Source organism: Urocitellus parryii, unplaced genomic scaffold (genome assembly GCF_045843805.1).
Source record: "Urocitellus parryii isolate mUroPar1 unplaced genomic scaffold, mUroPar1.hap1 Scaffold_87, whole genome shotgun sequence".
Taxonomy (NCBI): Eukaryota; Metazoa; Chordata; class Mammalia; order Rodentia; family Sciuridae; genus Urocitellus; species Urocitellus parryii.
The window spans coordinates 692,252-764,340 of NW_027554208.1; the positions used below are offsets into that span (position 1 = coordinate 692,252).

General features: G+C 38.5%; 2 pseudogenes; both read left to right on the forward strand.

Annotated features, from left to right (window-relative positions):
• Window positions 1-10,621: 10,621 nt before the first annotated feature.
• On the forward strand, window positions 10,622-51,001 carry LOC144253031 (E3 SUMO-protein ligase ZBED1-like; annotated as a pseudogene).
• Window positions 51,002-59,795: 8,794 nt separating this feature from the next.
• On the forward strand, window positions 59,796-60,551 carry LOC144253032 (2-aminoethanethiol dioxygenase-like; annotated as a pseudogene).
• The last annotated feature ends 11,538 nt before the right edge of the window (window positions 60,552-72,089 follow it).

Consider the following 72,089-nt stretch of genomic DNA (forward strand, 5'->3'; position numbering starts at 1 on the left):
TTTAAAAAACAAATAAAAATAAATATTTTACACCGAGAAAATAAATTATTACCCATAGAAGTTATAAGAAATATTTAGTAGAATATCTAAAAATATTAAAATATGACTTTAGTAAGGTCTCTGAATTAAAGGTGAATAGAGGCATCCCACACAGAGGATATCCAAATAATTAATGAAAAAGTGCTCAAAATCATTATTAGCACTTAAAGGACTTTGAGATATACACATCCCCAAAACGTTTAAATGATTCTGTATTAATGTCAAAATAAAACTACAGAAATTCAAGAAAATAGCAACTGGAGCATCCATACACTAAGAGGGAGTGTGATTGTAGCAGCTTTAGAACACTGTCTGGTGGTATCAGCTAAAGTGGCACATGGTACACCTGTGACCCAAATGTTTCATATAGACACACAGTCTGAAGAGCAATGTATTTATGTGTTCTCCAAAACAGATGTGCAAGAACATTTATAACAGTACTGTTTGTGACAGCATCAAACAAGAAGCTCTCCATATGGCCATTAAGTTAAAAATGAACACATTTTTGCTATATTCACACACTGCAATAGTATGTAGCAATGACAATGGAAAACTACAAGTATGTTCATGTGAACATTTACATGAAATTCACAAACATACTAATGTTCAAAGGAATACTAAATAATCACAAATAGCTCACGCCATATGATTCCATTTTACTAACATCAAAAACTAGCAGAACTGATCCATTCTGTTAGAAGAGAAAGTAATTTGTTTTAGTCAGCTCTTTTACTGCTGCAACTAAAAAATCTGACCAGAACAATTTTAGGGGAAGAAAAGTTTATTTGGGGGTTCCCAGTTTGGGAAGTCTCAGCCCATAGACACCAGGCTCCATTCCTTAGGGCTCAGAATGAGGCAGGACATCATGCTAGCAGAGGGAATAAGCTCATGTGCTGATCAGAAATCAGAGAGAGGTCTCCACTTTCCAGATACAAATATATATCCCAAATGCCCACCTCCTACAGCCACACTCTACCTGCCTTCAGTCACCACTCAGTTAATCCATATCAGAAAATTAATTCACTGATTGGGTTAAGACTTTCATAACCCAATCATTTCTCCTCTGAACCTTCTTGCATTGTCTCACACATGCGCTTTTGGGGAATAACTCATATCCAAACCATAACAGTATTTTATTTGGAGGAAGTAATGAGAAGGCATCTGAGGGTGCTGGAATGTTCAATTTCCTATCTTTGCATGTTGCTTACACAGGTATATGCATGTTTTGAATATTCATTGAACAATTCTGATGTAAGCATTCTCTATTTTTGTTACATTTCAATTAAAAAACTATAATAAAAACAAACAATAAGAAAAGCCCTCCCAAGCCTTGTGTGTATTGTCCATTCAGCAATAAATGCCCCTTTTTCCTGCATCTTGCACCTATATTGGAATCTTTATTCTGAAGCCAATGCAATAAACTGAGTCATCATACAGAAAGAACCATTCTTTGCATAGTTGGTTCTTGAAACACAGCTGGCCATGGGAATCAGCTTTGGGTGTACAAACAGGAACAAACAGAGCCTGAGGAAGAGCCATGGTCCAGGATAGATTATTATTCCAAGGAATATTTGCTGAATACTATTACCTCGTAAATATCTCATACCTGCTCAGAGAGTTCACATTGGAGGGAGAATGGAGATGATCATGCCTGACATAGCAAGATGAATTTCATCAAACCAATAAAGCAAACTAATTCTAGTGGAAAAGACACCTTCATGAGAATGGATCTTTTTTAAGAAGTATTTTGGTCTCGGATTTTCATTTATATTTAAACATGAGCATATTTAAACATCTTGCTCAAAGGGGAGAATATACAAGTAGGCCAGTTTTTCGTGTGTTTAACAGGAATGGTGATGATGATAACTAATTCCTACTATGCATCAGAAACAGTACTAAGTGCTTTATATGCATCAATTATTTAAAATTTCAATAATATTATGAATACTATCTTTTTCCTGAAAAGAAAACTGAAGTTTGAAGAGAATGTTTCCCCAGGTGTTCTGTAAATGTCTATGTGTACTTGAGAAAATTGTATGTTACCCTCTTAGTATACACACTTTAGATGAATCTGCAACATGTACTAGAACAATCTATAATTAGATACATACAGGTTTATGATTTACAGTTTCCTGGAAACTTGTTCTTTTATAACTGTTGAGCTTCTCACTTTACCTTAAAAGTTTTTGCCTGAAGTGTTTTTTTCTCCATATTAAAATGGCTACAGTGGTGTATTTTTTAACTTGATACTTTTATACTTTGTATTTTTTACTGTTTTTCTCTTATTTTCAGCCTCCCTCTGTGGTTTTATTTCAGGTTCATCGATCCTGTATGTAATAGGACTGTATTTTATTCCATATAAGTAGCTTTTTATTATGATTACCTTAGTTTATCAGATTTTGTGTTTTGATTATGTAATTTCTTATATGCACATATATTGAAATACTAATGAATTTAGAAATATTTCTATCAGGTTGTTTGTCTTTATTATCCTTTTATGTATGATGTTTTTCCTGCCTACCATTGGATTCATAAAATGTCTGTGTTCTCTTTTATTGCAATTATTTGCAATAAAGACAAAAGACATACATATTTATCAGGAATGTATTCATCATGGAATGACTAAATCAAAATAATCATGTATATAATTCACATTCTTATTTTTTGTGTTGAGATCATTTTAAAAGTACTGTTGCCAATTGTCAAAAATGCAATATGTTGTTATTAACTATAGTCACCATGTTGTACAATAGAGTTCTTGAACCTATTCCTTCTCCCTATCTCTTATGAAGATTCTCTACACAATGACTAATATCCCCCAACACTTACTTTCCAGTTCCTGGTAACAATCATTCTCTTTTCTGCTTCTGATTACAGACTTCTTAAATCCCATGTATAAGAGACATCAGGAAATAACTTTTTTTGTGTCTAGCTTATTACACTTAGTGTAGTGTCTTCCAGCCTCATCTATGTTCTCATAAAGGATAAATTTACTTCTTTTTAAAAAAAAAATAGTGCAGATGGACACAATACATTTATTTTATTTACTTATTTTTATATGGTGCTGAGGATTGAATCCAGTGCCTCACATGTTAGGCAAGCATTCTATTACTGAGCCACAACCAGACCCCTGATTGCCTTCTTTTAAAAAGCTTAATAGTTTTCTATAGCCTACATATACCACATCTTCTTTATTCATTTATCCTTTGATAAAGAATAAATTGATCACATATCTTGGCTTTGTGAACATAAGAGTGCAGATGCTTAGACATCCTGATTTGATTTCCTCTGGATATATAACCAAGAAACAGATTGTTGGATCATTTGTTAGTCTTATTTTGTAATTGGTTGAAAATTTTTCATTCTATATTTTTCAGTTTTGTTGATTTTATTTTTTTAAATAAATGACAGTGGAATGCATTACAATTCTTATTACACATATAGAATGCAATTTTTCATATCTTTGTATATAGAATATGTTCACACCAATTCATGCCTTTATGCATGTACTTCCTTGTATTTTTTGGCATTACAATTCTTATTACACATATATACCACAATTTTTCATATCTATTTATATATAAAGTATGTTGACACCTAATTTGAGTCTTCATACATATACTTTGGATAATGATGTCCATCACATTTCACTACCCTTGCTAATCTTCTGCCCCCTCCCTTTCCCTCCCACCCTCTTCCCTACCTAGAATTTATCTAATCCTCCCATGCTCCCCATTCCTACCCTGCTCTGAGTTAGCCTCCTTATATTAGATAAAACACTCAGCATTTGTTTTGGGGGGATTGGCTAACTTCCCTTAGAATTATCTTCTCCAACTGCATCCATTTACATGCTAATGACATGATTTTATTCTCTTTTAATGCTGAGTAAAATTCCATTGTGTATATATGCCACATTTTTGTTATCCATTCATCCACTAAAGAGCATCTAGATTTGCTCCACAGTTTAGCTATTGTGAACTGTGCTGCTATGAACATTGATGTGGCTGTGACCCTATAGTATGCTGTTTTAAAGTCCTTTGAGTATAGGCCAAAGAAAGGGATACCTGGGTCAAATGGTGGCTCCATTCCCAGATTTCCAAGAAATCTCCATACTGTTTTTCATATTGGATGTACCAATTTGCAGTTCCACCAGGAATGTATGAATGTACATTTTCACCCACATCCTCACCAACACTTATTGTTATTTGTCTTGATTGTCTTCATAATAGATGCCATTCTGACTGGAGTGAGATGATATCTTAGAATAGTTTGGATTTGCATTTCTCTGATTGCTAGAGATGATAAGCATTTTTTCATATATTTGTTGGTTGATTGTATATCCTCTTCTGAGAAGTGTCTGTTCTGGTCCTTGGCCCATTTGTTGATTGGGTTATTTGTTTTTTCAGTGCTTAGCTTTTTGAGTTCTTTATATACCTTAGAGATGAGTGCTTTATCCAATGTGTGAGGATTAAAAATTTGCTTCCAGAATGTGGGCTCTGTTAAATTCACAGATTTTTTCTTTTGCTGAGAAAAAACTTCTTAGTTTGATTCCATCGCATTTTTGATTCTTGGTTTTAATTCTTGTGCTATAGAAGTCTCATTAAGGAAGTTGGGGCCTAATCCCACATGATGAAGATAAGGGCCTACTTTTTCTTTTGTTAGAAACAGAATCTCTGGTTTAATTCCTATGTCTTTGATCCATTTTGAGTTAAGTTTTGTGCATGGTGAGAGATAGGGATTTAATTTTTTTTTTGTTGCATATGGATTTCCAGTTTTCCAAGCACCATTTATTGAAGATGCTATCTTTTCTCCAGTGAATGTTTTTGGCACCTGTATCTAATATAAAAATAATTGTAATTTTGTGAGTTAGTCTCTGTGCCCTCTATTGTGTACCATTATTCTACTAGTCTATTATGGTACCAATACCATACTGTTTTTGTTACTATTACTCTGTAATATAGTTTAATGTCTGGTATAGTGATGCCACCTGCTTCAGTCTTCATGCTAAGGATTGCTTTAGCTATTTTGGGTCTCTTATCCTTCCAGATAAATTTCATGATTGCTTTATCTAGTTCTATGAGGAATGCCATTGGGATTTTGATCAGATTGAATAATGGCTATATTAATTTACATTATACACCAAAAGTGTGCAAAAGATTTTTTTCCCCACATCTTCTATAACATTCATTATCTGCTCCATAACAGGTATACTATCAAGAATAAAAGTGATATCTCATTGTGGTTTAAAAATGCATTTTTCTCTAATGACTCATGTTGAGCATTTTTATATGCCTATTGTCCATTTATGTCCCTTCTTTTGAGAAATATCTATTCAGATCCTTGCTACTAAGTTATGTGGATATATTTTTATATTAACAGATGTGAGAATGACAAACTTCTTTCATTCCATAGGTTGTCTGTTCATTTTGTTGATTGTTTCTTTGTCTGTAGAGAGTTTTAGTTTGTTGTAATTCCATTTTTCCATTTTTTAAATTTTATTACCTTTGGAGATTTTCCACTGTGTTTTCTGCTATCGGTTTTATAGTTTTAGGTATTATGTTTAAGGTCTTAACCTATTTTGAGTGGATCTTTTTGTGAGATAAGAATGCAAGTACAATTGCATTCTTCTTCACGTGATATCTGGTGTACGAACATCTCTTAGTGCAGAAATTGTCCTTGTTCCATTAAGTGTTCTTACCACCTTTGTCAAAAAATGTTGGCTCTAAGTCCCTGGGTTTATTTATGAGCTATCTATTCCATTCTATTGGTCCATTCATCATCTATTTTGTGCCAGTACCATGCTATTTGTGTGCCTAAAGCTTTATACTATGTTTTGATGTCAGGTAGTTTAATGCCTCCAGCTTTGTTCATTTTTTTCAAGATTATTTTCACTATTCTTGGTCTTTTATGAATCTGCACGAATTTTAGAATTTTTAAAAATATTTCTGTGAAAATGTCATCAGGATTTTGATAGGGTTTTCTTTAAATCTGTAAATTACTTTGGTCAGTATAAAAATTTTAACACTAGTAAATTTTCTAATCCATGAATACAGAATATGTTTCAATTTATTTGTCTTCTTCAGCTTCTTTCACCAATGTTTTATGAATTTCAGTGTGATGACTTTTGCCTTCTTAAATTTACTTCTACGTATTTTCTTTTGTGTCCATTATAAATGTGATTGCTTTGTTGTTAACTCTTTCAGTTTCCTATTAGGGTATAGAAATTCTCTAGACTTCTGTGTGTTGACTTTATGTTCTGAAACTTTATTGATTGATTTTTAATATTTTTTGTGGATTTTTTAGAATTTTATAAAAATAAAATTGTGTTCTCTGTAAATAGAGAATGTTCATCTCCTTCTTTTTAAGTCTAGGTGCCTATTGTCTCCTTTTCTTGCCCAATGGTTCTGGCTAGAACTTTCCATCACTATGCTGAATCAATCTCTCTCTCTCTCTCTCTCATTCTCTCTCTCTCTCTCTCTCTCTCTCTCTCTCTCTCTCTCTCTTGCTCTAGGCTTCAGAGCCATAGGTTGCATTTTTTGTTATTTTTATAGTTTAAAATTTAAATATATATATATATATATATATATATATATATATATATATATATGTCAGATACCAGATAGCACACTCAAATTAGACATCAGAATTTGAAGATATTTTAGTAATAAAAATATGTACAGGGGCTGGAGCTATGGCTCAGCAGTACAGGGCTTGCCTCACACAAAACAACAACAACAACAAAAACTAGACATCTAGTTTTACTTACTTTTTACTTTTTACTTTTACTTTTTACTTTTTACTTACTTTTTACTTTTTACTTTTTTTCATTTATCTGCAGATGATGGGTTGTTCCTCCTTTTTGGCTAATGTAAATGTCGTTGCGAACATTTGTGTACAAAAATCTGTTCAAGCCTCTGCTTTCCATTCTTTTAGGCAGCAGAGATAGATTTTTAAAAACATTCTGTAGGGAAAATTTGGAACTGTTATGGAAACAAAATAATTTACCTCATTTAATGATTCATAGAGGGAGCCATTGTTGGGTTTTTCTGAGTTGACATTATAAAAATTTACCTCATCACAAACTTTGGAAGAAAAAAATAATAAAAGACTTTCTGGACTCTGATTTATTATGAGACTATGCAAGTGGCAGTGATCTAAATGATTATCAGATTTTAAGCTTTTCATTAATGTGTTTAATAAAAAATATAGCTTTAGTTCTCAAAGTTGACTAAAATAAAATGAATATGTGCTCATTGGATTTCTTAGACATGTTATGCTATGGTAACTCCATACATATATAATAAGCCTTTTTAAAAATATTGCCCACAGCAACATGTAGCTCTAAGGAATACCATGATTCAGGAGATAAGTTGGTTCCTGTGTTTTATCAAACACCTATAAATAAATCACAGTTTAACGGAGCCAGGGCCAGTATGCTCAATGGCTAAGGACCACCTGAAGAACAGCTTTTGGAAAAAATATTCCTTGTTATTCAAATAGTCACCTGCTAATCATTTAATTCACCAATTCAGAGATCCATTCTTTGAAATGTGTTTGGAAGCAGGGACAACTCTTCAAGTCTGAGAACTGAAGCCCCACGTTGATTTACCAATGTAACCTATCATGTCATTCCTGAGGCTCATAGGTCTAGACTGCATCTTTAGCTCTTTTGAGCATAATGAAAAGTAGAAAATAACATCATTCAAAATTGGGAAACACTATGAAAGGGCAATATTTTCAAAGCCTCGTGCCCTAATGGCCACCTGGTCATCTCCACATCTCCTACCACAGGTCATCTTTGTTTTTCATTTTTTTGAAGGCAAACTCCTGTCTCATTTCAGGGTCTTTCTTGCCTCACCCCCACCCCCCTGTCTACTTTCTCTGAAATGCCCTCATTGATTTTAAAGACACTAACAATTTTCATTTGGTCTATTTCCTCCAGTCTCTCTTATCCTACACTCTCATGCTTATCCTTGCCTCTTGATATCAAGTCCATACTCCTCAGCTGGATATATAAGACCTCCCATACTGTGACTCCAATCTTTCTTCCCAGTTTACTGGTACTCATTGCCTTAGGTTTTGAAGAAATCTACCCAATGGGTTCAGTCTACACTGTTTTCCCTGTTGGGAATCCCCATCCCTTCCAATTTTACCCATTCCCAGCCTTCCTCATTTATCAAGTCTTTTCTGGTTCTTCTCCTTGGAAAAAGCATGCTTTTGTTTGGACTCCCATTGAGAGTTACCCACTTACCTCTGAAAACGCTTGCCACTTTCTACCCCATGTATCAGTTACTTGCGTTTCTATCTCAGTTCCCATAGATTCCCAGAAGCTTTCATAGCAACTCAATGAAAATATAAGAATGATTATAGGATACCAAGTAATATCAGTAATTTTGGTTCATAATTGCATTACCTTTATAAGAAGTCAGAGTTTTGAGTTATGGTCAACAATAACAATATATTACATACACATTGAGCCTTCTAGGTCTATAATCTATTATCTGAAGACCCCTAGGAAAAGTGGAATCCCCATTCTCATTTGACAAGTGAGAACAATGAAGCAAAGAGCTGGCAGGAAGCAAAGTCAGTGTTGCTGCATCAGGTGAGCATAAATTTCTGAAAATGCTCGAAGAACATAAATCCATCACAAAAATGCAGCTCAGCCCAACTGTACACCTTGGCTGTGGTCCCCAGACGACACTATCTATGGGGCCAAGAATGCCTCAATTAGTGTGGATCATCACGAACACACTTGATACACAGATTTCAGATAAGAGCAAACAGGGAGTGAGTTCCCTTAAACAGAAATCACCATGGATCCGTACTGTTGCTGCTATGTAAGAGAGTTTCCCTATCTTGATACAGAGGAGTCATTCATCAGGCATCCTCTGGATCTGCCAGCTCCCAAGTGCATCTCCCTTCTAGCAGGGATTCTGTCACGGGGGTAGCTGTGCATGGACTCAGGCTAGTGGCAAAGTTTTCCAAAGAGTGTTTACCTGTGGGAACTCATACTGTGACACTGTGCACTTCAAGGCAATTCATAGGTTAATAAGTTCATTCAGTATCCGACTTTGGTTATGTCTTTTGGGACTGCTAAATACATATAGAACAATTTATCTCTTTTGTCCCTTGGTTTTTCAATCAAGTGTGTGTAAAGCATTAGAAAGCAGCCCTTATTTATTTTTAAAGTATGGGGTCAGGGAACAGCCTTGTGGCATGCAAATACCCACAGGTGGAAGTTAGAAAAGTCTGCTAGGGAAATGCTCTCTCATGGGCACCTTTCCTTCCCTCTGCACTGTGCACATCTCTCTGTTGGATTGCTCCATAGCACTCAAAAAATGCAGTCATTTTTTCCCAGCATCATCTGGAATCCTTACAAAGAGAGCATTTTAGTATACAATTAATCGAATGCATTTGAGATAAGCTAGACTTTTTAAAAAGATGATTACCCATGAGCACATCTTCCCTTTCTGGAGAAAGCCTGGTTATGGGCTTCCCAGCTGCAGCACGTATTTCTTCAATATGGATATTTCTAGCCCGAGGTGCTTATGCACAGCTCAGCTGCCAAGATCATGCCAGCCCTCCTTCTTCTGGGACCCAAGGCCCAGCATCTCAGACATCAGTGTGGCTTCCCACAAGATCTTTTTGGCTGGAGGCCCTTTGCCATTTTGCCTAATCCCCTCTGCTGGCAATGGCAGTAATGCCGCTGAGGGCCGTCTGCATTAGTCAATAACTTGCTTATTGGGTGCTTACTTAGAAATGCCTCTGAAAGCATTTTCTTAATCTAGCTAACAAATACTATGGTTGAGTTGATATTAGTTTCAACAGCCAAATATCACCCCAGTTGTCTGTGTTGCTAGGTGAGAATAGTGGTAGGAAAAGCCTCAATAACCATGAATGGATTGACTCACAGTTTTTGGTTTCTTGTTTGTTTTGGTGCATACTTGAAGCACAGGCTCAGCCATGGAGCTGCACTCCCAGCCCTGGCTTGTAGTTTTAGCTCTTTCTTGACTCCTGGGACTTACTCTTCTACAGCTTCTGCTTAAGAACTGGCAATGGTATAGTTGCCTGGTTATACTGAGTACCAAGACTAGAATTTCAGAAAGGCAGAAGTTGATATCCAGTTCTGCACTATAGAATGGTGTGTGTTGTCTAACCTGTTTCCTTCTTTGCCAAAGAACAACAGGATGACCCCATCAGCCCTGGGTAATATCCTGGCCACTGCTGCATCAGATGAGCAGACACATGCCAGGGCCCCTGGGTGAGCAGGAAGCACTAGAAAAAGGAGCTCACTGTTGCTGCCTGGGTGAAGGAGGAGGCGTGATGGGGCACAGGGCTTTGCTGCAAAATATCTAAACCAAGTGCAGCAGCTACAAATAGTCACAAAGCAGAATGGGAAGGATATTACCCAGCAAGAGGGGCATATGTAAGAATGATCTTTTACCTAATTTTTTAAAAAATGCTTTATGTCCACTTGTGTACAATTCTAACTACCTTAGGTACCTTCAGTGTCCAAGGTATTTTCTTGGTGCTGAAAACACCAGAACAGTAAGATACAATCCTTGTTCTCAATGAGCTAGTGATGGGTATGCACACACTATGTGTAGGTGTGCAGGGACGCAGCCACATGAAGGTGCCCTGTGGCTTGCTGTTCTCTGGAGCACAGGGCATCGGGGAGTCCAGGCCAACTGGCAAAGCACTGAAAAGGCAGCAGAGGTGAGTTTGCTTTGAAGGGACTTCAACAGGCAGGTTTATGATAGAAGGTGTTTTTGAAGGAAAAATACTTGAGAGAAGGCAAGGAGGGGGTGTGAGGCACATGCCCCCATGTGCTGATATGTGTGGAATAGGAAGTGGGGAGCTGTGAGGTCCCTGTGTGGCTGGGAGGCATGAAGGAAGGGCAGGAGGGAATTGGTACATTTACAGTAGCCACTCAGGTCTGCTCTTATGATGTTTGGGAACCAAAAATGCCACATTGAGACAAGATCTTAGCTGCTTCTTTTTTGTGGGGAGGAGGTACCAGGGATTGAACTCAGGGGCACTCGACCAGTGAGCCACATCCCCAGCCCTATTTTGTATTTTATTTAGAGACAGGGTCTCACTAAGTTGCTTAGCACCTCACTTTTGCTGAGGCTGGCTTTGAACTCACGATTTTTCTGCCTCAGCTGAGTTGCTAGGATTATAGGCATGTGCCACCATGCTCAGCTCTGGCTTCTTCTTTTTTATTCTGTCCTTTTCATTCAGTTTGGCAAAGAAATGGCACCTTCCTGCAGCAACCAGACCCAAGGACAGACTCCCAATGGACAGTTGTGTATATAGAAAGACTGGCAGAAAAAGAAAGGTATTCTATCTTCCAAAATATTTGTTGGTTTTGTCCCCAAACTTATAAATTGATTTTTCAAGTCACATAATTATAAGAAAACTACAAAATCTTTCCACTTCCTATAAAGTGAAAGACTCAAAGGAATTCACTGAAATTTTTCTCCAAGTTCATTACTAACAATAGCAAGAAAGTTCATCATTTGTTCATTTAACAAATATGTCTTGAGCTCCTATCATGCACCAGGCTCTGTTCTAGGCACTGGGGATGCAACAGGGAACACATAGATGAAAATCTCCACCTGGGTGGAACTTATCGCTTAGCAGCAGAGACCAGCAATAAATGAAATAAAACAGACAGTGAGGCAGGGGACCAGAGATGCTGTGGAGGAAAAGTACAAGGAAAGATGTAGATGGCATCTGTGACACTGGAGCCAATGCCTGAAGGAAGGGTGGGGTGACATCCATGCAGACACCTAGGAAGTGAGCCATGGGGCAGAAAGCTGAAATGTACTTGGCAGGGCAGAAACAGGAAGGAGGCCAGGGTGTCTGGAGCTGAGAGATGGAGAGAGAGGAGCAAGACGTGAGAACAGAGACATAACACAGAGCCTGAGGCAGGAGCACAGCGGATGAGGAGAGGGTGTTTTTTGGCAGCAAGAAGAAACCGTTTCAAGGTGGAAGAATTGATCAATACTAGCTAATGCTCTGAGAGGCCAATTAAGATGAGAACTGAGAACTGATCCTTGAAGGTTCATACCTTAGAGGTCATGAACTCCCCTGAGGAGAAGGGTGTGGGTGGAGTCATACGGGCAAGGCTGGCCACAGTGAATTCAAACAAGAATGGGAGAATGGACAGGGTTTTGCTGTAGCGAGAGCAGAGAAATGGAGTGGATGCTGGGAAAGAGAAAATGGTAAAAAACTATTTTTATTTTGTTCTGTTCTTTCTTTTTTTCTTCAAATGACAGAAATCACAGCCTGTTTTTATGCTGCTAGGAATGGATCCAGCAGAAGGAAAAAAAATCAATGTTGCACAAGAGGAAAGGGGTAGCTATCCAAAGGTACCAGGGCGCTAGGTGGGAGGGAAGATTTAGTGCAGAAGGGAATGGGTGACTGAGGCAGCATCAGGGACAGTGATCTTCAGAAAAGGCAGGAAGGCAGAGCATCCAGGCACTGAGGTTGGGAGATGCAGATGAGTGCTGGCAATTCATGGAGACCCTCTTGTGACAGCTCTGTCTTCTCCATGGATCAGCGCAAGCAGGCAGGGCACTGGTGAGGAAAACAAGAGCCATCATGCAGGGGCTGTCTCTGAGGGAGGAGACAGTGGGACATGGCCTGACTTACATTTGGGGAGCTCTCTCTGGCTTCCAGCTTCAGAATGTACTGAAGGGAGGAAAGCGTGGAAACAGAACAGTTAGTTAAGAGGTCACTGCAGTTGGGGATAGAGACTTTTCATTTTTTCAAGATGAGGATGGTAGCAACAGAAATGGAAACACAGTCAGCTTCAGAATGTATTTTGAACATAGCTGAATGTGGCAGAGTCAATGAAGTACAGGATGTTTTGTTTTTCCCTCCAAAACCAATACAACCCACCTCAGAGATGTTATTACATGACTGAGACCCAACTCAATAACATGGCAGTGCTTTTAATGACCTGATCCAGTTTTTTTTTTTGGGGGGGGATTGGCTTGTTTTGCTGATCCAGTTTTTAACTAGCAATGATTATTCCAGAACAGTGGTGATATCCATAAGTGATGCCAGTGAATACATAAATACCTGTTGGTGTTGTAAAGTGTTATGGAAATGGAAGCTGTAGTTAAGAGAGGCATTTGTGTCTGCTCCAATAAGCCAATAGGCAGGGAGGAATCAATACAGCATGAAATTAGTGTGGAAAAATATTTTAAGCTTTCCAAGATCAAAGAAGGGATAGTAAAATATTAACTTGATGTCCTTTTAACTTCCCTTTCTCAATATTTATTAATGTTTGGCCTCCCTTGAAATGAGAATTCCATTATGAGCTCTTTTGGTAAATGGATTGAAGGTTGTCTCAAAGCACTCCGGCTTCTCTTAAGTATTTTCTATTCTCTGGTAAAATACTATTAGTCTGTATTTTATTGTGCTCAGCGTATCAAAAACAAGCATCTCTATTCAGAAGAACTAAGGGACTGCTCTGTTCTTCTCCCTCCCCTGCCACCTGTGACTACAATTATAGACATTCTTACAATGAGGGTATGTACAAATATAACTGTCATGGTAAAATTGTCATTATAGCTGGGCATTGGACCCACACCAGTAATCTCTGGAACTTGGGAGGCTGAGGCAGGAGGTTTGCAAGTTTGAGGCCAACCTCAACAACTCAACAATCTCCTGTCTCAAAATAAGAAGATAAAAAGAGCTGGGGAGGTAGCTCAGTGTTACAGTGCTAGCCTAGCATGTGCAAGGCCCTAGGTTCAATTCCCAGCAATGCATACAAACATACACAATTATAAAAAACACCAATCCCTGGTGATTCATGAAGCCTACTTTAAATATACCTAAAATATAGGGCTTTGAACAACCAAAATATATGAGAGGCTCAGTACTTTTCAAATTCATAGCTGGGAAAAATGCACACAAAATTTCCCAGAGAATAGAAGACAGAAATCCCTTCCTTGTCTTTTCCTCAGTTCAGATTGTGAGAAGCTGCAAACTTTGGCCACCTAAATATTCTGTGTCTTACTAAAGAGCATGTGAGGTAAATCCTACAAGAACCATGGCAGTTTTTAAACTAAGAATTAAACTTCTAGGATTTAATACTAAAGAAATAATTAAGAATGCATAAATCTCTGGCTATAAGAATGTTCATAAAAGCACAGTTTATTAGAATAAAGAGAAACTGGAATCAATTTAATGCCTAACAAGAGCTGGCTAGTTTAAAAAAAAAAATCCATCCATGCAATTGAACTATTAGCTGGGTATAAAATTCTAGGTTGACTTTTTCTCAGCACTATCAAGATATTAACTCATGTAATTCTTCTTTCAGTACCTTTTTTCTCCTGATGGATTCATTTTTATTATTCATTTTCTATACATCACAATAGCATAAATAAATGTGGGTTTACTTTTTATATATTCTATTTGCACTCGATGTGAACTTTCAACCTAAGAACTCATGACTTCATTACTGGAAATGTATATCATTCTTTGTATCTTTTTCTCTTGGAACTAAATCAGATGCATTTTGAAGCTTCTCAATCCATTCCCCATGACTCGTAACTACCCATCACATGTTTACAAGTATGTATGTATGTATAATTTCTATTGTGTTCATATTTTGTTATGGGCCTACGTTCTGTTATCCTATAGTAATAGAATTCTACAAAAAAAAAATAGGACCAATAAGATATATATGTCTTCTTGAGAGACAGGGAGTCCGAAAGAAATTTATTATAAGGCATTGTCTCATACAATGATGGAGACTGTCCAATCCAAGTCTGCAGTCTGGCTGAGCATGCGTAGGACAGCCAATGATGCAGATGCAGTCTGAAGGCAGTCTTCCTGAAAATTCCCTCTTAGTTGAGAGAGCATGGCCTTCTTGTTGCAATCAGGCCTTCATCCACCCTGATTGGCTCACTCACATTGTAGAGAGCAATCTGCTTTTCTGTACCAATGAAAATGTAAGTTTCATCCAAACATACCCACGCAGAATCACCAGCATAACATCTGAGCAAATATTTGGGCATCTCGTGGCCCAGGTAACACATAAAGTTAATTATCACACCCATTATTTTCTTTCTTTTCTTTCTTTTTTTAATGTGTTAGTTCTAAACTGTAGATAAGAGTTTATTTCATCTGTTAGCAGTTCTTCTTGATGACTTTATTTTGTAGTATCACAATTTACTACTGTTACTTTAAATATTCTCTTATGTGCATACAATTTTTTCTTTCATCATTTTTCTTTTTACTTTTATTATAGTTTGTCTTTGAGAATCCTAAATAGACTTATTTTTCAATTTTCAGGTTTCTCTATTATTGTAATGTCCCCAGAGTTAAGTTCATTTTCGCATATTTTTTTTTTTAATTTCATTAGTGCCCACTTTTTTCTTCGCGTGTTTCTGGATTTGGGCTTCCAGGTTCATCTTGTGTGAGGCCACTTAAATATACACAGAGGCCACTTGGGATTTCCGTCTGCATGTGATATTAGGAATAATATCCAAGCCAGCAATAATCTTGACCTTGGCCTTTGCTCTGGGGCTTTCTGCCATTTTCCATCTCCCAAGATGTGTGGTTCTAAATAAGCCACAGACCCAAGCAGAATTTCTCTGAAGCCTCTTCATGGCTTTACAGAAAGGACTGTGATGGGGTCTTCTATACCCAATTGTAGACTAGTAGAATTGAATGTGTAGCGGCCTCTGGTGCTTTTTCAACCTAGGACCCACAGGTCAGTAGGTTTACTCTACCAATTAAAATCTTATCCAGAGACATTGACACAGAAACTCCCAGAATAATATTTGACCAAATATCTGGGCACCTAATGACCCCATTCAAAGTGATTCATAAAACTAATCATCACACCCTCTTTTTTATTGCATTTAGAGCAGCAGGTAAGAGGTCTGGAAGGAATGGAATTTTCTATAGCAAAGACACACAGAAAACTTGTCAGAGGTATCTGCTTTTAAAAGCACATAAATCTCAGCCTTTGATCAACTCTCTTTTCATTTACTATGACCCCTTCACCCAAAACCACTTCCTCTTCACTTTAGAGCACCAGTTTGCAGCTCAGAACAATATCAGTTGACAGCACTCCATCCATCAGGAGAGCAGAACTGTGGGACCCCAAGCAGAGACAGGACTGTCCGTAAGGCCTGTCCTGACAGGCTGCAATCCCACATGGAGAGGTGAAAAGAGAAAAGGAGGTGGAAGAGAAAGAGGTGCTCAAACTGAACAGGCAGGTGGGATTCAGTCTTTTTTTCCAAATTAAAGAGATGTCTTCTCTGCCAGGGTTTCTGGGCCCTGATACAGCAGTAAGTCAAATACCAGCATTCATCTTCTTGCAAATGGGAACCACTTCCCCTCCTTGGAGCCCAGACAAAATGCATTTGAGAAACCCAGTGGAGAAAGCTGAGTATGGCTGGGCTGCCACACAGAGGCCTTTGCCTCTAAGTTTCCTTGAGTTCCCTCCCCAGGAGGGACAAATATGCAGGGCTAAGAGGTGTCCAAGGAATGCAGCGGTCTCAGCCATTCATTACGGAGGCTCAAAACCACTGAGGCAGGAAAAGCAGACAGAGAGCTGGGTAGGATCTGTCTCTGGTGAGGTTTGGAAACAGGAGATACCCCTGGCTGGGCAGGCTGAATTGATGTGGTCTGGCCTAGGGGCAAGGGAATGGGAAGAATGACCATCGCAGCGCTCGGCCAGCCCAGTGGGTCTATGAAAAGAGACGTTTGATTCATTCTCAGGCCCTACCCAAGTGACTCTGAAATATTCCTAGACAGTTGCCAGGAGAGTCAATGGTGGATGAAACAAAGATCCAGAAGCCAAATACTGGGCTTCCAAGCCATTTCCTTTCACATTTTTTAAGTGTTTTCCTTTCTGTCTGCTTACTGATTCTCCTTCTCCAATAAGCTCTAAGACCCTGAGGACAGAGCTACTTTCTCCTGCCACCTTCTTCTGCCTCCTCCTCCAAGCTAGATTGGGCTGCCTCAAAAAGAAGAGTTTCTGATTGACTTGGATCATTTCTTGACCTGACAAGTGGCAAGGGCTAGGGAGAGGAAAAGCAAGAGCCAGGGCAGCAAGAATGACAAGGAGAAATAGCCCTGGCATCATGATGGTTACTCATTTATGGTCTTCCAATTTATACTCTACTCTGATGCCCATGAAAGAAAAAGGAAGTTATTTAAATAAAATGTAGACAAATTGCCTGCCCACTCCCAGGCCCAGAAAAAATTAGTTTCTTACCTGGAAGAAATTCCACCAAGCATGAAGTTTAAGTGGGAACCCAAAATCTGATACCTACTCACATCTGGACACATTTGGATCCTATAGATACAGCTGTGTGCAGACAGACAGATTCATCAAAGGGATGTCTGGAATTAGGTACTAAGAACCAGAGAGAGTGAGTCAGGAAAGCCCTCTCACAAGAAGTTGTTTTGAGTAAAGATTTGTGGATGAGGAAGAAATTTGGAATAAGGAGAGGTAGGTACATCCTCTAGGGGTGGTGACGGGCCAAGGATTGAATGAACGGGGGGCTTGGGCATGCAGACAAGGATCAGGAAACATTTTAGGAGAGCCTGCAAATAATAGGAAGTGAGTACATGGTAAGATTGGGCTGGGGAATGAAGCAGTGTGGAGTTGGGGATAAGAAGATAAGAAAACTAGATTGAATCTAGCACAAGGGACCCAGGGAGACAAGTTGGAAACCCATCCAAGCATCTGTGGAGACATGTAAGAAGTTGTGATCTCTCTAGTCTCTCAAAGAGAATCACAGGAGATTGTTTGATAATTGTAAGTTTCCAGTACAGGCAGATCAGGGGAAGGAGAGAAGCTTTCCCAGAAAAGCTGAGAAGCTAAGCAGAGGGGGGATTAGCAGTCAGTGAGTGAAAGCATCCATTTTTGATAAAACCTTTTAGAGGAAACTCCCCCATCCTAGAAAAAGAAAACCACTCTTTGATTGGTATGGATATAAATGAGCTTAATTTAACATCTGAGGATTACTCAGTTACATCAAGAGAGCAGAAATGCTGGCAAGGATGTCAGGAGAAAGGAGTCACTGCATGAGTGTCCTTCACTTACCAGACACCTATGACTGACAGCCAACAGGAGGGCTTGTCCCGGGTTTTGTAGCTGCCCTACACCCCCATGACATAGAACCAGCTAATTTCAAAAGTTCATCTTCACTTCACTTTAGTTCAACAAAAGATTTTTGAATATCTATTTCAAACCAAGCACAATTTTGACACTGGGATGTGTAAGAATAGATGCTTCTGTTCTAGGAGACATGCTTGCATCCCGACGCAAAGAATGCAAACGAAACAAACAAATACACAACTGCAATCGCTGAGTTGGTGCTCAACACTGAGAAGAAAATAAGACATCCAAGCCAAGCACGGATGGAAGTGGCATACGAGAGGGTGACACGCAGCATAAGCTGGTGAGAGAGGACTCTCTGAGGAGTTGATGTTTGTGCTCAGACAGAAAAGGCAAAAAAGGCAGCCAGAGGGAGAGCTCCCTGTACAGAGGGAGAAATACATTCAGCAATCTGATCTCTGGAGCTGAGATTTATAAAAAGGAAACAAATAAGATGTTCAGTACTCAAAGTGAGAGATGGACTAAGATGTGGAGAGATTCCACACTCTTAACCTTTGTTATTATTAGTCAAGAAGATTGGAAGATGGTTGGCACTGAATGCTGGACTAACTTTAAAGATTCCTGAGCTCCAATCCTGACCAATAACTTCCCTTTTACTTTCCCCTGTGGGTTTTACTTTCCCCATATATAAAATTAAGGAACTGGATATTAGTATCTAAGGGCTATTCCAGCACTACCAGTCTTAAAATTATGGAGGGAGTATAATCAAAAGAGAAATAGAAAACATTAGCAAGTACAGCATGACAACATCAAAAATCAAATGAGGGGGCTGGAGTTGTGGCTCAGTGGTAGAGCACTTGCCTAGCACGTGTGAGGCCCTTCGATCCTCAGCACCACATAAAAATAAATAAATAAAGATATTGTAACCAACTACAACTAAAAAAATAAATATTTTTTAAAAAATAAATGAGAATTGCATTTACTCTATAGATGACTTTGGGTAGTATGACTATTTGCACAATATTATTTTTTTTCCAGTCCATGAACATGGGCTGTATTTCCATTTAACCATGTTCTCTATAATTTCTTTCACTGCTATTTTATACTTTTCATTTGAGAGATATTTCATTTCTTTGGTTAAATTTAATCCTAAATATTTTTACTTTTTGTATCTATTTTGAATAGGATTGCTTTTTTAATTTCTTTTCCAGCAAGTTTATTATTTGTGCATAAAATACAATTTTTTTGTATGTTGATTTTCTTATCCTGCAATTTTATTCCATCATAAAAACATAATGAAATCCTGTCTTTTTCTACAACATGGATGGAACTGGAGGTCATTATGTTAAGTGAAATAAGCCAGGCACAGAAAGATAAATATCACATATTCCTACTCATCTGTGGAAGCTAACAAGTCAATCTTGGAACAACAGAATGGTAGTCACTAGAGACTAGGAAGGGCAGGAAAGAGAAAGATTGGAAAAAAATTAATAAAGGACACCAAAACACAGAGTGGAATAATTAATTTTGGTTCTTCTTTAACACAGAAGGGTAACTATATGCTACAATAATCTATGACATTTTTCATAATGACTGGAAAAGAAGAGTAGGAAATTTTCAACACATAAAAATGATTAATGTTTAAGGAGATGGAAATGCTTATTACCTTATTTGATTGTTGTACATGTAATTGAATTACCATAAGGTAACCCATAAAGATATACAAATGTTGTGTCTCAATAAAATAATAAATTAAAAAATGAATAATAAATAATGAAATCAAATGGACCAGGGAATTCTGGTGCATTGGTTAGTCAAGCATTTGGCTTCATGTAATAGAAAATATATCAAACACTAGCTTAAGCTAAGTGAAGGTTATTCTCCTCTTATAACAACAAACCAAATTGCTTTAACTCAAGATCTATGCTGAGTATGAGAGAAGCAAAGCTGGATTGAGGGTGATTGGTTAAATGCAAATGTCCTTGGGGATAAAAGGAAAGTGATGACTTCAGAGGTATTTCTCAAGCAAAGGAGGGACAGTCATGGGAGGTAAGAGTGGTCAACAAGGGGACCAGGAGGTTCCAATATCAGAAGAAGGGTTTGGGCAGTTTGGGGAGATGAGAACACCTGTGTGTAGCCTTGACAAAGGATTTCTAACCAGCAGCTAGGAAAAAGAAGAAAGTAATGAGATAATAATTTATATGGATGTGGGTAATTTCTTAGCATCCCCTGGAGGCCACCTTTCTGCCTTACCCAACAAATCCCATCTAGAAAATTAATAAAGAAGTGGCAGATGTGCAGAGAACAAAGGAGCACAGCCAGCAGGGACAGCCTGCCCAGATGGAGGAGATTGGAGGGAAAGGAGCTGGAAGGATTGAATGTCTGCACCTCCAAGGAGGAGATGTGAGGAGGAAATGTGGCAGAACTGTAAATGGCCTGGAAGTAAGGGTGAGAACCAGGAACTGCTTTCTCCCTGCTGAGGGGCTCTCTAAGCCCCAAGGACCTTTCTCATTCTGGCCTCGGGAACTTTGAAGCACCTGCCTATCATGATGGATTTGAGTGTCTATTTGCCCTGTGAAAATCTTTTTTGCTTTGCTGTCTTGGGATCTTAAGTCTGATGGCCCCAGTCACTCTAGTTATTGAATGCCACCAATCTCATGTTTTTTAAAGAGCCTCCAAACAGGGCAGCTTTACTCTTCACACTGGGATGTCCCTAACATGTAAGGACATATGATGTGAACCCATACAAATCATTAGCCCACTAGACTGTGTGCTCTAGTGAGCCCAAACTCCACTGTTTGTCCACATGTTGATTTTTCCATAATAAAAATATGTAGGTGCCTAACAACTATTTCTTGAGTACTGCATATGAGCAGCAGTGTCAGGGTGTTTGAATGGCACTCCAGCGTGACACCCAGTAACATCCTGCGCTGTCCAAAATCAATCATGCTGCCAAAGGCCAGGTGGAGTTGCTGTCCACCTGAGTTGAGGAGGAGAGCTCACTCCCTCCCTCTTCACGGCCCCAGTTTCCTGGAAACCTTACCACTCATAGAACTGGTCTTGGTTTCCTCAGGGTCCCACTGTCTGGGGCCCAGCACATCAGCCTGCAAGCATGTTTACTTTGGGGCCCAGAAGACACCACACTTGTCTTCTGGGGCTTGAAATCACTCCAGAACCTCAGTAGCCGGCTCTCTCAGGTTTTCTCCAGCCCCCTCCCCTTTGCCACTTGCTAGCACTTTCCACAAAGCTTGGCCATGACTCATTTGGTGAGGCAGAAAGGGGTCAAGGGGAGGAGGGAGCTCAGAGCCCCAGGTCGCCAGTGTCTGGGCAACTCAGAGGAATTAAAGTCCAGGCAAATAATCATTATCATCTCTCCCCAGCGCTCCCACTCCCCCCTTTCCTGATGGAAACAAAGTGGATTTGAGGTGAAACATCTGTTTTGCTGTGAACCAACTTCATTTGTCTTTTCTTTCTCTGTTCAGTTTTAACCCTCTTTCTGCCATGAGATAGCTTGCTACATCCACCTAATTTAATTCATCTCCCCGGGGACAACCAAGGCACAGTCTACGTAATGGACATTATTTAGTTTATAGAGTAGGTGAGGTGACTTGTCCTTCCTTTTATCCCTTGGCTACAATGTGTCTGAACTGAGTTCAAAGTATGAAATGATATCTGCCTACTTGATTCATCTCCCAACCAACTATTAAGAGAAAGTACATAGCAGGCACTGTGCTACTTAATGGAGACACAATGATCAAAAAGACATGTACAATCCTTTGAGAGCTTATGTTTCAGGGGCAAAGACAACAAACGAGCAAGTCAATAAATGAAATTGTCACAACCTGTGATAAATGTCTAAAAAGTCAAAAACTAGGGTGTCATGAAAGATAAAAATGGGTAAGAGTCACAGGGGGTCATGGAAGATCAGGATAGTCCCTTCCATAGAGAAGACAATTAAAATGGGACATTGATGTTGGCAAGCTATGGAAAGAAAGGGGGAAAGAGGACTTGGAGAAGAAAAGTGGATCATGTGTTGAAGGAACAAAAAAAAGAGTTTAGTGTTTTCTAAAAATTGTGTAACAACATATCTTTCCTATGTTCATAGAAGACAAGCGAAACTTCACATTATATACAATCACAAGAATGGACCCTAATTAGAATAAGTAATAACTCCACGTATGTATAATGTCAAAAACCATGTATACCATTCTAAAAAGAACAAGTTAAAAAAAAAGTGAGTCTAAAATAAAATATTTCTAAAAAAATTTGCACTGATTTTTTTATAAGGACAAAAGCTTTCCAATAATGAAAAATATGCAAGCAGAAACTTTAAAAAAAAATTTAACTAGCATTGACATAAAATAAAGCTTCTGATGCTTACTGAGTGGGAAAGAAAATAATGACACAAAGGTGTTAGAAAGAGAGGCAGAAGCCAGCGTGGTCAAGCCTGGCCACCTAGAGAGGGACTTTGATTTTATTCTAGGTCCTCTTGGAAGTAAGGCATTGAAAAGGAAAGTCATGGATACCCTGAGATACACCTCTAGGGAAAAACTAGGATAACTTCAAGACTCACCCCAGCTTCATCCCCAACCTCCATTCTCAACTTCCACCCCTTGCCCAGCACCAGCAACCAAAGGGAGCTAAAACCATGTTTAATTATTTCAGTTTCCTCACTCCTCTGATAGGGACAATAAGATACAGTTCAAATCAGTCCATTTGGCAACCTCTCAGCATATTTTGGTCAATGATCAACTCTCAACAAAAATGAGATTTTTGAATTATTGTGAGAAGTTTCAAAGATCCAGCCTCTCCCTGTCCCCCATGACTGTGAAAAATCCCAAATTTTTTATAGGACAGTGCAAGCTTTCTTAGGCCAGAGGATGTTTGCCAGATATTTCTACTCCGGGTGGTTACAAAAGATGGTATCCAATAACAGCCCAGGCCTCTTAGGTTTGGACGCTCACTATACCCAGATGTGCAGAGAAAGTGTGATTTCTTCACACTTCTCTAAGTGATCCTCCCCAGATGCTCACATGTGATAGGGGAAGGAAAAGATAAATTCAAATCAATGGATCATTTCAGTCAAGTACAATAATTTCAACAGTGCTTTTAGGTAAAATGCTCACATTCTTAGACTTTATTACTCTCCCATTGTTTCCTTTTCCATTATGGTTTGTAAGAATATGAAGACAGCTTGAAGTGTCCTCAAAGCCCAGGGGAGGGGCCTCATGGCACCCTCTGATCAATGCTGTGGGGTAGGACCATTTAGGATACTGATTCTCTCTGGGCTAACCTGACATTGGCTATTGAGGTGCTTGGGTGACACAATTCAAGGTCTAATCTCTCTTTTGGTTTGCTGTAGCCCAGTAACCGACAGTGTTTGACCCAGTCTTGCCACTATCATTGTGGATGATGCTCAGGACTGAGTCATCCGAAGGCTCTAGCCTAGGTGATCCATTCCAGAATATAATGCTCTTTTCCCCTGCCCGGAAATCCTCTCCTACTGCCCCTCAGCCTCTTAACCAACTTCTCATCACTAGGTCGACATCCTGCCCAAATTGCACAGGAACCCAGGCAGCTCAAGAGAAAAATAATGCCTTCCATTCCCCACACTAGGGGGCCCATCAATTTTACTTTGATGTGGCCAACAGTAAGCTGGTTATTTTCGGTTGAGCCCCTCCAGGAGGTAAATGAGATGTTCCCAGCCTTCAAACTCCATTTTAAGTAGTTATTTATGATGCTTCTTGCATGCTTGATCCTACACACCATCCCTCTTCCTCTGTCTTCTTTATTTTCCCCATGATCCCCTGAAGTGTGAACATGGGAGGCCTTTATGCTAGTTGATTCTCTATATTATATACTCCTCCTATCCTTGTTAATCAACTCAGAGATAAGACAGGATTCCTTATGTTATCCCCTTTTTTATTATCATCTGTGTTATAATTTTAAATAATCAGTGAAATTTACAAGGAGCATTTATTTGATTGTGACCTTTAAGTATTTTCTTTTAAGTGACAACATGCAACCTCTACCCTTCCTTTTCATGTCCAAATATGCTAACATGTTTGGAGGAAGTAATATTTTTCAAATACCATTTATTGGTTTTCAATATTTATATTGCCATTTAAAAGTTTAAAAAAGACTTTCAGAATACAAAATTACATGTAAATGCTATACACTTGCAAATTTCAAAAGAATACTCATTACTTGAAAGGAGGATGGGTCAGAGAAAAGGTAGAGAGAAGGTATTGGATACTGAATCCATTCTTAAATACTGGAAACATGAAGACTTTTTCAAATTTTTTCAATAAATAGAGTTTTTAATATATTATTTAAAATAATAAGTAAACCAATGGAAGGGATGCTAGTAATAATCTAAATTTCTCATCTGTAATAGCATAAAATAGGCTGGTACCTTGATGCATGTCTGTAATCCAGTGACTTGGACTTGGAAGGCTGAGGCAGGAGGATCTCAAATTCAAAGACAGCCTCAGCAATTTAGCAAGGCCCTAAACAATTTAACTAGAGCCTGTCTCAAAAAACAAAATGGGCTGGGGATGGGGCTCAGTGGTTAAGTGTTTCTGGGTTCAATTCCCAGTACCAAAAAAAGTATAAAATAGTACTATTTTTTTTAAAAATGAAATGGAGGTTAAAAACATGTTTTTTTACACATATGTAGATAACCAGCAGAAGTTTTAAAAATAGAAGTAACTCTGAATGTTTACATCTGAAGAGTGGTGCTAGTTGGGAAGAACCCCACTTACTTTTTCTTTGAACATTTCTCTACATATATTTCTTCCCACACAAGAAAGCCCTCAATGAAAGGTGGTAGATGATGTGGATCCCAAAGATCAAAGAGTGCTTCACAGGAGACAGGAAGTAGGTGTTGGCAATGAGATAGGGAAAATGTCCTCAGACACAGAGGGCTCACAGCAGTGGCCAAAGCAAGAAGAAAATAAAATGGTCACAGAAGCCTCCAGTCTTAGAACAGATCTTGGGGGTGTACCATGAGACCCCACAATGACACTCAGCAAGGTTGGTGTAGTTCTGTCACCTGGAACAAAGCATAAGCAGCCACCAAAGGCTTGGATGGCCATCCTATTTTCTCTATGCAGAGAATAAAGACAGGTTAGAAGAACTTGAGGAACTCAGACACTTCTGTGGGTTGAAGAATCAAAGTCCCCAGAGAAGAGACAAGGTACACCTGGAGTTGTCAAGGGTATTCATGTCAAGAAAGAGCAGCAGATGAAGGAACCCAATAAAGGAATCCTATAAAATGAGCATCAGAATCTGGCACTTCAGGATTAGAAAATGAAGAGCAGCTGCAGTAATGACCTTCTCTGTCATTACTGTGAGGGAAAGACTCTAGATTGAAAGCAGCACCAGAAGTGCCCAGTAGCCTCTATGGATAATCCTCCACCTGGCTGAACTGAGGAGGGAGGAGATGTGTTGTTAGCAGGCCATGCTTAGGACTGAACTTTTTACAAATTTATGTCATCAAATCCCGCACTTTGAGAATTACCACTGTTGGTTTGGGCTTTTATAAGAGTTCCAACCCTTTTTATTATTTTTTCCATCCTATTTTATTCTCCTTTTGCTTTTGGTTTCCCAACATATTTTGGCCTGTTCCCCCTCTCTTTGAGCCAATTCATTGTTTCTCAGGAGAAACTAAGAAGAAATCCTCTCTGGACATGAGTTCTTCTCGTGGGGTTTCCATACTCAGTAACAAGTTCTCTCAGGCTTCTGCAGTAAGATGAGAAATATCACTCAGGCCTTCATTTTGAATGGGACTAGAAAGAGGTCCAGAATTATGGGGGGGATTTCAGAGATCCATGCTATCACTGAATGGAGAACCATCAGACAGCTTTCAGTACCAACAGTGTCAGGAGCATGGCCTTCTGTGTTCAGGCAGGAATCACTTTAATTCACTTATCCCAGGGCACACATAAGAAAGTGGGGAGTCAGTGACTAGCTTACTCCCACATACCTGGCAGCTGTCAGATCAGGGTTCACCTCTTCCACCTACAAATACAGACTTTCCCTGAGACTGCTGCAGTCTCTGACCACCCCCATCACTGGTTCCATTGGAGGAAGACACTGAAAGCCACTGCTAAATGACCAATAATACTTACAAAGAGAGGTCCTATGATACAAAGCCAGCTCAGTCATTTAAAGCTGAACTCTAGAAAGTAAACTCACTCTAAAAGTCAGAGCAGACCCATAGAAAAGGAGATATAAGTTGAGCTGGGAGAACATCTTGGGGTTTACGTAGCTCCACCCCCATCATTTTACATTTAAGAAAAAATGAGTCCCAGGGTTATCAGTGCTATTGCAAAGTTACTTACTGATAGAAACAGGTAAACTCCCTTGCATATGGGGTCCTAGTCCATAGAGTCTATTCATAGAGGCATGCCATTTTAGAACTGGAGTTCTTAGGAATGAGGGTCTTAGATCAATATCAGGCATTTCAAAAATTGTGGCAGTATTTATACCTATTGGGAAGAATGACACAAAAGAGACATGTGTTTCAGTTACTGGTGTGTTACACCACCCCAAAATTGGACAGCTTGAAATCACAACACTTCTTTTCCCTATGAATCTGAAATGTGAACAGGTCCCAGTGGAAACAGCTCATCTTTGGTCCAATCAGCTTCAGCAGGGGCAACTGGAAAAGGCCACACATAAGAAAGTGGGGAGTCAGTGACTAGCTTAAAGCTTTGCTGACACTTGATGCTGGCCAGCAGCTAGGCTTTCAGATGGACCTGTGGCCAGAGCCACAGTGCCGCAGCCCATCTGGCTGGGCAAAATAACCAGGGGGTGACGAATAACTTGTGTAGATTGACACAGCAGGAGTAGGAGCCATTTATTGTAGGACAACAGACGTATTTATACATTTTGCACAGCTTATCTTAATTAGCATAAACTAGATACATCAGTCGACCAATAAGGAATCTCCACACTTAATGGCTCGCTTTTGTTACTTCTCAAACCACTCCCTCTGGCATTTTGCCAGGCACCATACAGACTTGTTTACAAACTCTAACATTCCCCTGGCAAAATGCCAGGTGTTATTTTGACTTGTTTACAGACCTTAACACCACAGGACTTTGTGTCCTCTCCATGTTCCCACTAAGAACATGGTGTCTTGGTTCTCATAAGAGAGAACCATGAACCAGCCAAATAGTCTGTCTGATCAAGCTCTTGATGCACGGAGCATAGTATATGCCACATCCACAGAAGGCCATGCTCCTGACACTGTTGGTACTGAAAGCTGTCAAGCAGTCATAAAGCCTGAGCCATCTGAAATTGCAGGGGAATCCAAATTTTGATGGAGGACTGCCAAGAATTTGAAGACAGGTTATAAAAACACCATAGTAGGTAAATTTTCAAAGCTGATTTCAGGGGTTCTCCCAACTAAATCCTGAGCACTTCTTGAGTCGAGATGTTGGAGCTTCCAATAGATGAAAACCACTTGTAATTCTCTTGGTTTTTGGAATTCCTTAGTCACCCAACTCACCTCAGATCCTGTAATACTGGGGTGACTCAAGAATTGAAAACAAAAAAAGAGTTTGCTAATGTTTCAGCTTCCTAAAGCTTAGAATTCTATTAAGTCCATCAGAATAAGAAGTCAAACAACTAGCTAGTGACCCTTTTGATGAGGGAAAACTATCACAGATACTCACAAATGGAGTAAGAATCTGAAGGTTCTATGGCAAAATGGTTTCCTAATAATCTACTAGGGGATGCTGGATGGGTCCCACCTTCTCTGACTACTTATTGGAAATCTATGAACACAAAAATGACCTTTCCCTCCCACTTTTAACAAAGCAAAGTGAAGTGCTCTCTGAATTTTGCAGGCAAGTTGTAACTCAAGGGGGGCTTGATTTCTAATTGTTCATATTTTCCTGATGAATTCTCTTAAGTACCTAAATTTCCTGCCATAGAGCATTCTTCTTTTGGAAAAAGTAAAACATCTCCTGTCTGCCTTGTGTGCAAAAGGCATCACATTAGCCTCTTAGCCCTCGAGTCACACTAACAAAACACTGGACTGACTGTGGAGATACAGGATGCTTAGGCAACACAGAAGGGATGGGGTTTTTAAAGTGTGGAGGCAGGGCAAGGCTACAGGATAAGCATTGTCTGCATGAGGGGAAGAGGAGAGGAAGACAGACGTGGAGTGTATGGGTGGGGAGATGGAGGAAAGCGAAAAGATCACTAAAAAGGTGAGGGATGCATATAAGTAGAATAGAGGAAAGTGGAAGAGCCCTGATACTGCACATGGGTGGCCACAGTTCTTTTGGGTGGGATTAAGGTGCTGCATTCTCTTTGAAGATCAACTGATACCTACCTTTTATGGGCATTCACCTTCCAAGGGACTGATGTGTCAACAAAGAGATGAGAACAAGTAGCACAAAGGAAGAAGAGTCTCACCACTGATCACATGAATATCTCTCCATCTCTCTCTCTTTCTCTCTATCTCTCTCCCTCCCTCCCTCGCCCCTCTCACACACACACAACTTAGGTATCTTATTATGCAAGTGTTCTGCAAAAATCACATCCTTTAGATTGCACAGACTGGCCCCTTAGGAAGCTGAAGTAGGATTTCATCTTTCAGAAGGCTCAAGCTCAGCCCCTGTGAGTTGTTCAAGAGGACTTTGAGGCCATTTTGCAGGTTTTCAATACAACTCTTTCAACATAAGGAGCTCCCTCACTTCCCAGGGGTCAGTGCTCTCCAAGCTGCTCTTAAGAGAACTGTGTCCTAGGAGGGAAAAATCAGAATGCCAATCCATTGGATGTGAACACTGAACTCAAAACCAGGGGAAGACGGAAGATGAGGAGAGACAGACAGAGATAGAGAAGCAGAGGAGAGAGGAGGAAAGACAAGAGAGGGGGAGAGAGAGAAAGCTAGCAGAGGCACATCTGTGTATGTGTGTTTAGAAGGACAACAAAGAAAGAGGAGAGAGGAAGGGAAAGAGAAAAAAGTTGACACTTGAAAAAGTCTTTACTGGTGTTGAAGCCACAGTAAATCAGAGGATAGTGAAATTCTGCACAGATTAAATGCCCATCAACAGAAATCTTGGATGTAAATGATGAATTTTATCACAAAACCTCAGAGTCATATGTTAGTGGGCAGGGTTATCAAAATGGAAGCAACAATTACATTCTTCCTATAAACAAAGTGGTTCTGAAAATGGAAGATTGAAGAAAGAAGAATGGCAACAGTTCTGTCAATGATTAAATGGGGAGCAGGGATCATGCATAGGGGGAGCTGGGGAGAGAGGGAGGGGCTGGGTGGCAGCGATAAATATAGAAGCATAATTTAAGAGACAGTAGGAAACTGTGTGTGTTAATTGGAAATGCTTTCTAGAGGCTGCAGTTTGCTCACCATGAATGTCATGATCTTGGGTTCCTTGAGGGAATGTGGACTCCACCCTGTCCCCATGGTGAAGGGAAGAAGCGAGAAACCATGTCATTCAATGGATGAAAGGACTTCCAGTTTATTGGTGGAGGAACCATTTTTTTGTTGTTGTTTTTGTTTTTCTGTTTCATTCTTTGGATTAAAGAGAGAAATGCTGTGGGATCACCACAAAGCCATCCTGTTTGCCAAGGAAAGAGACTCAGATGGGAAGGTTTGAGAACGGCCACACTCCACGTTAGAGCAACAAGATGGATTCTCCTTTCTGCTCTTGGCTGCCAAAAATTTTGGTTAATCAAGAGAGCATTTGTTCCAAAGGAAATGGAGGTATTGGGAACCGGCTCTGAGAGGAAGATCCCTCCAGTTTATCTGGGACAGTTCTTTTCCCAGAGCCTGACTCTGTGTCACATGATAGAGCAGAAGGGGCCATGCTCGCTCATCAGAAAGCTCACTCATCAACTGAGAGTTGAAGCCTGTTATACATTTGGTATAAAATGCTTTTCTTTTTTTTTAATAAAAATGGCAAAAGGTGAACCTTCAGGAAGTTTCTGCCAACCAGCCCTTATTCTGAATTTTTGTGATTCAGATCATTTCCTCCTTCCATCACTTCCCACACCATTGCTATAGAAGCAGGGTATTTTATGGTCTCAAAGATGACCTAGGATCCTGATGTCCAAGTTCTGGCTGTATCCCAGATGAAAATAAAGGAAGCACTGAAAAACAAAGCTTAAACTTGAATCAACACATGCTCCTGAACCATCTCAGGCCTACCAAATATCTGGCAGGTGTTAGGAGGAGACAAGAAATCTGATTTTATAATGAGCACCAAGGTTTATCTCATGTGGTCATCCCACGTGGAAGCCACTGAAAACCAAACCCTCTGTGTTTTATCTGTGTAAACTAAAACTGAGAGAGGGAAGAGCTTCCAAAGCCACACTCAGCTGAGACCAGAATGCAAACATGGCACTTCTCAATCCAGAACATTTCTTGTATATCAACAATTTCCCTCAAAGCATAAATAAGATCTGAATCTTCTCTACCACCTAAGTTAGGACTGATGTGAGCTTACATCTGGGAACTCTACATTTATGATGATGAGGAGGAGCCAGCCTTGGTGAGGGTGACAACTAATTGTCACTTATGTGCTTGGTGTTTTATGAAAACTTACTTAATCTTCAAAACAATCCTATAGGGTAGGCAGTACAGTTGAATTTAAATAGGGAAGTTATTCAAGATCCACATGGCTAGAAAGATATGGAACTGGGATTTAAGTTTGGGATAGACAGAGCACAGAAGAAGCGTCCAACATCCTCAACATGCCTGTGCATTTTAGCATTTCACCTTTTGGTCACACAGGACATTCTTAGCCTATGGTGCATTACCTCTCTCCATCTTACTATTTCCCCTTCTGTCCTCCACACCTGTTGTAAGTACAATAGAGCGTGGTATAATGAACCTGGAATGAACAGGAAGATGACTGGAGATGGAGGGAAGCACTGGTGTTCAAGGAGGTAAGTGCTGAGAAGGTTTGTAGGAGTGAGCATGACAGGAGGGACCAAGCACAGAACCAACTCATGGCACACTTCTTTCCCCAATCTCATACCTAGATCTTACAAAATTGAAAACAGGACTTAGATGAAGATCAAAGTAAGCACTGGCTATGTTCCCCAGCCCCCAAATACAGGGGCTCTGGTTTTACTATGTGAGGATGTGATTTAAGGCTTCTTGTTTCAGAAAGACTATAGGAAAGCTCCTCTTTACCATCCTCTCTGCCTCCTCCCACTCCTGTCTTTTGGATTTAAGTACCCATCTTGGGAAAGACACAGCAAGTTCTGAGCTACTTACTACAAGAGAAGGCCCACCAAAGTGGTGACCTTGGACATGGTCTCATCAATAAAATGTGCTATTTCTTCTCCTTGCTTGGTGGGCTGGAGGTGTGGGAGGCTAAATAGGAGAGAGGAGAAAAGAGAAACCAGAAGTAGACCTCTGATCCTATACCCTGATGAGGAATAGAAGTCCTTTCTCCTATACAGAAGCATGAAAGGTGGGATGGTGAGTGTTGACTCTGATATGCTCCATGACTATCCCTACTAACTACCCATAGAGCAGCGAGCTCTATGTTTCTCCAGTGGAGCTGATTTGCCTTCATTCATTCATGCTCTTCTTTATTCCACTCTTGTATAAATGATGGATAAAAGAAACCCAGTCCTATAACTTAGGAATTCAATCATGCCTTTGTGACCATATGGATCAGTTAATTCAATTCTGCTTCAGGCCTCCAATCACCATGAAGAGTCAATACAAAGCATCAACCCATTGAAAAATGGCATTATCTTTGTTTTTGTCGCTTGCTCCAAAAAAGAGCCAGTACCCTTAAATGGAGAGAGAAATGAGGCAGGGAGATGATAGAAATAAGCCTCTCAGGGAAGGCTGAGGATTATGACCACCCCTTGAGGCTAGAGCCCAACCCATAGGAGGTGCTGCTGATCTCCAGGGATGCCACATCTGCCTTCCCTTCAGCATCTCCAGCAGGAAGCTCTTAGCTTATGATCCGCCTCCACAGCCCCCTGGGAAAGCTATATCATGAGCATTTGAGATCATTTCATATTTCATAAATGGGCTTAACTCAGACTCATGAGGTCACCAAGGAGGCCTACTGGATTTAATTATGCTGGAAAGGGAGCAGCCAGAAACATCTCACATGGCTCAGGAGAGACGCAGCTCAGAGAAAATCAAAGGGAGATCTGATGTGATATGAGTTACTCTATTCAGGATGAGGGGCTAAAACCACACAGGAATGCAAGGAGAAAGAAACCCACAGTTACTGATCCAATAGCATCCAAGTATATTCTGGTCCCAACCCATTCCTAGGAAGGCTTTGGGAAGTAAGTTGAGTTCATGCTACACTGATAAGTACATGATAAGCTTTATGGCACAGGCCTACATGCCCAGATCCTTAATTAAAAAAAAAATATCTAATAAAGTTTCAACAGGGGTTAATAGACTTGGTCTCTTTCACTATTAGTTCCAACCAAGTTCTGACTCTACAGTATGAAGCTGGCAGGTTTTGCATAAAGTTGATTCAAGGACAATTTTGATGGGACAGACAAGAATCCATGGGAAAGCACATGAGAAAGTGTTGACAGAATATTAGGTGAGGAAGAATACGTTAAATCTCATATCATATATAATGTAATCATGATTTTAATTTACATGCAGTATTTATATACACATATATGGCATTTATTAAAATCATTGCAAATGCCCACTGTCTCCTGGATGTTATCAGTTTATTCCTTTGAGATTGATTCAACTGGTTGGATCACCAGAGGACTGTTTCTTTCATTATTTACTGACATGTTTCATCAGTAGTCTCAGGTTCTCAAGGATTGGAATTGTACTATAAATTTATATAATCATGTATAATATATTATATATTATGTTCTATATAATAATCATGTTGATGTTGTAGAACAAATGAACTAACAAATCCTCAGAGCAGAAACAAAGTTGGCAAAGTTAATCTTCCCTCAAGTGGTCCCAGTCTTAGGCCCCTACCATTGGATGACTTGAATGTCATGTCCATCATTCAAATTCCCATGCTACTTGCAACATTTCCTGGACAGGATTTAGCTGCTGTGATTCTTTTCCTTTTTACTAAGATGCTCTTATAGCTTTTTTGTTACCATAATAGTATTGTGTAGTTTAGAAGCACCTGTTAGCTGGCAGTCATTCTTGAATATAAGTCCAAGAAAACAAGATGACAAACTCAGGTTTTATTTCTTCCCAAATAACCCAGTGAAAAATCAGAAAATATCAAGCATATTACACATAACATGTATATTAAATAATATTATTAAATTAATGTCACCAGAAATAATATAATATTAATAGCTTTTGGATCTAAGTGGTGACTCACAGATATACATTATACTATTCTTTCCAGTTTTTAAGATTAAACATATCCAAGTTTGGAACATTAAATTGAAGGCAAAAAAATACACAGACACGACCCCCACACATATAAGCACACATGCGCATACTCAGGCACACGGGTCAGTTAGGCTACTAACAATTGCATTGTGTTTGCTTATTAATTCATTTAAAATTCATGGGTTTGCACATATTTATTGAGGGGCAACTGAGTTTAGTGAGAGCAGCATGTATTTTGAAGTCAGTCAAATAGAAGGCAAAGATGAGCTTGTCCTGTGGGGCAGCTACTTGAACTCTTGGAGTTCAACATCATCCTTTCATCATTAGAGATGCTGATCATTGTATCAATATCTGTGAATTATTATTATTATTATTATTATTATTATTATTACTAAAATGTGGCAGTCATATTTTAGATCCATATTTTAAAATACTTTCATATTTTGTTTCTCAAGATCTCTTAAGTGAATAAATACCATGCATTTAAGATGGCATTTGGCCATGTAGAAAATTTGTTCTCAAACACTTTAGTAAAAACACACTATTATGAATATACATAGTTATGCATGGTTATGTATATGTGCTATAAATATTTCATACTGCATACACATTATACATGCATATGTGCATATGTTAGAGAGAAATTATGTGTTTGCATATGCAGGGAGAGAGAAAGAAAGGGTTTATAAATGATCAAGCAAATTGAGTAAGATGTTAGCTGTAGATGGTGTTCAGTAGAATCTCCATTTATATGTGCTTTATGCTATTTTTCAATTCATTTGTATAAGATTAAAATTATTTCCAAATAAAACATTTTTAAAAAAAGATGCTTGGTGGCTAGGAGGAAAAGGAAAGCATTTATGTCTATAATAGTCATCTTTTCCTCAAGGTTCTTGAATGAAATATGTACAAATAGAGCTTTGTCTGAGATTCAGGTGCTTCATTTTCAGAGACTAAACCCCCAGTCCTGTATGACTCCCTTAGGGTTGTATGCATAATACAACAAAGCCTTTGATTTAGGCTAGTCACGAGCCTGTGGCTTACAATAAACTTTTTTTTCTCTCTACAAAATGAAACTTAATGCAGTAAAGAGTCATGGTTAGGCTGGTGGATTCTGAAGATGGATTGCTTAGGTTTGAATTCTGTCACTTAAAGGAATAATGTTGCAGATAGGGATATAGCTAGGTAGACTATTTACCTAGCATACATAAGGCCCTTGCTTCAACCACTAAAACTGTGGGGGAAGATAAAGAATAAAAGTTATTATAAACATTGAGTTTGGGAACTTTTGCAATGGTAGGGATTGAACCTAGAACATCCCCAACCCTAAGCTACATCCCCAACCTAAGAAGAAGTTCTTTTAGAGTATGAGCCAGATGAAGTCATCAAGGGGAAGGAAGGAAGGAAGGAAGGAAGGAAGGAAGGAAGGAAGGAAGGAAGGAAGAAAAAGATTGGAAGGAAGGAAGGAGGAAATAAATAGAAAGGAAGGAGAAAAGAGGAAGTAAGTAAGGAAGAAAGAGGTAGAAAGAAAGAAAGGAACAAAGGAAGAACAGAAGGAAAGACGGAAGGAAAGTAGAAAGGTAGATCAAATGGGACAACAGATGCTGTGTGTTAGACAGTACCATGCTTATCCTCTTGCTTACCCCAATTCTAGAAACCACAACCATGTAGCTGTTTTCTACCCCCTTGGAGAATAAGAAAATGCGTAAATACAGACCCGCCCTTGGTGAAGTCTGATATCTAACTTGGGTGAGTGAGCAATAACAACAAAATTAATTGGTTTATGCTAAAGACCTTAGTATTGATTCCAGAAAATGTTTTCTGAGAATAAGTCAAGAGCCTCACAGGTGACAGTAATTTCTCCTATCACATTATGGCAAGTCAGAAGCATAGGTAATTTCTTTGTCTTCCCATCACCATAAAATGCAGGATTTTTTTTCAAAGTTAATTGTCATTTGGTTAACTTCAATGGGACAGAGTGAGAACTCAGTAACTAATAGTGACAAATGTTTAATGAAATGCAAATGTATTATGAATTCATAAAAATGCCATTTATGATGGAACCTTTGCTTTTTCACTTTTTAATTAAAGATTATAGGGTCCCTAAGTAAATATCTCCACCCAGAGAATAAGAAAAGAGTGAAAAGACATCAATAGATAAACTCTATTCAGGTTACATCAGATACACATTTTAACCTCTCTGAATCAATGGTTATGAACCTATTTTTCAATAGCAGTGGATACTTCTATTGATAGTAAGTGCACTGCTATAGCTACAAACACAGATGAAAGAAGTTTCCTGGTTGTGTTGGGCAGGGCCTCAAATTCTCAGAGCTCCTAAGTCAACTCCAGGTACTCAAGGCTCTGCACAGTCCAGATTAATATCTTGTTATTAGCTGAAAGATTCACAATCCTTTCACCATCCAGGATTCTGTGTTATTATTTTTCTCCCAAAGCTTCTAAAACTTCCTATTATGTCATCAAAGGTGAATTACCTATACCAGATGCTTTACATATTATCTGCTTTAATCTTCCCAAATACCTTATTAGGTAAGTTCTATTTTACCTACCTAGTATAGGGAAAAATATCTATTTTATCTAAGTTCACCCAGAAATTGTGGAACTGAGTACTGAACCCAGTTCTGGTTCCAGACACTTAAGCTACTCAGTTAAGCTACTCAGTTAACTCGCAATAATTATGTATTCATTAAAAATTTTTTTTTGTGGGGCCAGGATTGTGTCTCAGTGGTATGGCACTTGCCTAGCATGTGTGAGGCACTAGGTTTAATCCCCGAAACCACATAAAAATAAAATAAAGGGCGGCGAGGTTGGCACACATGGAAGGCCGTCCCACGTGCTGTATGGTTGGTACAGATGGAAGGTGGCACAGTATTCAGAGGCTTTGCTTGTGGGTCACCAGTCAGAGCTCTGAACACAGCACAAGGTAACCCCAGCACCCCCCACCTCACCAAACACCCTAAGCAGGAAACAGATGGAATCCATCTTGGAAAACCTTACTCACCATCTATCAGTTGGTGTGGCTACCAGTGCAGTTCTGTGGCTGACCAGAGAGATTTTGGAACTATACAAGAGCAATATAAATATATAGGGGAAAAACATTAAAACAACAGTCACACAGAGCTGGAAAGAAACATGAGCAGTATAAAAAGACAAGGAAAGAAAGGAACATAAATGATGTAGAGCAGTTCAACATTAGATGAGGTAATATCTGCAGCAAAAGGAATGTCAGATAAAAATTTCAGGATATACATGGTTCAGATGATCTAAAGTCTCAAGAAAGACTTTAGACAGCAAATGAAGACAATGAAAGATCACTTTGACAATGGATTTATATAAACAAATCCAGGAAGCAAAAGATCAACTCTACAGGGAGTTAGAGGTTATACAAGAACAAAACAAAACAAACAAAAAAACCCAAAAAAAACCCCAAAAAACAAAACACAGAAATCCTGGAAATGAAGGAAAAAATAAACCAAATTAAAAACTCAAATGAGAGTATCACCAGCAGAGTAGAACATTTAGACGATAGAACATTAGACAACAAAGTATATCATCACAAAGAGTGTAGACAGCACAGCAAGATTGATAAGAAACCATGAGCAGAATATCCAAGAAATGTGGGATAGCATAAAGAGACCAAATTTAAGAGTTAATGGGATACAGCAAGATATAGAGGTCCAAACCAAAGGATTGAGCAATCTGTTCACTGAAATAATATTAGAAAACTTCCCAGACATAAAGAATGAAACAGAAATCCAAATCCTAGAAGCCTACAGAATGCCAAATGTGCAAAATCACAAGAGATCCACACCAAGACACATTGTAATGGAGATGCCCAATATACAGAACAAGAGAGAATTTTAAAAGTCACAAGGAAAGGAAGCAGATTAGATTTAGAGGTAAACCAACTAGGTCAATGGATGATCTTTCAACACAGACTCTGAAACCTAGAAGATCCTGGAACAACATATTTCAAATGCTGAAAAATAATGGGTTCCAACCAAGAATCTTGTATCCAGCAAAATTAAGCTTCAGGTTTGAAGACGAAATAAAAAACTTCCATGATAAACAAAAGTTAAAAGAATTTACAGGTAGAACACCAGCACTTCAAAACATCCTTGGCAAAATATTTCATGAAGAGGAAATGAAAAATAACAATGAGAACCAACAGTAGGAAGTAGTACAGTAAAGGAAAAACTAATCAAAGAGGAAAAACATATCATGTTAAATAACAAAAATAAACAAATATGGCTAGAAATATAAACCATATCTCAATAGTAACCCTAAATGTTATTGGCTTAAACTCACAAATCAAAAGACATAGGTTTGTAGACTGGATTAAAAAAATCTAACAATATGCTGCCTACTGGAGACTCATTTGATTGTAAAAGATATACACAGACTGAAGGTGAAAGGTTGGGAAAAATTATACCACTCACATGGACCTCAGAAGCAAGCAAGGGTGTCATATCAAATAAAATAGACTTCAAGCCAAAGTTAATCAAAATGAATAAAGATAGATACTACATACTGCTCTAGGGAATCATACACCAACAAGACATAACAATCATTAATATATATATGCCCCAAACAATGGTGCAGCTATGTTCATCAAAGAAAATTTTCTCAAGTTCAAGAGTCAAATAAAACACAACACAATAATCCAATATAAGCGTCTCACCACTGAACAGATCTTCCAAACAAAAGTTGAATAAAGAAACTATAGAACTCAATAAGACAATTAATAATTTATACTTAATTGACATATATAGAATATATCAACCAACATCAAGAAGATACACTTTTTTCTAAGAAGTACATGGATCCTTCTCAAAAATATACCATATATTATGTCACAGGGCAACTCTTAGCACAAAGAAGCAGAGATACTATCATGCATTTTATCTGATCATAATGGATTGAAATTTGAAGTCAACAATAAAATAAGAAAGAAAAATTCTTACATCACATAGGGAATGAACAATATGCTTCTGAATAAACAATGGGTTACATAAGACATCAAGAAGAAAATTTTAAAAATTCTTAGAGGTAAATGAAAACTCAGACACAACATATTGATATCTCTGGGACACTATGAAAGCAATACTAAGAGGAAAATTTATTGCATAGAATTCATTTCTTAAAAGAAGAAAAAGCCAACAAATAAATGATCTCACACTACATCTCAAAGCCCTATTAAAAGAAGAACAAATCAGCAGCAAATGCAGTAGAAGGCAATAAATAATTAAAATCAGAGCTGAAATCAATAAAATTGAAACAAAAGAAAAAATTGAAAAAATTGACAAAACTAAAAGTTGGTTCTTTGAAAAAATAAATAAGATTGACAGACCCTTAGCCATGCTAATGAAGAGAAGAAGAGAGAGAACTCAAATTACTAACATACTGGATGAAAAAGGCAATATCACAACAGATACTACAGAAATACAGAAGACGATTAGAAATTATTTTGAAAACCTATATTCCAATAAAATAGAAGATAGTGAAGATATCGATAAATTTCTTAAGTCATATGATTTGCCCAGACTGAGTCAGGAGGATACACACAATTTAAACAGACCAATATCAAGCGAGGAAATAGAAGAAGCCATCAAAAGATTACCAACCAAGAAAAGCCCAGGACCAGATGGATATACAGCCGAGTTTTACAAGATCTTTCAAGAAGAACTAATTCCAATACTCTTCAATATATTTCAGGAAATAGAAAAAGAGGGAGTACTTCCAAATTCATTCTACGAGGCCAATATCACCCTGATTCCAAAACCAGACAAAGACACCTCAAAGAAAGAAAAATTCAGACCAATATCTCTAATGAATATAGATGCAAAAAATCATCAATAAAAATCTGGCAAATCAGATACAAAAACATATCAAAAAGATTGTGCAACATGATCAAGTGGGATTCATCCCCAGGATACAAGGTTTGTTCAACATAAGGAAATCAATAAACATAATACATCACATCAATAAACTTAAAGATGAGAACCACATGATCATCTTGATAGATGTAGAAAAAGCATTAGACAAACACAGCAACAGCATCCCTTTATGTTCAAAATACAAGAAAATGTAGGGATAACAGTAACTTACCTCAACATTGTAAAAGCTATCTATACTAAGCCTCAGGCCAGAATCATTCTAAACAGAGAAAAAATGAAGTCATTCCCTCTATAATCTGGAACAAGACAGGGTTGCCCTCTCTCACCACTTCTATTTAGCATAGTTCTTGAAACATTGGCCAGTGTAATTAGACAGATGAAAGAAATTAGCACTATTTGCTGATGATATGATTCTATACCTAGAAGACCCAAAAAAACTCTACCAAGAAACTTGTAGAATTAGTAAATGAATTCAGCAATGTGGCAGGACATAATATCAACACCCATAAATCAAAAGCATTTCTGTGTATCAGTAACAAATCCTCTGAAAAAGAAATGAGGAAAACTATTCCATTCACAATGTCCTCAAAAAAATAAAATAAAATACTTGGGAATCAACCTAACAAAAGAGGTGAAAGACTTTTACAATGAAAACTATAGAACCATAAAGAGAGAAACAGAAGAAGACCCTAGAAGATGGAAATATCTACCTTGCTCATGGATAGGCAGAATTAATATTATTAAAATGACCATACTACCAAAAGCACTATACAGGTTCAATGCAATTTCAATCAAAATCCCAATAGCATTCTGCATAGAAATAGAAAAAGCAATCCTGAAATTTATCTGGAAAAATAAGAGACCCAGAATAGCTAAAGCAATTCTAAGCAGGAGGAGTGAAACAGTTGGTATCATTATACCAGACCTTAAACTATACTACAGAGCAATAGTAACAAAAACAGCATAGTACTGGCACCAAAACAGGCTGGTGGACCAATGCTACAGGATAGAGGACACAGAGACTAACCCACAAAACTACAACTACCTTATATTAGACAAAGGTGCTAAAAGCATTCACTGAAGAAAGGATAGCATTTTCAATAAATGGTGCTGGGAATACTGGAAATCCATATGCAACAAAATGAAATTAAATCCATATCTCTGACCATGCACAAAAGTTAACTCAAAATGGATCAAGGATCTATGGATTAAATCAGAGACTCTGTATCTAGTAGAAGAAAAAGTAGGCCCTAATTTCCAACACGTGGGGCTAGGCCTCAACTTCCTTTATAAGATGCCTATAGCACAAGAATTAAAACCAATAATTAACAAATGGGATGGATTCAAACTAAAAAGTTTTTTTTTTCTCAGCAAAAGAAATAATATGTGAGGTGAATAGGGAGCCTACATCCTGCAAACAAATTTTTACCCCTAACACATCAGATAGAGCTCTAATCTCTAGGGTACATAAAGAGCTGAACAAGATAAGTACCAAAAAATAATCCAATAAATGAATGGGCCAAGGACCTGAACAGACACTTCTCAGAAGAGGATATACAATCAATCAACAAATATATGAAAAAAAATGCTCATCATCTCTAGCAATCATAAAATGCAAATTAAAACTTCTCTAAGATACCATTTCACTCCAGTAAGAGTGGCAGCCATTATGAAGACAGACAAGAAGCGCTGGAGAGATGCAGGGGAAAAGGTACACTCATACACTGCTGGTGGGACTGCAAATTGGTGTAGCCAATTTGGAAAGCAGTATGGAGATTCCTTGGAAAACTGGGAATGGAACCACCATTTGACCCAACTATTCCTCTTCTCAGACTAAAACCTAAAAATAGCATATTACAGGAACACAGCCACATCAATGTTTATAGCAGCACAATTCAAAATTGATTAACTCTGGAGAAACCTAGATGTCCTTCAGTGGATGAATGTATTAAAAAATATGGCATTTATTCACAATGGAAGATTACTCAGAAATAAAAAAGAATAAATTAATGGAATTTGCAGGGAAATGGATGGCATTAGAGAAGATTATGCTAAGTGAAGTTAGCCAATCCACAAAAATTGAATGCCAAATGTCTTCTCTGATATAAGGGGAGTGACTCAAAATGGGTTGGAAGGGAGAGCAAGAGAGAAAGATTAACTTTAGATAGGGAATAGGGGTGGGAGGGAAAAGAAGGGAGAAGGGGAATAGCATGGATGATGAAAGGAGATCCCCATCATTATACATAATACATGTATGAAGATGTGAATTTGGTGTCAACATGACTTATATATAATATATAATTAAATGATAAATTATTATATAATTATGTATTAAGAATTGTAATGCAAGGCTGAGGATATGGCTCAAGCAGTAACATGCTCGCCTGGCATGTGCGGGGAACTGGGTTCGATGCTCAGCACCACATAAAATAAAATAAAGATGTTGTGTCCACCAAAAACTGAAAAATAAATATTAAAAGAATTCCCTCCCTCTCTCTCTCTCTCTCTCTCTCTCTCTCTCTCTCTCTCTTAAAAAAAGAATCATTATCATTATGCAAATAAATAAATAAATATATTTTTAAAAATAAAAATTTATATATAATATATATTAATAAAAAGAGATTTCAGCACCTAGCCAACCCACAAAATTTCTTCCCCAGCTTAAATGAAGTACAAAAGAAATCCCTATCTCTAGCTCTCTAGCTGGATTAATTTGCTCCTGTTAATTCTTTAGATTTTATTTCTCTTTCAACATACAATCTCTGTTTCATTTTGTGAAGTCCAGTGTGTTCCCTGTCTAAATTTTTCCATTCACTTGACAGTAAAAAGAACTGGTTTCTTCAAGGATTAAGTCAGGAAGCAGTTTTTAACTACAACAAATTGAAACATTTGCACAAGGAAGTGTTGCTTTTATAAGGGATGGGAAACTTCAAATGTGATTACAATCAACCTTTGGCTTCCTAATCTGTTCAACAATAGGCCATAGCATTAAGGGCAATTTCAATGCGCAGCATGTGGGTCCCATTTTTTCATTCTTAGACATAGTTCTTTACTGTTCAGCACAGTTTATGCATTTTAATCAGGCTTTTTCAGTCTCCCTTAATAAATCACTACAAAGGGAATGTATCAAAACAAGAACTATTATGCAGTACCCTTACACGTTATTTGCCGCACTAGAGTTTCACTAAGTACTGGAATTCAAAAAATAATAATAATAAAACAAATAAAGTTATTATATCCATGTAGAGCTAAAATATGTTTTAAATTTTTTTATAGTTATAGATGGACATAATGCATTTATTTTACTTTTTTATCTTTATGTTGTGCTGAGTATTGATCTCAGACCCTCACATGGGCTAGGCAAGCATTCTACCACTGAGCTACAACCCCAGCCCCATGTTATAAGTTCATTTTTAATTCTCATAACACTTATGATCTTAATCATCCTCATTGTGCCCAGTTGGGTGTCCACCTTTCTTATCCTTCCAGATCTCTTATTGGCAGGTCATAGTCACACAAAAGGAATATGAAACCCAGACTTTGGGGATTATTCATGCTGGTTATACTCCTGTCTAAAACTCTGAAGAGTTCCCTTCATATCCCAGTGTGGATCTGTGGTTCTACAACCTCCAGTTGAACTCACAGGCTGTTATAAAACTATTTACTAGAAAGTCATTCTCTTTCCTATAAGAAATATTAAATTATGATTAACTATAGAAGGGGCCACATTGCCAAGTGGTAATTAAATGTTAGGCTCAGTACACCATAAGATCAATAAATCTAAAAGTAATTTCTTCAGGTTTACTTCCCCAAAGTTTGTCATTGCTGTTATTGTTGTTTGTTTGTTTGTTTTACTTTCATTTCTGTAGCTCTTAATCACAGAATGATTCACAAAACTCTTCTGAGATGTGGTCTTTGACTAGACAGCTCTTAAATGAAACACAAGGGGTAACCAAGGTGAAAGTCAAGTCCAGTAAGACTAAAAGTGAAAACAATAACATTCATATATATGGTTCCTAGGCTGTTCAAAGCATTGCTCTGTTTCTTAGATGTTAACCTCATTTAGTCCTCACAAGTCTTGAAGTTAGCTATAATTATTCTAGAAATCTTTTAGTCCCAGATTGTTTACCTAACTTATCCAGGGTCAGTAGGCTAGAATGTAATACCTTGATTCCAGCAAGGGTGAGTGGTCTCAAAGATGTTTACCTAATCAGCATATTTATATAGATTCTTTCTTATTTTGTATCTATTATTTCCTTGAGAGAATTTAGGCCATGCTATCATATCAAAGAAGGGCAAGAATCTCAACAATTTAAAATAAAATTTTATTTTTCACTTTTTTTCCCATTGAGGGTTGATTGAGAGCTCTGCTTGAAAATGTGCCCATTCTAGGTACCAGGCAAAATATCAAAATTGCAGGTCATTGTGCCAGAGGGTAAAGACTTGTGCTCTGTGGATACGAAGGGTTATGACTACAAGTAACACCTGCTATTGTCCCAAGAAGGTCACATGATCATCCCTAACTTCAGGTGAGGTGCCCAAGGAAAGAGCAAGAAGTGGAAATACTTTGTAAAGAGTTCCATTGACTCAGTTCTATTTCAAGTATAAACCACTGGTAGAAAAAAGGGAAGATATACAGATTTACAGGCAAGCATCTTTCTGATACAATTAAGTAAAATTTAAGCAGAATTATTCTATGGGATTGCAAGGAAGCAGTTAGTGAGATAAGTTTAAATTCAACAACTGTTAAACTCAAGGCAGATCCTGCTTGCAAATAAAGTGCATTTTGGTCCTGGTCCTTTGACAGTTTTCACTAGCTGCCTGACAAATAACCATGTTTGTGGGTGGTAACTTCATGCTTTCCTTGTGGTTCTGACCTGCCCACTGCACTTCTCTCCCAAATAATCACTAAGTGAATATTCATTGGGTAATTGACTTATTTGTTCACTTATTAATTCATCTACTTGTTTATGAAACATGCTTTGAGTAAGTACTTTGTCATTGACATTAGGCTATGATCTGGAGATACAAAGATAGAGAAAGCATGGATTATAGTCTCAAAGGGTTCACAGTCTACAGGGACAAAGCATACCTAATTTACCCTGCACCTACAACTTTTATGGCAATGGAGGACGGAGGAATGTTGGTAAGTCCTATGGTGATGACCCAAACACTAAGTATTTTCTACTTGTCACAGCTAAAACTACCTTTATGTAGTAGTGGAATCTGTGCCTCCCTCACAATTTGTTATCCAAAGTGTTTCTGAAGTTTTAGCCAATTCTTTCCATACAGAAATTCCTCAACTAGGGATATTTTTCATGTGGATTTTTTTAAGAGAGAGAGAGAGAGAGAGAGAGAGAGAGAGAGAGAGAGAGAGAGAGAGAGAGAATTGAGAATTTTTAATATTTATTTATTTATTTTTAGTTTTTGGCAGACACAACATCTTTGTTTGTATGTGGTGCTGAGGATTGAACCCGGGCCGCATGCATGCCAGGCCAGCATGCTACCACTTGAGCCACATCCCCAGGTCTCATATGGATTTTGCATCATTGTGTTTTATATATCATATACTCCAGAGAAGAGGCAATATAGATCTTTAGGCAGAGTAGTTCAGATAAATAAGCAAAAGTAAAAAGGTAGATTAGAAAGAAGTGGTGGATTTGGAAATCCAAATCCTTAGGAAGCCATTGTGACAGGCCTAGGTTGGAGAGACACAGGAGTCAACATTGGGTCTTTATCCTGTAGGGGACCTTGAGTCCCTGGGGCCACTGCTTTCTAGGAGGTATACTCAAACAATGTCATTTTGAGGTTGGAGTCATGAAAGTGAAAGCAGTCTGAGTAGGTGCTGATCTACTTGGTGGTCTACTCTGATCTGTTGAACAAGGGTAGAACCAATGTGCCCATATCCCCAAACACGCATTGTACCAAATAAAGAAGCCAGAAGCAAAAGAAAGGACACAGTTATCCTCTTTTCATATATAATGCTCCATTCCATATAAAAGTACAGGGATTTGATTTTTTTTTTAAATTCACAAAGACAGAAAATGACAAGTACTCAGGACCAGTAAGTTGTGGAGAAATGTTTTTTTTTTTTTAATCTTATTTTTTTTTTGGTGGGGTTCTTTTTTTTGTCTTTTTGGAACTGGGGGTTGAACTCAGGGCTTTGTGAATGCAAGGCGGACACTTTGCCACTGAGCTACATCCCAGCCCAGTTGTGGAGAAATGAACAATGAGGTTCATGGATATGGATGGGGTTTATGAAAGTGTTCTGAAATTTATTTTGGTGGTTTTAGAGTATATAAAGTCCTGAAGAAATAAGAAGTAGCTAAAAGCCAATAAATAGGAATATTTCTCACTCTAATTTTGAGAATATGGCTGTGACAACTATGTTGAACAATGGAGTTTCTTGCACATTTGATTTAGATGAACTTACTGTCATCATTTTTTACAAAATTCCCTTGTTTCATGGGGACTTGAGGTTATCTTTCTGATGATTAGTAAGAGGAGGGAAAGAGTGATATGTATGGTTGACTACAAGTATAAATAAGAAAAAACTGAGCAATGTCTGTGGCTGTGCTAAAAAAAAGGTGCCACAGACAAAAGAAATACAGCATATACTGGGGTAAGGAGTTCCTTATTCTTAGGATTTTCATAAGACTTGGAGAGAATTTTATTTGATGTCCCAAAAGAATGGAGAATCCTAGAATTGGTGAAAGACCTATCCATATATTTCATAAATATAATTTTTAAGTTTTAATTAACAAATACAAATTGTACATAAGTGTTCTTATCATAAAAGATAACAAGAATGTGGGAGCAATACACATGTCAATTAGCTCAATTTAGTCATTCCATTTACAATGTATATGTATTTCAGAAGATCATTTGTATGCTGTTTTAGTCATCTATTCACTGATGTGACCAAAAGACTTGACAAAAACAATTTTAGAGGAGAAAAGTTTATTTGGGGGCTCATGGTTTCAGGAGTCTCAGTTCATAGGAGACTATCTCCATTCCTTAGCATTTAAGGTAAGGCAGAACATCATGGCAGAAGAGTAGTGGCAGAGGGAAGTATCTCACATGATCAGGAAGCAGAGAGAGACTATATTCATTAGGTACAAAATATATACCCTAAAGGCATGACCCCCAGTACCACTTCCTCTAACCACACTCTACCTGCCTTCAGTTACCACTCTGGTGATCCCATCAAGGGATTAATTTACCAGTTGAGTTAAGGCTCTCATAACCCAATCATTTCTTCTCTGAATGTTCTTGCATTCCCTCACACATGAGCTTTAGTGAGAGAATGAGACACTTAATATCTAAATCATGAAATATGATAAGAACACTTAAATTCTACTCTCTCTGAATTTTCAAATATACAGCACAATAGAATATTCATTAATTTTTTTTTTTTACACAGGGAACAGTTTGATTGGTTTCTCCAGGTCTTTTAAAGAAGTGAACCTGTGCTACTATAAACATCAAAATACAATATAAAATTTCCATTATCAATGCATTCAAAATTTTCTTCCAACCATCCCTTGCTTCTTTGTGTAACTAATCCCTGCTAACAAGATTGTTAGGCCTACCCACAGCTTTTTTATATTGTTGTAGGAATTTTAACCAGGAGACTAGAAATTTCTACATTGCAGACAGTTAGATGGAGGGGCCTCTCTTTGCCTTTATTCTGTACATAAACCTTACTACTGTGAAGAGAATATAGACAAGAGATTGACAATAGCAGTAAAAATAGAAAGTAGCAGAGAAAACTCAGACCCAAGATGTCAGTGACAGGAAGCAATAGAGATGGTCAATGACAATGTGAAGAAAGAGAATGCAGAGTTCTCAGGAAACCCTGAAATCTTGATGACAGGAGGCATGGTGCATGTGTGCACACACATATGTGAACACACTGTGAGTGAATACTTGTCAGGGAGAGATGTTAAAATGAAAGGTGAAGAGTCAAAATGGGAACAAAGTTCCAGCTGATTCAGAAAGTTTAATTCCTTACAAAGGTGGATGTCTATATATGCGTAATAAAATTTAAGTTTTCAAGAGTTTTGAGATGCCCATATAATTATATTTCTAAAACACAACACTGTAAGTTGAGTTGGTTTATATAATTGGATGTGTTTTCTATATTTATTGTCTTATTCATTGACTTGCTTCTTTATTCCTTATTTATTTGTTTATTCAACTGAAAGTTAAGTACCTAAGAAGTGCTCCACACTGTGTGATTGATAGACAGCAGTCATGGGCCCTACCTCTGTAAAATGTAAAGAAACCAAAAATATGTTTTCCACAATTAATAGAGTACAATCATAGTAAATCCTAAGATGGAAATATAGACAAATATAGAGTATATGTTATAAATAAGTGATTTATTTTGTGTGGTTGAAGTAGGATTCCTTATGAAACTGGTATTTAATGTAGTATCTGAAAGATAAGTAAGAACTAGGTAAGAGAAAAGGTGAGGGTGGGAGAATATTACAGACAAATGGAAACTCAGACTCAAAAGACTAAAATTCTGGATTAGAATATGGCTTTGGCTGGTGGGGTCAGAAAATACAGAAAAGATAAGCAATGTTGATTATAATTTTGGACTCTAGAGATTTGAAGGTATGATATCATGAAGAACTTTCAAAAATGTTTATTTTAAGGTGAGCTAAAAGCTACTAAAGGAATTTAACCAAGTGAATTACATGAAGTGTTGTATTTTAAAACAGCTTCCAACAAGGAGTTAGGAATTCATTGAAGAAAGAATAATAGTGTGAAATAGAGAAGATGATACAGAAGTTCAAGTGAGAGGTGATGGGTTTGGATCATGTGATGTCATCAAAGTTAGAAATAGGTGAACTGAGAACAGAGTTATTAGAAGTTATGTTGATAAATTTGATAAATTTTTGTATGTGAGGAGATTACATAAATTTTAAATATCACATCAATATTTGCGTTAGTAGATATTTGCTACTTCAGTCACATTACCCTTTATATCAGTAGTCAGCAAACTTTCTGTAGCAACTAGCTAGTAAACATTTTAGGCTTTAAGGGAAACACAATTCCCCCTCCATCAATTCAGTAAAAATGTAAGAAAAATAATTCTTATCTTATAGGCTCTAAAAACACAGACCATCAGCCAGAGTTGGTCTGTGGCCAAAGTCGGCCCAGCCCTCCTTTCACCTTGAAGTATTTATGATTCAATTAGAGTTTTTTTTGTAATAATCCATCATATTCATATATATATATATATATATATATATATATATATATATATATATATATACAATATTACTTTATAATATGTTTAACTTGAGTGGTTTATGTTGAAAGTAATTAAGATATCTTTCAAGAGATCATTTTATATCACAAAATTTCCCTTTTTATTTAGAAATTGATCAAGATCATCCAACAAAATATTAAAAGTTCTAGGCTTGACATGGTGGTGCATGCCTGTAACCTCACCAGAGCCAACATGTCCCGGAGAATGAGCAGGCCCAGCCACTGAAGCGATGGAGAAAAAGTGGTGGACAGCTCGCAGGTGGACCTGAAGCTGGTGGCGCACCCTTGCGCCAAGAGCAAGATGTGGAAGTATTTCAGCATCAACACCAATGTCAAAGGATGCATCTTGTAGTGGAAGAAGATCTACTGTCACATCTGCTTGTCCCAGATCGCCTATTCCAAGAACACGTCCAACCTGTCTTACAACCTGGAGAAGAATCACCCCGAGGAGTTCTGTGAATTCATCAAGAGCTACACGGAGCAGATGCTGGAGGCTTTTGTCACAGCCTTCTCCAAATTCAGTCCTGAGTCGTCCTCATCATTGCAGCAGCAGCAGCTGCTGCCACCTGCACAGAACGCACTGGCCTGAAACCTGGCCATGGCTTCTAGGGCACAAGGCAGCAGGAGCTGATGGGCACAGTTCCGTCGCTAATCTGCGAGAGGCTGTGCATCGTTTCCATTGTGGATGAGCCCATGTTCTGTGTGCTGCTCAGGACCACAGAGCCTAGTTATGAGCTGCCCAGTAGGAAGTTCTTCTGCAGCAAGGCTCTGCCAGAGCGCTACAGTTCCATGCGGGAGGCTGTGCTCAAGGAACACCTGGACACCGAGTGATGCGGCATCTCCACCGAGCTGTGGCGCAGCAACCACCAGAACCACGCCTATGTGACTCTGGCCATGCACATCCCGGGCCTTGCGTCCTCTAACTGCCTGTAGGTGGCCTCCAGGTGCCTAAAGACCTTCGAGGTGTCCAGGAGAATGCAGCTGAGATCATCACGCACGTGCTCTAGGAGATGTTCATTGAGTGGGGCATCAGCACCAAGGTCTTCAGGACCACCAAGGATTGTGGGAAGGACAACGCCAAGGCTTGCTCCCTGCTGGATATCCCCATGCAGATGCTGTGTCTGGGGGGTGGATCTTCAAAGCGGGCATCCAGCAGGCCTTCCAGCTGCCCAAGCTGGGCTTGCTGCTGGTGTGCTGTCTCAGGCTGGTGGCGAACTTCCAGCAGTCCTTGGTGGCCAAGTACATGCTCCACAAGAAGCAGAAGCAGCATGGTGCAGAGCACAGCATGATGGTCAGCAACCAGGTGGCCTGGTGGGGCAGCAGCCTGGCCATCTGCAGCGGCTCAAGGAGCAGCAGTTCACCATGGCGGGAATCCTGGTGGAGGACAGCAACAATCACCATCTCATGTTGGAGGCCACCAAGTGAGCCACCATTGGCAGTGTGGTGGACCTGCTGCAGACTTTCAAGCAGGTGGCCAAGATGCTGTCCATATCCAAGCATCCAACCATCAGCATGGTGAAGCCGCTGCTGCTGAACATGAAGCTCAACATCAAAGAGATCAACTGCAAGGAGATGAGAATGGCCAAGGAGATCATTTCCAAAGAGCTCTCCAAGACCTCCCAGGAGACGACTGAGATAGACATATTTGTTCCTCAATGTGGCCACCTTCCTGTACCCTTACTACAAGAGATTCCCCTTCCTGTCCGCCTTAGAGAGGCAGCAATTGGAAAACCGAGTGGTGGAGGAATCCAAAGGCCTCCTGGAAACGTCAAGGACAGCAGCTTCCCGCTGCTGCCGCCTACGGAGGACAAGCTCTACGCAGTGTCCAAGGGGCCAGTGGCCAAGAAGCCCAGAAGCGTCATCAACAGCATGCTGGCCGAGACCTTCTGCCAGATAGGTGGCGCCGAGGAACAGGAGGAGTTGCACTAGCAGCTGCTGGAGGAGCTGAGCAACTTCAAGTCGCAGAAGGTCCTCAGCCTCCAGGGGAACCCACTCAAGTGGTGGTCCGACAGCCTGGCGCTCTTCCCGGAGCTACCCAAGGTGCTCCAGAAGTACTGGTGCATGGCCGCCACCTGCATCTTCCCTATGCGCCTCTTCAGCTCCTCAGCCAGCATGATCAGCACCAAGAGGAACGGGCAGGCCTCGGTGCACGTGGACCAGCAGGTCTTTCTGTACAAGAACGCCAGGAAAACCGCCGAGACCAAGCCCGAAGAAGAAGAGTAGGGCCAGTGGGGGCTCAATCAGGAGCACATTTTCCCTCTCGGGTATGCACTCAGCTGCGGCTTCTTTGGGCTCAGGGTCTGGGGCTTCCTATAGGGACGTGTTTGCTGATGCTTTGCTGTAAATAGTGGGTTTTGTCTGGAACCCCAAAGACCAGTTAAAGCTGAAAAGGAAGGATAGAAGGCTGGGGGTTCCCAGGGGCACAGAGTCTTGGGCCTGCCCTGTCCTCTGCCATCTTCCACAAACCAAAGGCCATAACTTCCTTAAAAGACTATCAATGGCTGATATTTAATTTTCCCCAAGAACTGGACATGGTGGTCCATGCCTACAATTCCAGCAGCTTGGGAGGCTGAGGCAGGAGGATCACAAGTTGGAGGCCAGCCTCTGCAACTAGCGAGGCCCTAGGAAACTTAATAAAACCTATTTCTAAAATTGAAATATAAAAATGGCTGGGGATGTGGTTCAGTGGTTAAGTATCCCTGGGCTCAATCCCCAGTACCAAAAATAAATAAATAAAAATAAAAACCAAGGTGGCATGGGGAGAGGCTGGGAGACACAGGCTTTCAGATGAAACGCTTTCCCCTTCCTTTCCCCCTCTTCCTTTCCAAGGACTGACTATAGGTGTCTCCAGAGAGGGTTCTGAAACAATCTGGAAAATTCCAATCAGGTCTGGGTGGAAGACAGATGCCTCCCAAGCAGCACATCACCTGTCCATCAAAGCCCTGGGTTTTTTTCTATTTCAGGTGAAGCAAAGGTCTCCCCTTGGGGAGTCTGGTAAAATTATTTAGCCACCATACTCTGCTTGAAAAGGGATGGGTTTTATCTCGCGGAGGGGGGGTGGAAAGTATGGGAAAATGAGTATCAGTTCCAGACACTTGGAAAAGTAAATGGAAAAGATTAAAAAAAAAAAAAAAAAAAACAGGGGTGTTGCTCTCTGGCTTTAAGGTTGCACCTATCACATTGCAATGTGTCTCCTACAATTCTGCCAAATTTATCTTTGCTTTCTATTTTCTTGTTGGTACACAAAATACAACAAAGTCCTTTTTTTTTTGAACCACATATTGAACCTAGAGTGGTTTGAGCACTGAGCCCCATCTCCAGCCCTATATTGCATTTTATTTAGAGACAGGGTCTCTCTTAGTTGCTTCATGCCTTGCTGTTGTTGAGGCTGGCTTTGAACTCCTGAACCTCTTGCCTCAGCCTCCCAAGATACTGGCATTACAAACATTCCCTAGCAAAAAAAAAAAATCCACTTTTAAAGTCCCGTCCAATATAGGTAGTTCATGCATATTGCAGTTCTGTGTTTTATTTGTGATGCATGAACGGAAGTGAACTATTTTTATTTTTCTTGGGGAGAATAAAAGGCTCCTATTTTTTTCCCCTCTTTTTTTTAAACCTACTTGAGGCCACACACACACATATATAGATGGATATAGATAGAGAGATAGAGAGATCAATAAACTGTTCTGTGTGTGTGTGTGTGTGTGTGTGTGTGTGTATATATTTTTTTTTTTAGGGGGGATTGGTTTACTGGAAGTGTCCTTGGGGAAAATGGAATTCTGTTTTTAAATTGTAGGACTGTTTTTCAGGTTGGAAGAATGATGCTCCCTTCTTTAAGCAGCTGAACGTTGAGCTCTGTGGTTCCCAGGCTTCACAGCTCCTTGTACAGGTTAAGAGAAGCCAGACTGCACAGGATGCAGGGCAGGAAAGGGGCTGGGTTTAGGAATGAAGGGTAAAATCAACATTATCATTAGTCTCTCTAAATTAAAAACCACTCTGCATTCTAGAAGCACAGGGAATGTCAATACTTTACTATTCATTGAGGACTAAAGTGAACTGATGCAAACCAACAAGGAGAGCTGTCATTTGCCTCAAACACATGCTATAAAGACAGACAAGAGGGTCCCATGATACCCTGGTTTCCACAATGCTACCTCAGGTACTGGTCGCCAGCTATTCTGACAAGTGCTACATGATTAAGATCTAAGCTCCTTGTCCATAGAAACAATTATGCAACAGATACACCTTGACCTCTTCCACATGCAAGGCTGCACTGGGACATGGTGCGAAGTACATGCTGGGTTAAAATCCCCACTGTCACAGAGTTGGTAGACCAGGGGCTACTTGGACTTAGAATACTCATTATATGATGCTTTCAGAAGACATTTCATTTAGAAGTCACTGGAACTTTAATATTGGATGAGGTCTTTAGGATTCTGTGTGTTTAAAATTATAGACCTATTAAGGGTACTGTTAATTGGTGCAGCCACTTTAGAAAATAGTACAGCAGTTCTTTAAAACTTTAACTACTAGCAATTCTATTTCTGGTTGTATAGCTGAAAGCCTTCAAAAAATGAATTGAAAGAGATGCACCTATGTTCATGGCCCCAGTATGTTCACAATAGCCCAAAGATGAAAGCAACCCAAGCCCTTGGATGGATAGATGGATGGATGGATCAATAAACTGATCTGTACATGCACCGCATGATCTGTGGACACATACATTGAAATACTACTTGGCCTTACAAAAAACCAAGTCCCACTCTACAACATCGACTGTGGGAGACCATCCTTGCACATGACTGAGATTCTTCCCCAGCTGGGTGTGATGTGCTCAGTCACTTTTAAGGTGGCAGAGCCTTCCCCACCCTTTTGGGTTTGAAAGCTTGTCCATGTGGAGGCGTGTCTCACCACTGCCCAAAAGATTCAATCATTGTACCTGACCTTGCCACACTGCCCCTCTTGACCTTCATTGGATTAGATTTTCCCCAGAATCCTTTGTTCTCCAATAAAAGCCCTCTCCCTAGCAGTCTCTCTCTCTCTCTCTCTCTCTCTCTCTCTCTCTCTCTCTCTCTCTCTCACACACACACACACACACACACACATACACACACACACACACATCTTCAGTAAAACCTGGCTGCCCCCCTTGGGGAGCTTGAGACTGAGGGTTTGAGGCACCATCCAGGAGCTGGTTTAAAAGTAAAATGGTGTCTGTGTCTTTAATTTAAACTCCCTGAGGATTTTGCTGCATGACCGAACCTTTCAGAATATCTACGCTGGCTGGCCACAGACTAAAATGGATGAATGTTGAAGTCACTGAGTTAAGTAACATAAGACAGTTGCAAAAGGCCAAAGGCTGCATTCAGGCAATTATACCTGGCACCTTGAGTAATCAAGTTCATGAAGCCCAAGTAGGATGGTTGGTTGCTGGGTGCATGGAGGGGGGAAGAATGGGAGAGAGTGTCTAGTGGGTGTGGAGCTTCAGTTTCTTAAGATGAAAGCATCCTGGAGATGGATATTGGTGACAGATACACAATAGTGTAAGTGTACTCAATGCCACTTAAACTGCACACTTAAAATGAGCAAATGATTACTTTTATGTTATGTGGATTTTATCACAACAATAACAGTTAATTGATGAATTGTGCACTTCAAGTGGGTGAATTACATGGTATGTGATGTATTCCCCAACAAAGCTGTACAGTCCCAAAACTGTACACACACACACATACACACACACACACACAGACACACATGCTCACACAAAAATCCCTGCACTTGAAACACTAAAGCTTTCACTAAAGCTGACCAAAAAAAGCTAAAATATCTAAAATATTCATAGAGGAAAAATAAATGTTATTAATCAGAAAAATAACCAAATAAACCATCTGTAATCAGTAACTCACTTTCGACTATCTGGTAAGATTTATTAAACTATTTTATTCATTGGAAAATAAAAGCTGAATAGAAGCATTACACTGGCTATTCTTACTGTTAGAAACTCATACCTGAAAATTACCTTGGGATCACAGCCAGTTTATTCTAGGTGGCCCCTGAATGATAGCCCTTGAGATGTTCAGCTTCCCATGAGGGTGATTCCTTAAAAAGAGAGAAAGAGAGACATGAATGCTTCTATGCTTAATTATTGTGTTTTGAAGAAAAATCTTTAGTAAAAGGGAGGGGAGACAAATTCCAGTATTAGGCATCCAGAAATGAGATAAAGAATCTCTAAACAATACATTTTAAAGGAATTATTGCTATAACTCTCTATCAACTGCTGAAATAATTTCATAAGTTTTAGGCCCCATTTGTCTTACAGATTCTCCTTCATTTTTCCTTCTTTTCTTAATATTCACAGAATAATCTTTGGCATGACCTAGCATCTTCATGCAGTAGTTGCAATCACTCATAACTGTTTTCAATTCAGAAAGGAGTAATTTTTTATACTTCCTTTAAAAAAACAGAGAGGAGAAAACAATATAACTCAAAACTATTCAGTGTTGCTTGAAATTTAAACGCAGTACTTTTTTTAAAAAAGTCTTCTTTTTGACATTTCATACCCATCTCTTTAGTCTGTCAATAACTATTATTAATTTCCAGTTCAAATTCATGTTCACTTACCACACAGTTTTAATGGGACCTTTGCTAACAGCTCATTAAATATTTATGAAGATATTCAGAAAACTCTGCAGTCTCAAAATTTAAGACAACATGCATCTTAAAAAGAATTTGAAAATGATTGTCAATAAGTAAATAATATAGAAAACATACTGAAAATTATATTGATTTCAGTATATAAACAACCAACTCTTGTTAATTAAACTGCATCTGCTTCTTAAAATGTGTAAGCTCTGCTCTGCAACTCCTGCAACCTGCTTCTTGACTTAGAGAACCAGCGCTGAACCTACAAGAGCCAAGTCCTCCTAGCAGTGCTTCTTCTGCCTCAGTCCTACATTAAGAATCTGGGAAATAAAATCCAGGACTACAAAAGACAAAGCAATCAGGTTAGAGGACAGCTTATTCTGGAGCACATAATTTATTTATATGAGTAAAACACAAAGTAGGAGCAGGATGGAAGTGTATTCAGAAAGTAAAAGAACATCCTGCTCTTATCAACAAGTATTTTTACATGTTTCATCAGATCCTAAAGCAGTGAATGACCTTAAGGGAAAATAAAACCATAGTTTTTTTGTTTTTTTCCAAAAAAAAACTAAGGTGAAATTGATAAGATGGTCACCCAAAAATCAGTTCAACCTACAGGTACACGATTTTATCTCAGTGCTAACAAAGAGTGGATATTCTCATTTCTACATGCACTGGTGTATCAGATCTGGGTTTATTAAAGCACAAGTTTGGAAAAACCATGAGGTTCAGGAAATCATATTGCAGAGCAAGAGAAAACTAACAATATCCAGACCCTGGACACTTGGGCACAGCATTCTTTTGAAAGTCCACTCCTGCAGACCTCAGAAGAAAATTTATGAGTAATTAGAACATCTAAATACAGTTCAAGATAACATAGTTACTAAAAAAAGGAAAAAGTAGCACAAGAAACAACAGACACAATGAAGCAATCACCAATTCCCTTTTCTCTGCTCCCTCCCCAGCACCTCTTATTTTTCAACTTTTGGGTAGTGACCATTCTAACTACAGTGAGGTGATGACCCACTGTGGTTTTAGTTTGCATTCTCTGATGATTAGTGACATTGAGCATCTTTTTTCATTCGACATGTACCTATTCGACATGTATAGGTCTTCTTTTGAGAAATGTCCATTTCAATTTTTGCCCCTTTTTTAAAAAATATCAAGTTATGTTTTCTTTCTATTGAGTTCTTTATACATTTTGGGTAATAAACTTGTCAGATGTATGGTTGGCAAATACTTTCCCCCAATCTGTGGCTTCTCTCTTTCACTTTGTTAATCATTTTCTTTGCTGTGAAGTTTTTTTTTCCCTTTGATGACATTTCATGTGTCTCTTATTTTTGGAATTATATCTGAAAGAATCATTGCCCTGATCAGTGTTATAGAACTTTTCCTCTTATATTGTCTCCCTGTGGTTTTATAGTTTCTGGTACGTTTATCTTTAGTCCCTCTGGAGTTGATTGTTTTACCATAATATTTGTAATATGAAACTGTAATGTATCCTTGTTTGAAATTTCAAAAGGAGATATATTTTGCAGAATTTCCCAAATTTTTGGCTATGTGAGTCTATCTTGACTAGTGCATATTCAGTATATAGCATAATAGGTTTCCTTGTGGCATATTCACATATATGTCACCTTTGAGTTGATGAATGAATGTATTGTTGATGAGGACCCAATTCATCCTTTTGTGTGTAGATACATAATTTTCCTAACAGCATTTATTGAAGAGATAGTCCTTCTCCCCTCTGGGTGCTTGGTACCTTTGTCAAAAAAAAAGACTGTAAATATGTGAGATTTCTATTCTGTTTCATTATTTGTTTTATGCCAGTTTTATACTGTTGTGCTTTGTAGTACTTTGTAGCATATCTTGAGGCCAGGTAATATGATGCTTCCAGATTTGTCCTGCTTACTCAGGACTTATTTGGCTGGTCACAGTTAGTTGTAGTTCTAATTGAATTTAAAACATTTTTTTCATTGTGTAAAAATGCAAATGGAATTTTGATAAAGATTGTGTTAAACTTGTAGGTTGTTTGGAGTAGTATACTTATTATTCATTAAGTCTTCCAATCCATGAATGAGGCATGTCTATTTGTTTGTGTCTTCTTCAATTTCTTTCATCAACATATTGCAGAATCAGTGTACAAGTCTCTTGCCTCCTTAGTTTATTCCTAGATAATTTATTCTTTTTGATGCTATTGTAAATGGTATTATTTTTCTTTCAGATAATTTGTTATTAGTACATAGAAATGTGACGGCTCTTTGTTTATTTGTTTTTTAATCCTACAACTTTCCTAAATTCATGTATTAGTTCTACCAGATTTTTGCGGTGTATGTGAGTTTTTTTTTAATATACTTATTTGTTAGTTATAGGTGGACACAATATCTTTATTTTATTTGTTTATTTGTATGTGGTGCTGAGGATAAAACACCATGCCTCACGCATGCTAAGTGAGCACTCTACCTCTGAGCCACAACCCCAGCCCAAAGTTTTTTTGTTCCTTTCTTTTTAAATAGTTTTTTTGTAGTTGTAGATGAAGAAAATTCCTTTATTTTATTTGTTTACTTTTATGTGGTGCTGAGGATCAAACCCAGTGCCTTACAAATGCTAGGCAAGTGCTCTGCCACTAAGCTACAGCCCCAGTCCTCAAGGGTTTTCTTTCAGGTTATATCATCCCCAAACAGGAACAATTTTATCTCCTAATTAAATGTCTTTTTTCCCCCAACCCCCATTTGCTCCCACAAGGACTTCTAGTATTGTGTTGAACATGAATAGAAATCATAAGAGTGAGCATCCTTTGCATACTGTTTCTGATATTAGAAGAAAACCTAATTTCCAGTTTTCACAATTGAATATGATATTAGCTGTGGACTTGTCATATATAACCTCTAATTATGTTCTGATCCTAGTTTGTAGAAAATTCTTATCATGAAAGAATATGAACTGATTTTTCTGTAGCTATTGATAGGACCACATGACTTTTATCCTTCATTAAACCTGACAAGATTACTGTTATCAAAAAATCAAAAGACTAGCACTACTCACAATAGCCAAATGTCAAATAACCTAAATGTCAATCAGTGGCTGAATGAATAAAAAAATGTGTATATATACAATTTAGAATATTATGCCACCTTCAAAAAGAAAGGAATACTAAAATATCTGAAAACATGTATAAACCTTGAAAACAATATATTAAGTGAAATAAGCCAGTTACAAAAGGAGAGGTACTACATGATTCACTTATATGGCATTACTGAAACAGTCAAATTTACAAAAGTACAGAGTAGAATAGTGGTTTTTAGGATCTGCAGGGAGAGGTAAGTAGGGAGCTGATTTAAATAGGTACAAGGTTTCAACTGAATAAGTTCTAGAGATCTGCTCTATAACATTATGTCTAGAGTTAGCCAGCTTTTATATAAATAAAAAATCTGTTAAGAGAGTGCACCTCACGTTGCATTCTTAACAACCTTAAAAATGGGTAGGAGTGGGGTTGGACCAACATCTAGCAGACAAGGCAGTAGGGGATAATGAGGGAGAGCATATTTACAAAACTTCAAACCTGACACAGAGTCTGGAGCGCACAGAGGAAGGGTAGATAGTACAAAAATGGAGAAAATTGCTGAAGTGAAGCTGGCAACATGGGGAAGTTCAGGTCTTCCAATACAATTTATAAGAAACACCTACTATATCCTATAAGCAGTTGGGAATCAGAATTGCTTAGCATGCATTCAACTCCCAGTAGAGAAGCCCCAACTAAGAGAGATTTCAACATAAGGAGTTGCTCAGAAACAGGGCTAGTCCAGAGTTGGATAATTCTGTGTCATGATGATGCATGTGGTTAAAGACCCAAGAGCCATCTATCTTCCCAACCTGCCATCCCCATCATGTCAGCACGTTCCCTTATGATTCAGGTGGGGCAGCAACAGTTTCCAAATACTTTGCAGAATTGGGTGAAATGACAAAAATCTATAGCCCAGATCTGTAGCCTCATACTTGACAGTGATGTCTAGATCTTGGGATTTTGATTTTGCACCTAAAGGAGACTTTGGATCTTCAAAGCAGAAACATCCCCAACAGCTGCCTCACACCAACAAACCCATAGCAAGACAGAGAAAAATGATTTATGCAATGCCACTATGGGTCTATGAACAATATGTAGGGCTAAAGATATATGTTTACAAATAAATAGAATTCATCACCAATAAACATTTAATGAGCATTCCTTAGGTGCTAGGCCCTATTTTTAAAATATTTAATAGTGACGGTGGCTGGCGTACCATGAACCCCACAGGAAGATCCTTGCAAGGGGCCTTCCACTTAGTCCAGGGCTGCTAGCCATTGTGGCAGCTGCCATGGACCGCAAAGGTCAGAGGAAAGGAGGGAGCCGGCCCAGCACACGGAGGAACAGCCAAGCAGACCCAAGACAACACGTCTTCCCTGACCTAATTGATTGCCCACCGGCATGCCTCATTTTCAGGGCAGCGGGGACAGCCACTGCACTGCCGATCTTGGCTCAGAGTTTGGCTCCGAGGTGCCAATGCCACCTGGCTTCCCGGAAAACATGAGCAAGCTGAAAAGCCTGCTGATCCAGGTTCATGCCAAGGACTCAACATGGCCCCACATAAGTCCACGCCGCAATCGCTGTCGCACAACCTGCTGCCCAATCTGCAGCCGGTCACCTACATGCATGTCTAGGAGACAGATGGCTTCAGCCTTGGAGTGTTCCTGCTGGAGAGCTGAACGTCCATCCCGGTGCACGACCACCCTGGCATGCACGATAAGCTCAAGGTCCTCTATGGCACGTGCACATCAGCTGTACTGACAAGTTGGAGGCGGAGAGCGGGCAGCAACCACGATCCCTGCTGCCAGAGCAGTAGTTCAAGCCCCCGCTTCAGGCCCTAGAGTGGGAGGCGGTCGACCAGGAGTGCTGGCACTTTATGGCTGAGTATACTGAAGTCAGAGGCCTCTGCATCCTCACGCCTCACAGGGCCAAGCTGCAACAGATCTATGTGGTGGACAGACCCGCTGCCTTCCTGGACATCCTGGCCCCACCCTACAACCCGGAGGGACGGCTGTGACTGCCACTATTACCAGACCCAAGGAGGCCTCTGGCTCTGAGAGCGACCTGCCTTGAGAGGTGTGGCTCCTGTAAACCTCTCAAGCTGAAGACTTCTTGTGCTAGGGAGAGCCCTATTCAGGCCTCCAGGTCTTCCCTTGAAGCAAATTGCGCCCTGGAACATTGGGCAGAAGACATGCCATACCCTTATCAGCCTGGATGGCTGTGGCACTGCACAAAGTCTCTCTTTCTCCCCCCCATCCTGATTATTGGATTTACTGAGGTGAGCAGCAGCTGATTCCTCTGCAGGTTGTGAAGCAGGGGCAACTGGACTACAGACACCTGGTATGGTTTTGGGGGCAGGGTAGGAGGGAGGCTAGGTTTCCTGGTACTTTCATTGCCACTGGGGCTTTGATTTGTGGGAGTGGGCAAGGGACTTTGAAAGGCCTTCACCCTAAAGCCATAATGAAAATATTCTTCCTTGGTAACCCATTCTGTACAGAAAATACTAAATGATTATCTTAATCCCAACCCTTTGGTAAATAGGATTTGTCTTTCACTGCTGCCATTATAACCTTTTGATCCTCATAGTTTTATCTCATTGACTGAGCATGATCCAGTGTTTTGAAGTGTTTGTAGTTCAATTCATTGTAACAGAGGAAATTCTAAGAGTTGAGCTACTTTGAAAGTGAGTTGTCTTGTCTAATTAATTCCCTGTAAAAAGTCAATCATCTTGCAGACCTTCTACTAGGCATCCCACACACTTTGATCTTTGTGCTGGGCTCCTGTTGAGTGACCTGATTTCCAAGCACCCTCTCCTTATTTCCAACTTCAGGCCTCCAGCTCCTCATTTCCACCCTGCTCCTCAGCATAAGCAAGGCCGGTATTTTAAATCACACCTTGACATCTGCATTTTTCTTCTTCTTTTCTCTCATCAGAAACAAAAATGAATGAGGGGGAGAACATGGCCGCCGGCGAAGAGGCAGCACATTCAATGCGTCCGTGGTAAGGGGATCAGAAAGACTCATTAATACACCCACAGGCGTCAGGCTGAGAAACTTCAAGCAAAATACCACTGAAAGCAGACCTACCGGGACCCAGTAAGTTTAATTGGAGGGGTCTGCTTGTCACAGACTACTGAATCTCGGCAACGCAGAGCAGGGGCACAGCCCTGCCAGCCGCTGCCAAATGGCTGCTGCTTACTCGTAGCAGCAATCTTAGGAGCGGGCGTGGCCTGTCTGGGCCCACACCGGCCCGGCTCCGTGATCCACCACCGGCAGATGCCGGGTGGTTGCAGACCACATGTTACAGTGAACGTAGGAGCTGATAGTGACCGCCTGGGCCCCCGCCACCCGGCTCTGTGAACTGCCGACGCCGGGCGCTGCCTGCCAGGGCCCACACCCGCCGCGGCTTTGTGAACCGCCGCCAGCTGGCGCCAAGCAGCCGCTGCCTGCAACCTTGCAGTGAGTGGGGGAGCGAGCGCTGCTTGCACGGCCCCACCGGCCCGGCTCCGAGATCCACCACCGGCCGATGCCGGGTGGTTGCAGACCACACGTTACAGTGAACGTAGGAGCTGATAGTGACCGCCTGGGCCCCCGCCACCCGGCTCTGTGAACTGCCGACACCGGGCGCTGCCTGCCAGGGCCCACGCCCGCCACGGCTTTGTGAACCGCCGCCGGCTGGCGCCAAGCAGCCGCTGCCTGCAACCTTGCAGTGAGTGGGGGACCGGGCGCTGCTTGCTAGGCCCCGACGGCCCGACTCTGTGAGCCTCCTCTGGTGGTTTGGAGCTACAGACGACCGACCGCCCCTCACCTCACCTGCCAGCCCAGTGCTGCAAACGACCCCTGACCAGCTCTGGGAAAGGCCCCGCCCACAGCAGGAGTGGAGACTCGCCCAGTCCGGGAGGAAGAACTGCTGCACAGTGATTGACTCCCGCCTACTGAGAGGAGAGACTTGGCCCGGTAGGCATAGCTCCATCTACTGGAAGAGCAGTTAATCGAACTCTAGGACTACATTTATAATTTTTTTTTTTGCTGTCCTCCTTTTTAATGTTTTTTTAATCCAGCTTATTTTATTTTATTCTATTTTTTTAAATTTCATTTTTCATTTCTACTATTATTATTTTTTTAAATTCTTTTAAATTTTCTATTCTGTTCTTTCCTTCTCTTCTCCTGCCTTTACATTTCTTTTCATTTCTCTTATTCCCCCTTCCTTGAATTCTACCTGCTTACTCTCATCCTCTTTAGTGACTTCTTCCCATCCCTTCTAATACCTTTCCTCCCAAGCATCAAATAAATTTATAGGAGTAAACAGTAACTCAGCAGTCAAACAGAACAAGAAACAATATGAACAGCATGAAAAAGCAAGGAAGAAAAGGAGTGCAAACAATGCAGGGCAGCCTAAATATTCAGGAGGACATAGAGTCACCAGAAAAATGGTCATATAAAGAACTCATGGATCACCTGAGACAGATGGAACGGAACATTAAAGAGGATACGAGACAGCAAATTCAAGCAGCGAAAGCTAATCATGGAGAAACAAACGAAATATTAAAAAAAAGAGATAAATAATCAAACATGGCTGGAAGTACAAACCATATATCAATAGTAACTCTAAACATTAATGGTTTAAACACTCCAATAAAGCAACATAGGCTGGCAACATGGATTAAAAAAACAAATCCAACAATATGCTGTCTCCAGGAGACACACCTGACTGGAAAAGACATACACAGGCTGAAGGTGAAAGGTTGGGAAAAAATATACCACGCACACGGTCCACGAAAGCAAGCAGGTGTGGCCATCCTCATATCAAATAAAATCGACTTCAAGACTAAGTTAATCCAAAGGGATAAGGAAGGACATTATATACTGTTAAAAGGAACCATTAAACAACAAGATATAACAATTATCAATATTTATGCACCAAATAACGGTGCTGCGAAATACATAAAACAAATTCTCATCAAGTTCAAGAATCAAATAGATCACAACACAATAATTATGGGTGACTTCAACACACCTCTCTCACCATTGGACAGAACCTCCAAGCAAAAGTTGAATAAAGAAACTATAGAACTCAATAGCACAATCAATAACCTAGACTTAACTGACATATATAGAATATACCAACCATCATCGAATGGATATACTTTTTTCTCAGCAGCACATGGATCTTTCTCAAAAATAGACCATATATTATGCCATAGGGCAACCCTCAATAAGTACAAAGGGGTGGAGATTATACCATGCATTTTATCTGACCATAATGGATTGAAACTGGAAATTAATGACAAAAGAAGGAAGGGAAAATCCAATATCACATGGAAAATGAACAATATGTTACTGAATGATCAAGGGGTTACAGAAGACATAAAGGAGGAAATCAAAAAATTCTTAGAAATAAATGAAAACTCAGACACAACATATCGGAATCTATGGGACACAATGAAAGCAGTTTTAAGAGGGAAATTCATCGCCTGGAGGTCATTCCTCAAAAAAAGGAAAAACCAACAAATAAATGAGCTCACACTTCATCTCAAAGCCCTAGAAAAGGAAGAGCAAAACAATAGTAAATCCAGCAGAAAGCAAGAAATAATTAAAATCAGAGCGGAAATCAATGAAATTGAAACAAAAGAAACTATCGAAAAAATTAACAAAACTAAAAGTTGGTTCTTTGAAAAAATAAACAAGATTGACAGACCCTTAGCCATGCTAACGAAGAGAAGAAGAGAGAGAACTCAAATTACTAACATAAGGGATGAAAAAGGCAATATCACAACAGACGCCACAGAAATACAGAAGATAATTAGAAATTATTTTGAAAACCTATATTCCAATAAAATAGAAGATAGTGAAGACATCGATAAATTTCTTAAGACATATGACTTGCCCAGACTGAGTCAGGAGGACACAAATGATTTGAACAGACCAATATCAATGGATGAAATTGAAGAAGTAATCAAAAGACTACCAACCAAGAAAAGCCCAGGACCGGATGGGTATACAGTGGAGTTTTACAAAACCTTTAAAGAAGAATTAATACCAATACTTTTCAAGTTATTTCAGGAAATAGAAAAAGAGGGAGTTCTTCCAAATTCATTCTATGAGGCCAACATCACATTGATTCCGAAACCAGACAAAGACACTTCAAAGAAAGACAACTACAGACCAATATCTCTGATGAACTTAGATGCAAAAATCCTCAATAAAATTCTGGCGAATCGGATACAAAGACACATCAAAAAAATTGTACACTATGATCAAGTAGGATTCATCCCTGGGATGCAGGGATGGTTCAATATATGGAAATCAATAAACGTTATTCACCATATCAATAGACTTAAAGATAAGAACCATATGATCATCTCGATAGACGCAGAAAAAGCATTCGACAAAGTACAGCATCCCTTTATGTTCAAAACATTAGAAAAACTAGGGATAACAGGAACTTACCTTGATATTGTAAAAGCTATCTATGCTAAGCCCCAGGCTAACATCATTCTGAACAGAGAAAAATTGGAGGCATTCCCTCTAAAATCTGGAACAAGACAGGGATGCCCTTTATCACCACTTCTATTCAATATAGTTCTCGAAACACTGGCCAGAGCAATTAGACAAACGAAAGAAATTAAAGGCATAAAAATTGGAAAAGATGAACTTAAACTATCACTATTTGCAGATGACATGATTCTATACATAGAAGACCCAAAAGGGTCTACAAAAAAACTACTAGAACTAATAAATGAATTTGGCAAAGTGGCAGGATATAAAATCAACACGCACAAATCAAAGGCATTTCTGTATATTAGTGACAAAACTTCTGAAACGGAAGTGAGGAAAAACACTCCATTCACAATATCCCCCAAAAAAATAAAATACTTGGGAATCAACCTAACAAAAGAGGTGAAAGATTTATACAATGAAAACTACAGAACCCTAAAAAGAGAAGTAGAAGAAGATCTTAGAAGATGGAAAGATATACCCTGTTCATGGATAGGCAGAACTAACATCATCAAAATGGCGATATTACCAAAAGTCCTCTATAGGTTCAATGCAATGCCAATCAAAATCCCAATGACATTGCTTGTAGAAATAGATAAAGCAATCATGAAATTCATATGGAGAAATAAAAGACCCAGAATAGCAAAAGCAATTCTGAACAGGAAGTGTGAATCAGGTGGTATAGCAATACCAGATTTCAAACTATACTACAGAGCAATAGTAGCAAAAACAGCATGGTACTGGTACCAAAACAGGCGGGTGGACCAATGGTACAGAATAGAGGATACAGAGACTAATCCACAAAGTTACAACTATCTTATATTTGATAAAGGGGCTAAAAGCATGCAATGGAGGAAGGATAGCATCTTCAACAAATGGTGTTGGGAAAACTGGAAATCCATATGCAACAAAATGAAACTGAATCCCCTCCTCTCACCATGCACAAAAGTGAGCTCAAAATGGATCAAGGACCTAGATATCAAATCAGAGACTCTGCTTATGATAGAAGAAAAAGTTGGCTACGATCTACATATTGTGGGATCAGGCTCCAAATTCCTTAACAGGACACCTATAGCACAAGAGTTAACAGCAAGAATCAACAAATGGGACTTACTTAAACTAAAAAGTTTTTTCACAGCAAGAGAAACAGTAAGAGAAATAAATCGGGAGCCTACATCATGGGAACAAATTTTTACTCCTCACACTTCAGACAGAGCCTTAATATCCAGAATATACAAAGAACTCAAAAAATTAGACAATAAGACAACAAATACCCCAATCAACAAATGGGCCAAGGACCTGAACAGACACTTCTCAGAGGAGGACATGCAATCAATCAACAAATACATGAAAAAATGCTCACCATCTCTAGCAGTCAGAGAAATGCAAATCAAAACTACCCTACGATACCATCTCACCCCAGTAAGATTGGCAGCCATCAGGAAGTCAAACAATAACAAGTGCTGGAGAGGATGTGGGGAAAAGGGTACTCTTATACATTGCTGGTGGGACTGCAAATTGGTTCAGCCAATTTGGAAAGCAGTATGGAGATTCCTGGGAAAGCTGAGAATGGAACCACCATTTGACCCAGTTATTGCCCTTCTTGGTCTATTCCCTGAAGACCTTAAGAGAGCGTACTACAGGGATACTGCCACATCGATGTTCATAGCAGCACAATTCACAATAGCTAGACTGTGGAACCAACCCAGATGCCCTTCAATGGATGAATGGATTAAAAAATGTGGCAGTTATACACCATGGAGTACTACGCAGCTCTAAAAAATGACAAATTCATGGAGTTTGCAGGGAAATGGATGGCACTAGAGCAGATTATGCTTAGTGAAGCCAGCCAATCCCTAAAAAACAAATACCAAATGTCTTCTTTGATATAATGAGAGCAACTAAGAATAGAGCAGGGAGAAAGAGCAGGAAGAAAAGACTGATATTAAACAGAGACACGAGATGGGAGGGAAAGGGAGAGAAAAGGGGAATTACATGGAAATGGAAAGAGACCCTCATTGTTATACAAAACTACATAAAAGAGGTTGTGAGGGGAGTTGGAAGAAAAAACAAGGAGAGAAATGAATTACAGTAGATGGGATAGAGAGGGAAGATGGGAGGGGAGGGGAGGGGGGATAGTAGAGGATAGGAAAGGTAGCAGAATACAACAGTCACTAATAGGGCATTATGTAAAAAGGTTAATGTGTAAATGATGTGATTCTGCAATCTGTATTTGGGGTAAAAATGGGAGTTCATAACTCACTTGAAACTAATGTCTGAAATATGATGTGTCAAGAGCCGTGTAAGGTTTTGAACAACCAATAAAAAAAAAAAAGTCAATCATCTTTTCAGAATTTGGGTATCACTCTAAAAACAACTATGCATATCAAGGACAAGATTTATTCTCTTTCTTAAGCTTTCCCAGTAGCCACATCTGGTTTACCTTGGCAGGCATCTACTAAGTAATCACCTGTATATCTCAGTGACAGCTGGTCACTTAGGGCTCATCTTCCCCCAAGAATCTCCAGATCTGTGAGTTGAGCAGGTCTCTTATTGCAGATTCACCTTAAATGCAAAGACCATGTTATACTCAAGTGACTTTTTTTCTTGTCTCAATATACTTTAAGAGTTAATAATGTAATCCTGTGTTTTCTAACCAGAAGATTCAGAGAACCTAAATTGGTTATGCTTCCAAACAACTGAATGTAAAACACCTCTAGCCAACTGTTGAATTCCATGCCCCTGTTTATTTCCAGTATCTTTCTGTAAAAGTTGGCAAATATTGTTTGGATGGCTGTTTCATGTTCTCCCTGGAACTCTACTGTTCCAGAAGGCTGTGGTTCTAACTGGGTTGCTAGAAGTGTTGCCTTAGCCTTTATCCTCAAATAATAGTGTGCTATAAATTTGTTTCATTTGATGTGGATTTCTGTAGGAAGGAGTAGAATGAAGAGGTGGAAGGAATGGTTGATCTAGCCTAAAGAAAAAAATAAATAGCTGCATTACTAGCTATTTAGGGCAACAAAACTTAGAATGAAGTATTTCATGCTCCCAACTCTTGATACAAACAGTTTTGCTATCTCTAGCTTTTTTGTCCTTTTTGTAGGCAGAGAAACTTTAACTTATGTACAAATGTATTAACATCATTTACTTAAGCCATAGAGCACTATTTGCCTCATTTTACTATTTATAGGATTCTTTTATTTCACATAACTTTTCATAAAAACAAGCTGTAGAAATAAACACATTAAAATTTGCCCAGCTGTTATTTAAGCCCTCTTGATTGACTTGGTCATGTGGCAGTAGAGTTCTAATATTCATAATAAAGTGATTTACTACTATTTTTGAAAAGTGTTGCCTCTATAAGGGAACAATATGAGCCTTTCCCTCTTGATGCAGACTAGGTTACAGAGACCGAGAGTAAATAAGCATTTTTTTTTACAATTTTTAAAAATAGTATGAAAAAGCAAATTCTTGAGAATGATTTTCCCCTTAAACAGAAAAGAGGCCACACCACATGCCACTGAAAACATTTTGTAAATCCTGACACAGGCATAATACCATGCATTTCCTCCAGGGCTGCAAAAATTACCTTATTGTATTTTTCCTGTTAGTATGGGTTAAAAAGCCTTGAGGGCAATCTGAAGCAGCTCTTCAGGCCTTTCAGTTTGAAATAAATTTTACGTATGCAAATGCTGATTTTCTTAGAAAACTTCACTAAATAAAATTTATTCATAGCACAATAATGTGTGTAATTATCAGTCACATATTCTTGTAAAATACATTGTAGCAAAAAGTTGATTAATATACAAGGGCTGTTAATAGTATTGTAGTGTTGCATGTGTTACAATGCAATCTGGAGTACATTAACCTATAGAAACACATCCTGGAAATTGAACAGCAATAAAGAATTATGAAAGACTTAATTACAAAAAAGTATTAACATTCTCAATTATAAGCAATTTGTAAGAAAAAAGCTTAAGGTACTTTTCAAAGGAATAAATTATTCCAGTCCAAAATGGCAATATAATCTATATGTGGTTTAGTTTAATGAGAAAAAGAAAACTTTTCGTTCACTAATAAATTCTGAGTAAATTAATGGTGAAAAATATAACATTTTGATGAGACATTACAGAGAGAATATGCTCATTACAAAGGAAATGTGGTGCAGAAAAATTCTTGCACCTCTATGCAAGACTGTTAGTCAAGACTGACTAAGTGTGCTGCTACTGTATTTCCAAATAATTCTGTAATATAGACTAGTGAGCAAACAATATTAATTGCTTTTTTCTTTTGAATAGTAAATGCAATAATTGCTTATTATTGATGAGAGGTATCTAAATACTTTTGAAGATTTAAAATTCCCTAATCTTGGCAGTGACTGGTTATATGAATGCAGAATATTATGTACCTTCATAGGATTTTGAGGTTTTCTTACTATGATTTGATGGGTTGAATTACACTTGCTGCTTTTAATTAATGGAAATGAAAATATGTTTTATCAAGAAGAGTGAGCATTCCATGTCTCTCACTATGCAATGCCTTGTATCATCTTTAACTCTACAATCAAAAAGGCCATAAACAAATGTGGGCCTTTGAGTTGGACTTTTATAACCATGAACCAAATTAAACCCTTTAAAAAAAGAAAAAAAAAAGAAATACTGCTATTAAGGTGTATTGTTTTTAGGATAACAGGAAATGATTACATGTACAATCCAAAAAAACCATATCATTATATAATAAATTATATAAAGTATTAGATATTATAACAATTAGTAATACATTAAATTTATAAAAATATATACACTAATACACCCAATCAATAAAGAAATAAATCACATTTTCCCTCAAGTGTACACAAAATATTTTTTTAGGACAGATTGTGTGTTAGGTTCCCCCCAAAATGTAAAAAAAAATTATGAACATTGACACTGTATATAGAGTATGTTTTTTGACTACAGTTGAATGAAACTAGAAATTTATAAAGAAAGGAAAAATGGGAAAATTTATAAGTATGTAGAAATTAAACAACATACTCCTGAACAACAACAAAAAAAAATGAAGCAAATAAGAAATCAGAATGTATAGTAGAATGTATCTTGAGAAAAATGAAAATCAAAACCCAACTCAGAAACTTAAGAGAAGTAGCAAAACCAGGAAGTGTATGGCAAATTTTGTAAGAATAAGTAAATTCAATAAATTTACAAAAAGAAATGAGAGCTTACACAGCCTACCTAATGTTACTATTATGATCTGCTTTTTGCAGTGTTGGTGATAGACCCGAGAGCCTCACATATTCTGGAAAACCACTCTATACTGAGCAACATACCAGAAAAATAAGCACAAGGTCATTAAAATACAGAATAAATACAATCAAGCACTAATAAATAAAAGGGAGAATTATAAAATAATAGAGAAAAAGTCAACAATCTGTGAGATTTTTTTCTTAGAAAGGTAAGCCAAATTAATAAAAATTACTTAGATTAAAATAAAAATCAGAAAAGAGAACACTCAAATAAATTAAATCATAAATTTAAACAAGAAAACATTCTAATTGATTCCACAAGGGAAAAATAATGCAGCAGAGATTTCTATGAGGTTATGGAAAATATGCAACTAAACAGATGACCTAGAAGAAAATGATAAATTTCTAAAAACATACAACTTACCAATATTGAAGTATTAAGAAATAGAACATGCCTGTAATAGGTAAGGGATCTAAATAAGAAATGGCAACCAGTTAAAAACACAAATCCCAAGACCAGACCAATTAACAGGTAAATTCTCCTGATTTTTTAAAATATGCCAATTCTTTAATTTAAACTCTTCTTGAAAAGTGGAAATAAGATATCACAATTAATTTTATGAGTACAGCATTATCCTGATACTAGTATTAGACAATTGTATTAAAACAATATTAAATTACAGGTTAATATCCCTGATTAAAATAGATGTGAATCTCTCAAAGAATAACAACAGCAAGTTATCTAATAGTATATTAAAAGATCACACAAATGCTCAAATCAATTAACATGATATATCACATTTAAATAAATACATGATTAAGAATGTATCTAAATAAGTGTAGAGAAAAAAATTACAAAATTAGCACATTTTCATGGCAAAAAAAATCTCATAATAAACTTAGTAAGTAGGACTTCAATTCAATATAATCAAATCAATATATGAAAAGCCCACAGCTAATATTATAATCAACAATAAAAAATAAAGCTTTTCTTTTAATGTTAGAATCAAGACAATGAGGAAAACCTTTATCACTTTTCTTCCATATAAATCTGGTAATATGATTCAGAGAAATAGTGGATGAAAAGGAATAAAAATATCTGCATTGTAAAGAATTGAGAATATCTATGTTTTCATACGACTTAATCTTACATGTAGATTCCTCCTAAAGAGTCTACAAATAATTTTGTCAAAATAAGTAAATCCAGTAACTTTACAAGATATGAAATCAACAAACAAAATTCAGTTACATTTCATATGCTAACAATAAACTTTAAAAGCAAAAAAATAAATAAATATCATTTACAATAGCATCAAAAACAGTAAGATAACTCAGAGTCAACTTACGTAAAATGTGAAAATTGTACACTGAAAACTATGAAATATAGATAAAAGAAATTAAAGCAGATACAAAAAAATAAACATCCTGTGATTATGTGTTAAGAGTTGATATGGTTAAAATATCTCTAACACCCAAAGTAGTTTTTAAATTCGATAGTATCCTCCGCCAATGACCTTTGCTAGAGACATAGCAAAGACAATTTTTATTTTTACATTAATCCATATGAAACCACAAAAGCTACAAGTAGCCAAATTAATTTTGACAGTGAATAATGTTGAAGGAGGCATCACAATTCTTGATTTCAAAATATACTACATAGTTTATTAAAATGTTATTTTCCTTACATAATGACAGACATATGGAACATTGAAACAGAGAACTTAGAAATAAAATACACATATATGCCAAGTGAACTTCACCAAAGTTTTCAAAAAGACACAAAGGGGAAAGGACAATATTTGTAACAAATGCTAATAAGGAAATTGAATATACACTAGTAAAATAATAAAAGTAATTTTTTATCTTATATCATACCAAAAAACAACATCAATAGATATTAAAGACTTAAATATAATACCTGCACTGAAGGACACCAAAAATTAACCACTGTAGAAA